This window comes from Dryas octopetala, chromosome 2 (genome assembly GCF_963921425.1).
Source record: "Dryas octopetala chromosome 2, drDryOcto1.1, whole genome shotgun sequence".
NCBI lineage: Eukaryota > Viridiplantae > Streptophyta > Magnoliopsida > Rosales > Rosaceae > Dryas > Dryas octopetala.
In genome coordinates, this window is record NC_141367.1 from 20,362,165 (window position 1) to 20,433,887 (window position 71,723).

General features: G+C 35.8%; 10 protein-coding genes and 5 pseudogenes across 12 annotated transcripts in view; 3 read left to right on the forward strand and 12 right to left on the reverse strand.

The window, feature by feature from the left end:
- The first annotated feature begins 4,289 nt into the window (after window positions 1–4,289).
- On the forward strand, window positions 4,290–6,760 carry LOC147293923 (ASI1-immunoprecipitated protein 1 pseudogene; annotated as a pseudogene).
- Window positions 6,761–6,875: 115 nt separating this feature from the next.
- Window positions 6,876–7,205, reverse strand: LOC147293924 (glu S.griseus protease inhibitor pseudogene; annotated as a pseudogene).
- Window positions 7,206–8,550: 1,345 nt separating this feature from the next.
- On the reverse strand, window positions 8,551–9,290 carry LOC147293925 (glu S.griseus protease inhibitor-like). 2 transcript variants are annotated; one of them, XM_086233799.1, is made up of 3 exons: window positions 9,175–9,290; window positions 8,818–9,057; window positions 8,551–8,713 (listed from the first exon to the last, which is right to left on the reverse strand). In XM_086233799.1, the coding sequence occupies exons 1-2, from the start codon at window positions 9,191–9,193 to the stop codon at window positions 8,864–8,866; spliced, it is 213 nt and encodes a 70-aa protein (XP_086089925.1). In that variant the 5' UTR covers window positions 9,194–9,290; the 3' UTR covers window positions 8,551–8,713; window positions 8,818–8,863. The 2 variants fall into 2 exon arrangements, with proteins under 2 accessions (XP_086089925.1, XP_086089924.1); XM_086233798.1 differs by having other exon boundaries at window positions 8,551–9,057.
- A 3,561-nt stretch (window positions 9,291–12,851) lies between these two features.
- Window positions 12,852–13,613, reverse strand: LOC147293926 (glu S.griseus protease inhibitor-like). Its single transcript, XM_086233934.1, has 2 exons — window positions 13,543–13,613; window positions 12,852–13,425 (listed from the first exon to the last, which is right to left on the reverse strand). Exons 1-2 carry the CDS (start codon window positions 13,559–13,561, stop codon window positions 13,232–13,234), a joined length of 213 nt encoding a protein of 70 aa, XP_086090060.1. The 5' UTR covers window positions 13,562–13,613; the 3' UTR covers window positions 12,852–13,231.
- Window positions 13,614–16,433: 2,820 nt separating this feature from the next.
- LOC147293927 (glu S.griseus protease inhibitor pseudogene) lies at window positions 16,434–16,646 on the reverse strand (annotated as a pseudogene).
- A 698-nt stretch (window positions 16,647–17,344) lies between these two features.
- On the reverse strand, window positions 17,345–20,305 carry LOC147293928 (uncharacterized). The gene is made up of 4 exons (XM_086231150.1): window positions 20,201–20,305; window positions 18,579–20,062; window positions 18,371–18,485; window positions 17,345–17,704 (listed from the first exon to the last, which is right to left on the reverse strand). Exons 1-4 carry the CDS (start codon window positions 20,303–20,305, stop codon window positions 17,345–17,347), a joined length of 2,064 nt encoding a protein of 687 aa, XP_086087276.1.
- Window positions 20,306–27,217: 6,912 nt separating this feature from the next.
- LOC147293929 (ASI1-immunoprecipitated protein 1 pseudogene) lies at window positions 27,218–29,688 on the forward strand (annotated as a pseudogene).
- Window positions 29,689–29,803: 115 nt separating this feature from the next.
- On the reverse strand, window positions 29,804–30,131 carry LOC147293930 (glu S.griseus protease inhibitor pseudogene; annotated as a pseudogene).
- A 1,470-nt stretch (window positions 30,132–31,601) lies between these two features.
- On the reverse strand, window positions 31,602–32,298 carry LOC147293931 (glu S.griseus protease inhibitor-like). The gene is made up of 2 exons (XM_086233810.1): window positions 32,212–32,298; window positions 31,602–32,094 (listed from the first exon to the last, which is right to left on the reverse strand). Exons 1-2 carry the CDS (start codon window positions 32,228–32,230, stop codon window positions 31,901–31,903), a joined length of 213 nt encoding a protein of 70 aa, XP_086089936.1. The 5' UTR covers window positions 32,231–32,298; the 3' UTR covers window positions 31,602–31,900.
- A 2,746-nt stretch (window positions 32,299–35,044) lies between these two features.
- LOC147293932 (glu S.griseus protease inhibitor-like) lies at window positions 35,045–35,643 on the reverse strand. The gene is made up of 2 exons (XM_086233681.1): window positions 35,553–35,643; window positions 35,045–35,435 (listed from the first exon to the last, which is right to left on the reverse strand). Exons 1-2 carry the CDS (start codon window positions 35,569–35,571, stop codon window positions 35,239–35,241), a joined length of 216 nt encoding a protein of 71 aa, XP_086089807.1. The 5' UTR covers window positions 35,572–35,643; the 3' UTR covers window positions 35,045–35,238.
- Window positions 35,644–43,332: 7,689 nt separating this feature from the next.
- Window positions 43,333–44,024, reverse strand: LOC147293933 (glu S.griseus protease inhibitor-like). Its single transcript, XM_086233653.1, has 2 exons — window positions 43,938–44,024; window positions 43,333–43,820 (listed from the first exon to the last, which is right to left on the reverse strand). Exons 1-2 carry the CDS (start codon window positions 43,954–43,956, stop codon window positions 43,624–43,626), a joined length of 216 nt encoding a protein of 71 aa, XP_086089779.1. The 5' UTR covers window positions 43,957–44,024; the 3' UTR covers window positions 43,333–43,623.
- A 3,192-nt stretch (window positions 44,025–47,216) lies between these two features.
- On the reverse strand, window positions 47,217–47,908 carry LOC147293934 (glu S.griseus protease inhibitor-like). Its single transcript, XM_086233971.1, has 2 exons — window positions 47,827–47,908; window positions 47,217–47,701 (listed from the first exon to the last, which is right to left on the reverse strand). Exons 1-2 carry the CDS (start codon window positions 47,843–47,845, stop codon window positions 47,508–47,510), a joined length of 213 nt encoding a protein of 70 aa, XP_086090097.1. The 5' UTR covers window positions 47,846–47,908; the 3' UTR covers window positions 47,217–47,507.
- Window positions 47,909–50,258: 2,350 nt separating this feature from the next.
- Window positions 50,259–50,728, reverse strand: LOC147293935 (glu S.griseus protease inhibitor-like). The gene has a single exon (XM_086234103.1). The coding sequence runs from the start codon at window positions 50,677–50,679 to the stop codon at window positions 50,467–50,469; it is 213 nt and encodes a 70-aa protein (XP_086090229.1). The 5' UTR covers window positions 50,680–50,728; the 3' UTR covers window positions 50,259–50,466.
- Window positions 50,729–67,937: 17,209 nt separating this feature from the next.
- On the forward strand, window positions 67,938–70,002 carry LOC147293936 (uncharacterized). Its single transcript, XM_086234174.1, has one exon. It carries the CDS (start codon window positions 67,961–67,963, stop codon window positions 69,920–69,922), a length of 1,962 nt encoding a protein of 653 aa, XP_086090300.1. The 5' UTR covers window positions 67,938–67,960; the 3' UTR covers window positions 69,923–70,002.
- Window positions 70,003–70,368: 366 nt separating this feature from the next.
- Window positions 70,369–71,723, reverse strand: part of LOC147293937 (DNA repair protein XRCC4-like) — a 2,579-nt gene continuing 1,224 nt past the window's right edge. Inside the window, exons 3-4 of one of the 2 annotated variants that reach the window (XM_086233802.1) lie at window positions 71,482–71,604; window positions 70,369–70,782 (exon numbers count right to left, since the gene is read on the reverse strand). In XM_086233802.1, the coding sequence (XP_086089928.1) occupies window positions 70,537–70,782; window positions 71,482–71,604 (369 nt within the window). In that variant the 3' untranslated portion in view covers window positions 70,369–70,536. The remainder of the gene's footprint in view (window positions 70,783–71,481; window positions 71,605–71,723) is intronic. The other variant, XM_086233803.1, reaches the window with a different exon arrangement.

Here is a 71,723-nt window from a genome sequence, read left to right on the forward strand (position 1 = left end):
GTGGGACACGAAAAATAGTTGTATGTGGTAAAGTGAGACAAATTAATAAATATATGAATGGTAAAGTGAGAATCAACTAAAATTATGAGTTGTAAAAACACAATTAAGCTTCTTATTATCACTAGACTAATAAGTAGTTTTTTCATTAATTATTTGAAAAACATTTGTTAGCGATGTTGAAAATACTCTCAATCACATACTAGGCTGCTAAACTGAAAAGTGGATACTATCGAGTTGAGTTTTTAATCCATAAAGAAGACTATGAATTCAAACTGCCTTGGTCTTTCCACCCACAAGAAAATTTGAACCCAGGGCCAGTTCTGATTTTTGGAAAGCCTAAGGGCGAAAATTTAAATTAGGCTCCTAATTTTAGTTGTAGAAAAAAAAAAACCTTTGTAAAACAATTGACAATTGACAATTGACAATTTGGAATCAATGCATTATAATACTTTCATGAACAAAATGTCTTCTTCTAACATTTTTAGAAACAAAATCATCAATAATAGGTTCAAATTAGCTATGACAAATTGACAAAAGAAAAATAGCAACAACATCACACTCTTTCTATTAGCCACATCACACTAGCTTCAATAAAATCCAACTATCCAATTTAGTTAACACAACAAATTTTTAATTCATTGTCATCTAATTCAGTTAACTTCTTTAAATTAAACAAGAACCCAAAAATACCTTTATATATTTTCAACTGTTCAAATCTATTATTTAATGAAGTAAGAGCATTATCGCTAAGGCGGAAGGCGTAAAGACTGTATCGTTATAAAGCTTTCTCTTTCTTTGAGTAAAGAGAAAGATGAAAGGTCATACGTAAGTTTAAAGTTTCTAGACTTTTGTTTTTTGAAATTTGAATCACATTAATTGAATTAATTGATCATTAACATTGGGCCTCCGTGTAGTTTTTTCTACTGACATTGGATTTGGCCATTTGGGCCTCTGTAGGCAAGTAGGCTTATAACTTTGCTTTTCTTTTTTTTTCTTTTTTACAGCAGAAATTTGTTTTTAAATATATATATTAACATATATATAATATAAAAAAATTGTGGGCCCCCCTTGAAGATGGGCCCTAGGCGGTCGCACTCAGTACCCCCTTCAGGGCCGGCATTGTACAACTCACACACCTGCGATTAGATAATACAAGCTTAATTACAAAGACTTTGGAAAACAAAAACACTCTATCTACGTGAAAACCAACAAACCTATTTTCATCTTCTTCTCCCTAAGGTTCTTCTCTGCTATCTTTTCCACAGGTTATTCTCTTCGCTCTTCTCCAAGTATCCATCTCTCTCTCTCTCTCTCATACTCTCTCCAATATGCTTCTTCTTTATTCTTCTCTCTTCATCTTCTCTTTTTTTATATATTTTCTCTTCTATGCATGGTGTCTGATTATCTCTTCTTATCATTTTTTTTTAGATTTATTAAATTATGAGAATATATGGATTAGTTCATGCCTCTTGTCCTATAGATTTTGACAAAAACAAAAGAAAAAAAAAATTCTTGTCATATGAATCTTGCCAAAAATAATTTGTGTCATATGAATTTCAAGTTCCACTAAGTTATTAAAGAATAAAAAAAAATAGTCTAATTCTCTGCTATCCGATAGAGTACCAAACACAGTATAATTTAGTCAGATTGTTTATCAGGAACAGTACCAAATGCCTAATAATATTATGGATAAACAGTCAGTATTCTCCGAAACAGATTAATATTATCCGACATGAATTAGTCAGTACAGTCTGACGTATCAAACAAACCCTTACTATCTTATGTCTTTTTCCATGGGGCGAATTCCAAGTATACATCAATAAAATTTTCTCAAATTGCCAAAAGACCACATCGCGATCGAGGAGTCCCTTGAAATGCTATTGATCATTATCTTAATTTGTATACATGAATGCGTTAACAAAAATTTAATTGTTTTCTTCTCCCATAAAGTGCTAGCTTAACCTATGGTAATGTTTGAGACCTCCTTGGCTTTTACGTGATATGATTACCAAAACATTGTTTCTTATGCATTAGAAGTTAAAAAAGGAAAAAATATATATATATTTTTTGATGGGTTGCATTGGTTGTATACGTATTTTCTCACAACTATTTATATTAATATATATATATCCTTCACATAATGAGATGATTATTAAAAATAACTTATATATAACCATTTATATGCCTCTTCTCACATAAAATATCAATTTGTTTTCTTTCAAAAGCACAAGATTGTGAATCCAAAGTCGATCATGCTATCTAATAACTTGGATCACTGTATATCATTTCTCTCATAACAATTCGTCATGTATTAGAATTTATAAATGATTGTAAAAGGAAGCGTATTCATCCTCCCTATGAAAGACTTTTCCGAAAGCGTAGGATACAGAAGCTGAAAAATACCCATCATATTTAAAACCACTTCAATTTACTTTCTGTTTAGATGTAAAGTATCGTATACAGTTTTATAACACACCAAGGAGAGTAAAAAGTCCTAAATATAAGCAAAGAAGAACAAACATATATGATAATTAACCAATAGTGAATGAATTGAGGACTAATTAATGGCTAATAATTAACCAATTATGGGAGTCCTTGTGACAATTTCATCATCTTTGTCAACCCAGACCCAGACCCTATAGCAGTTGTAGTCGGTGATGACTACCATTTCTCCATCAATTACAATCCTAGCAGTCACAATAGGATTCTCCCTCTCAATTGTTGCTTTGGCAACCTCCCCCTCCACTCCAACAAGCTCTGGCCACGAACCCTTTCCTGAAAAATTAAATTAAGGTTCAATGACAATACATAAATATATATCTATAATCTAATTATATAAAAAACAAATTCAATATATGCTATCTAGCTTTTATTAGACAGTCTAGCCACATATCCTGTATACTTATGTGGCATACAAATTGTGAATATGAACCATTAATTTTATTGATTTTTTACTGAATGTGTAGTCGATCATATTTACACGATCATATTTACAGTTTAATAAGCATCTTATATAACTATATATACTATCTAGTAAGAGAACAATACCCATATAAGAAATTGGTACATATATATATGATATCTAGTTATACCCCTTTACAACTAGCTACTACCTTACCTTCACATTCTGACATCCTTGCTTAAATGATTGCTCCAGTCTCTTATAATACCCAGAGCTTCTATTTGTGTTTAAGTTCGCATTATGATAAATGACTATATATAGAGACTTAATTAGAGAGTAGCATTTTGATGAATTGCTTGAAGTTGGTCAATGATCATTGTTGACTTTTTAGCTGTTACGTACACCTAGGTGATGAATCGATATATATAGGAATGCATGTTGATCTTGACTAGAGCAAGCCAGTATTGTTCTTTGGTTGACAATTCTTAGTTTAATGAATGATAAATGCCATTAGGTATATGACCATATCCCACGTTATTCTGCCGCCACATATTACCAAGAACAAGAAAGCAATCAGAAATTTCCTTTTGTTTAAAAATTATACAACTTATTTAATAATAATAAAATTCAAATGGTTATTGACTTGTAAAGCACGGCAATACATAGAAGACCTAGATATCACTTTACATGCATACCAATGTATCATGTAATAAAAGGCACAAATCGTCACAATCTATTTGAGCCTGAAATATCTTTAAAGGCCACACAGTAGTGAAGATATACACAAATAATATAGGGGGAAGTGAAATTGCCCATGCTCAACATCAATGTCCAAAAAAGAGTCTAGGCCCAACAAATTTGATTTTGTTTTGATATTTTCACAACTGAGGAGTCATGGTCACCCTCTCTAATTTTTTATTTAAGTTTTAAAGAAATAAAAAATAAAATTAATGAGAAAGGTAATATTATTTGAAAATTGGAAAATACTTTTAGGAGTTGGATTTGGTGATTAAGTATTTGGTTGTGATGTGTATAGGAACATCCTCAATTCTCATCTCATGTTAGCAAGAGAAGAGAAAAAATGATGATTAGCACACCAATATATTTTAGTCATGCACTTGTAGTTTGCCCTTTTTTTTTTTTTTTTTAAATTTTTCGAGAGAGATGGATCAAACTTGAGTGCAGTGAGGGCAATTCTATGACCCTTTCAACTGCGCGCGTTACCTCAACAACTGCAACCATCCTTCCCCTTAAGCACTTAAAAGAAAAAAACAAAAAGAGTTTTAGTTCTTTTTTTTTTTTAGTAGTCTTTAGCCAATTTAACTAGTGGACCTATAGTTTGTGGGCTGGGCTACAGCCCAGTTCAGAATTTACATTGGTAAACAGCCAATCAATCCTTCCCGACCCACCCACAAAGCCACACCCATCTCTTCGCGGCTCTCACTCTCCGGCTCCGCCAGTCTCTTCCAGCCTCTCTCATCTGCCACTCCAAACCCTAATCCCAAGCTTCAATCCTCACTCACTCTCTGTGACGCGAAACGAGGTCAGTATTTTCTTCGACTCTTTCCCTCCCAAATTTATCTTTAATGTCTTCTTTGCTGATTGTGGCTGTTTCTCTCAACTTTTATTTTGATATTTGTTTAATTTCCAATGAAGATGATTAGTTAATTTCGGTAATTTGGTTAGTTTCTATGCAACAATCCAATACTTGTGATGAACCCATTGATTCGATTTTGAGCAACTTGTTTAAAAACCGGAATTTCCTCAACAGGTTTTTGTTCTCTATTTATTTATTTTTTCTTTTTTTCAGTTTTGGCTGCTTTGATTTTGCTGGGTGGGCGTTTGATTTTGGGTTGGTATTTGATTATTCTGGGTTGTTAACTGTTATTTGATTTTGCTGCAACTTGGAGTTTGAGTTGCTAGTGATAGTTGGGTTGGTACTGTCGGGCAGGGAAGTTCTATTTGGCTATTTGGGTTTTTGTTTTTTAATTATTGGCGATGAGGAGTGGATATTTCATTTGGGTTTTCTCTTCATATGTTTTGTGAATGATCTTGTTTAATGATCATTATACTTGTGTGGATTCCTATTTAAGTTGGATGGTTTTGTTGAAATTTATATGTTTTATGGTTTATTAGGACCTATGATGTGCTTAATGAAATCTGTGAATTCATATTCATTTTCACACTTCTTTTTGGGTGTAAACTGCAAAGTGTATATAAGGATTTGTTTCTTTTCATCTATTCATTTTGGGATTCTCAGAAGGGTCAAACATAATTGGTCAGTATCCTTGCTGCAGTTGTTTGTGTAATTGTGTGAAAGCACATCTCATTGCCTTAGTGATATTAGAAAAAATCTTAACTAGAATTTGCTCTGTTTCATATCATAGACAGAGCTTCATGTATAATATCATCACCGCTATATAATTTATCCATTTCTACAAAACCAAACATTTGTTAGCATTTGGTGGTCTAATGACTCTTTTGGTACAAGATGCAAGAGTTGAAATTGATATTTGAAGGGGAGCATAAAACCCAAAATCGTATAGAGGAATGTCAATCTGAGATTATAAATTGCTTATGGCACTATTACTCTGTTAGATATAGTCAAAGATTAGATATTGGATTAGTGAAGGTTTGGTAAGAGATGGGGTATTGAATTTCAGGTATATATAATGGCCTGTAGAATTCATGACATAATACACTTATGTCCACACAAAGAATAACAATAATTCAGTTATTTGACGCGGAAAAAGGATAACAATAACATCTAGAATGAGGAATGTTTGGGTCAATGCTAAATAAATGCTGGAATAAGATTCTGGAGCTCGATAATGGCAAATATGATATGTTAGGTGTCTGTTATGGTTGATATGCTTTCATTTGTTTTGTTATACTTTCTTACTTTTATTTTCTTTTATGGTCTGGAATTTTAATAGAATTTGTAAACTTTGGCTAACATCAAATTTGTTTCTTATTAGATTGTTGTTCATTGTGGTATATGGGGACTTTAGAAGCAGAAGCAGAGTATGCTGCCTTTGAGGAGAAGGTCAAACGAACTGTTTACCTAGATAACCTCTCCCCACAGGTCACTGAACCTGTTGTGAGAACTGCTCTTGGTCAGTTTGCAACTGTGAAAAATGTTCGTTTTATTCCAAATTACACAGAATCAAAGAGCATCCCACAGTGTGCACTGGTGGAGGTGGAGAACCCAAAACAGGCTGATGCCATTGTCTCAGAGATAGCCCAATTTCCTTTCATGATACTGGGGAAGCCAAGGCCTGTGAGGGCGCTTCATGCTAGAGTTGAAATGTTTGATGATCGGCCTGTAAAGCCTGGTAGAAAAATATATTGCCGTTGGTTGGAGCCAAATGATCCTGATTTTGAAGTGGCAAAGAAACTGAAGCATCTTACTCGAAAGCATGCTCTTGAAGATGCGTTTGTGCTCAAGCAACAACTCCAGGAAGAGGAGAAGCTCGCAAAGCAGCAGCAGGAGTCCCTCCAAGCAAATTATAAGAAGTATGAAATGATAGATAGTGTGATGGCTGATGGAACTGCTCGTCGCTTGGCACGCCATTATATGATTCGAGTTTCAGATGACTGTTAGGGCTTTTGTTGAGGTTATCACCCCTGTGTAGTCAAACTGTCAAAGTGACATCTGTACATGATACAAAGTTTATGAGGTGATGTCTGTTTTTAATAGAGAGCTTCGTAGTTGTTCTATTGTTGACTTTTGATGGTTGAAAGCCAAGCCACACCGTGTACTTTTGATGGTTGAACAGAACTAAAGAGAGGAAGAAAATTACTGTAAACTTTATCAAATCATTAATCTTATAGAAAAACAAATTATTTTGTTTACAATACACAATACATGGAGAATAGAACTCCTTATTTGATTCTCAATTCGCCTGATTTCCTTCAAATACGTACTGTTAAAAGAGAACTAGTAGCCCTCAAGTGAAGATCTTAATCGAAATTAACGAATTGTAGGGACCCTAGTAACAATGCCATCAGAATTGACCCAAACCTAAACCCTATCACACAGGACATCTTGGATGACAATTTTTCCTTCTAGCACGACCACAGCATCGACCTAAGAATTCTCCCTCTCAATTGTTTCCTCTGCAACAGTCCCCTGAGCTCCCAACAACTCAGGCCATGAACCCTTGCCTGCATATAGACTCCAAAAACTTGTTACATTAAATGAAAACATATAGAAAGTTTACATATATATATTATTTAGTGGCATGCATTCATAGTTGTAAACAAGCACTTGTTCATGATTACCTTCACATCCAGATGCCATCCTCGCTTCTTGTTCTAATTAATTCAGACTTTTTACTCTCTGATCTCTCTTGTAATGTAGCTTGTGATGTATTGGCATGGGGAAGAGATGCATATTTATAGTAGTTTTTCATTGAACATTTGAACAGCTTGTGGTTTCATTATTGACTATTTGGATGTTATGTAGGATGTTTGCATGATTTTGTTTACACAAATATTACATTAAGTAATGCAGTGGCAAACCTAATCGGCAAGAATGTAGAGAAGCAATTGTGTCTATCTCTATGATCCACGATGACCTTAAGCACGTAGAGAAGCAAAATGAAGAACAGCTGTTGTTTTGGTATGAAAATGAAGAATAGTATTTGGAAGCTGATGACATTTTTTTTAGAAGCAAAATGAAGAACAGCTGTTATATTATAACATTTTTTTTTTGGCCACATAATATAAAATTTCTAGAAATGTTATTTGAATGGCTAGCTGCTGGGAGCTTAGAAAATCTGAGCTTAGCCCACATAATAGAATAGTTTGGATATAAAATTGTGAGAAATAATATATATAATTTAGTACTTAATTTGAGACAATGACCAAAGTTTTAATATCAACTTTAAACCCCCTGTTTTAATAAAAAGACAGTGGTGGAGGTGATATCGAATTAATTATCTGGAAGGGGTACGTGGCTACAGCTGCAAGCTGGGGTTTCCTAGAGCAATACCCACTTGGCCGGCCAAAGACATATTACTAGCCTTAGTGTGTGGATTGTCTGTCTTTGACCTGTCTAAGAGACTAGTCTGGTGTGTGAAAACTGGCCCAGAACACCCTCCTTTACCCAAAAAAAGACTTATTACGGAAAGTTGTGCATATATCTTATTCTTGGGTTCTATACCACTATTAATCCTTTTTGAACGTCTAACAACATAATCTGTAATTAATTCTTAATTCCATTAACTTTTTTAGCTACTAATTAATCATCTCATATATTTCTAGATCAATTGCTATCCTTGCATTTCCTGATGGAGCTAGCTTGCTCTTATACTTCATTAAAGGAGCAGTATTCCCCCAAAGCAACAAACAAGTGGCCATGCATGGAACTGGTGATTTACCAAAATAGCCATAGGAATTTGACGGCATAGAGTACTGTATAACTAATGTGTTAATTTATTAATTCCAAATTGCCACGCCTACAATTACTTTTGATGGTTGAACTTAATTGAACAGAAACAAGAACTAATTAAAGATCATAAGATAGATGATGGAAAATTAACAGTAACAGTACTACTGATCATCAACTTTATCAAGCCATTCTTAATTATTAATATATATTCAGCTTCACATATATATAGAACATACATACATTAGAAGAAAAATAGATAATTATGTACGTCGTAGTCTTGAATACAAATATTATTACATTGAGAATTAATACAAGTAACCCTTATTTCATTAATTTCACTTAACCTAGCTTGATTGATGTTGAAAGCCTAGCTTGCTCTCCAACCATTAATCTTATTTAGCTTCGTATAGAATACACTGTGAAAGAACAACAAATTATTTAGTTTACAATTAATACAATACATGGTGAATAAAACTCCTTATTTGATTATCAATTCGCGTAATTTCCTTCAAATACGTACTGTTAAAAGAGAACTAGTAGTCCTGAAGTGAAGCTCTTAGTCGAAATTAACCAATTGTAGGGACCCTAGTAACGATGCCATCAGTATCGACCCAAACCCGAACCCTATCACACCGGAATTGTTTGTCGGTACTTGTTCCTTCTAGTACGACCACAGCATCGACCAAAGAATTCTCCCTCTCAATTGTTTCCTCTGCAACAGTCCCCTGAGCTCCCAACAACTCAGGCCATGAATCCTTGCCTGCATATATAAACTCCAAAAACTTGTTACATTAAATGAAAACATATATATAGAAAGCTTATATATTATTTAGTGGCATGCATTCATAGTTGTAAACAAGCACTTGTTCATGATTACCTTCACATTCAGATGCCATCCTCGCTTCTTGTTCTAATTTAGGCTTTTAATCTCTGATCTCTCTTTGTAATGTAGCTTGTGATGTATTGGCACGGGGAAGAGATGCATATTTATAGTTGTAATTGTCATTGAACAGCTTGTGGTTGGTCATTATTGACTATTTGGATGTTACTTGTTAGGTAGGCTGTTTGCATGCTTTTGTTGACATAAATATTACATCATATATATAATATAGCAAACCTTGTCGCCAAGAATGAATAATAATTGCGTCTATCTCTATGATTCACGCGCGATGACCTGAAGCATGTAGAGAAGCAAAGTGAAGAATAGCTAGTATTTTGGTATGAAAATGAAGAATAGTATTTGGTCAGTTTTAGTGAAATCTAGTTTGATACACGTACTTAGATGATAGCTATTGTTGACAAAATCTGCTGAAAGACATAAGATATAATTATGGGAAAAAGTAGGGATAACCAGCTCAGCCTGTGAGGGCGCTTCATGCTAGAGTTGAAATGTTTGATGATCGGCCTGTAAAGCCTGGTAGAAAAATATATTGCCGTTTGTTGGAACCAAATGATCCTGATTTTGCAGTGGCAAAGAAACTGAAGCATCTTACTCGAAAGCATGCTCTTGAAGATGCGTTTGTGCTCAAGCAACAACTCCAGGAAGAGGAGAAGCTCGCAAAGCAGCAGCAGGAGTCCCTCCAAGCAAATTATAAGAAGTATGAAATGATAGATAGTGTGATGTCTGATGGAACTGCTCGTCGCTTGGCACGCCATTATATGATTCGAGTTTAAGATGACTGTTACCTGAGCTTAGCCCACATAATAGAATAGTTTGGATATAAAATTGTGATAAATAATATATATAATTTAGTACTTAATTGAGACAATGGCCAAAGTTTTAATATCAACTTTAAACCCCTTGCTTTTCATGTATAAAAAGACAGTGGTGGAGGTGATATCGAATTAATCTATCTAGAAGGGGTACGTGGCTACAGCTGAAAGCTGGGGTTTCCTAGAGAAATACCCACTTGGCCAAAGACATATTACGGACTAGATCCAGCGTGGATTGTTTGTATTTGACCAGCCCAAGGGATTAGTCTGATATACGAAAGCTGGCCCAAGACACCCTTGGTTATCAAAAAAAAAAAAAAAGAGACATTTTACGAAAAATTGTGCATATATCTTATTCTTGGGTTCTATACAACTATTAATCCTTTTTGAACGTCTAACAACATAATATGTAATTAATTTTTAATTCCATTAACCTTTTTAGCTACTAATTTATCATCTCATATGTTTCTAGTATGAGATCATCAATTATTAACCAGTTTATAATTTTTCATTAATTTTTGTCCCATGTTGGTCCACATACTTTTATCATTTTCTCATGTTAGTCCACGTTTTAATTTTTGTTCCATGTTCATCCAGTTTGTAATTAACGTGTCCCGATTTAGTCCATTCCATCACATTTGGGCTAACGTCCAACCATTTTCATCACGTGCTGCACATGTGGGTTTTTTGAGAGGGCAAAAAAGTATTTTCATGTGGCATCTCTAAAATAGTAATGAAAAAAAAAGAGGGCTGCTATTTGCACACCCTCTTTTTTCTTTTTGCACACCCCTTTTGAAAAAAAAAAAAAGCCTCAAGAAAAATACCACTTTAACCCTCCCCTCACCCACACACCCACACACCCCATTCCCATCCCCCCCCCCTCGTACACACCCCTCCATCTTTCTCAAGCTTGCACAGCCACGCCCACCACCATTCTCCCTCTCTCTACCATCTCTGCCGACCACCCCAGCCCCGTCCCAGCCCACCCCAACCCAGGCCCGACCACCCCAGCCCCGCCCCTTCTCACCCCAACCCAGCCCCGACCACCCCAGCCCTCCAGCCACCGCGCGCAGCGGCTTCCAACCACCGGCGTGCCGTTCTCTCTCTCTCTCTCTCTCTCTCTCTCTCTCTCTTTCTCTCTCTCTCTCTCCGAGTAGCTGGTTCGGCGGGCACTTGCCGAACGGGTCCTTGATGTTCGGTGGGTACCTACCGAACAACACTCCCATCGTTCGGCGGATGCCTGCCGAACGAATGTGACATTTTCGGCGGGCCAGTGTCGAACGGATGCGCAGCTGCGCGCGGGAGGAGAGAGAGAGAGGAGGTGCTGCTGCTACAGGGCTGGGGTGCGGGAGGGAATGAGGTGGTCCGGTGAGGGGCTGAGTGGGTGGTTCGGGGCTGGGTTGGGGTGGGCTGGGGAAGAGAGAGAGGAGGTGGTGCTGCGGGGGGGGTCGGTGCAGGGGCTGAGGGGCTAGGTGGGTTGGGTGGAGGGGGGAGGCCGGAGGGGGAGGGAGGGAGGGGTGGGTCGGGTGAGGGGGTTGAGGGGCTTGGTGGGTTGGGTGGAGGGGCTGGCTGGCTGGTTGGGTGGAGGGGCTGGCTGGCTGGTTGGGTGGAGGGGCTGGCTGGCTGGCTGGAGAAGAAGAAGAAGAAAAAAAAAAAAAAAAAAACAGGGGGAGGGGGGTGTGAACGTGAGAAAAAATAGAGGAAAAGAAAGAAGGGTGTGTAATGAAATGAGGGTATTTTAGTAATGGGTTGGGTGTGTGTTGAGAGATTTTGAATTTGAAGTAAGTGTGTGGGGTGTGTAGGAGAAAAAAAGAGAAAAAGGGTGTGCAAAAAGAAAAAAAAAGGGTGTGCAAATAGCAGCCCTCAAAAAAAAATCTAAAAAAAAAAAGAAAGAGGAAGGATTCTAAAATCCCCTCCCCACACCCACCCGACCCTTCCCCTCCCACCTACCTCCCCCAGTCCGGCCATCTACCCAATCCGTCCCCGGAAATAACCCTTCCTGGCCGCATGCATCTCTCTCTTTCTCTCACTCTCTCTCTCTCTCTTTGTCTTTCACTATATTTCTCTCTCCCACTCTCTCTTTATGTCTCTCTTTCTTTCTCACACTCTCTCTCTCTCTCTCTCTATATCACTCTCTTTCTCTCTCGGCGGCGGCTTCTTCTGGTTTGTGAAGGAAGATAAAGGAGGGTGGGTTTGAAGACATCCACTGATTTTGGGTTTGGAGAAATTTGTGGGATGATGATGATTGATGGGGTTTCTGAGAGATTTTTGCAGAGGGTTCCTATACCCTCTACAAAGATGGGATTGCAGAGGTTTCTGAGACATCCACAGATTTTTGCAAAGTATTGATTTTTTGAATTTTCATTATTTCATTTAATCTTGTTTTATTTTATTTTTGTTTTTTTTCTTAATTTTAATTTTATGTTTATAGGTGTGGTGTGTGGGGGAATGCAGATGATCTGTTTCCCTTGGGGGGGGGGGGGTGTGTTGCAGAAAGGAAGATGAAGAAGAAAAAGAAAAAAAGGAAGAAGAAGAGGGGTGGGGTACGTTAGTGTTGTGTCCCTGTGGGGGTGCTGTTGGGCTTGTTTTTTTTTTTTGATTCATTCTTTTTTTATTATTATTATTTTGGAGATGGTGGCAAAAATGTAAGGAAAAATACTTTTTTCCCCTCCCAAAAAGCCCATATGTACGGCACGTGATGGAAACGGACGGACATTAGCCCAAAAGTGACGGAATGGACTAAATTAGGACACGTCAATTATAAACTGGATCAACATGGGACAAAAATTAAATCATAGACCAACATGGAAAAATGATAAAAGTATGTGGACCAATAATGCATTTTACTCTAATTATTAATATATATTTAACTTCACATATATATAGAACATACATACATCAGAAGAAAAATAGATAATTATATATGTACGTAGTCTTGGATACAAATATTATTGCATTGAGAATTAATACAAGTACCCCTTATTTCATTAATTTCACTTAACCTAGCTTTGATTGATGTTGAAAGCCTAGCTTGCTCTCCAACCATTAATCTTATTTAGCTTCGTATAGAATACACAGTGAAAGAACAACAAATTATTTAGTTTACAATTAATACAATACATGGTGAATAAAACTCCTTATTTGATTATCAATTCGCGTAATTTCCTTCAAATACTGTTAAAAGAGAACTAGTAGCCCTGAAGTGAAGCTCTTAGTCGAAATTAACCAATTGTAGGGACCCTAGTAACGATGCCATCAGTATCGACCCAAACCCAAACCCTATCACACCGGAATTGTTGGTCGACAATTGTTCCTTCTAGTACGACGATAGCATCGACCAAAGAATTCTCCCTCTCAATTGTTTCCTCTGCAACAGTCCCCTGAGCTCCCAACAACTCAGGCCATGAATCCTTGCCTGCATATATAAACTCCAAAAACTTGTTACATTAAATGAAAACATATATATAGAAAGCTTATATATTATTTAGTGGCATGCATTCATAGTTGTAAACAAGCACTTGTTCATGATTACCTTCACATTCAGATGCCATCCTCGCTTCTTGTTCTAATTTAGGCTTTTAATCTCTGATCTCTCTTTGTAATGTAGCTTGTGATGTATTGGAATGGGGAAGAGATGCATATTTATAGTAGTAATTGTCATTGAACAGCTTGTGGTTGGTCATTATTGACTATTTGGATGTTACTTGTTAGGTAGGCTGTTTGCATGCTTTTGTTGACACAAATATTACATCATATAATATATGCAGCAGCAAACCGGCATTGTCGCCAAGAATGAATATTAATTGCCTCTATCTCTATGATTCACGCGCGACGACCTTAAGCATGTAGAGAAGCAAAGTGAAGAATAGCTAGTATATATTTTGGTATGAAAATGAAGAATAGTATTTGGTCAGTTTTAGTGAAATCTAGTTTGTACGATACACGTACTTAGATGATAGCTATTGTTGACAAAATCTATCTGCTGAAAGACATAAGATATAATTATGGGAAAAAGTAGGGATAACCAGCTCAAGAAATCTGGTATCAATCTTGGACAAACATTTCTTCTTGTTTTTCTTGGCCACATAATATAACATTTCTTCATATAATTTGACTTAGAAACTTATTTGAATGGACTGGCCGGGAGCTTAGAAAGTCTGAGCTTAGCCGGCACACATATATAATAGGAACAAACTTCACACAAGTTTTCATGTCCAACTTAACTTTGTCTTGACTATATTCAAATGTGGAGTTTTATCTCAAAAAAACATCGGCACAATTTAATTAGCTAGGGAAATATTTTATACTTAATACACCTAATGTTTGCAATTTTGAAGTCCTTACAGGTAGCACAAGTGATAAGGGTAAGTGGGGTAATGAGTTATGAATAAACTAGGTCTAGGGTTAAATCCCTTCCAATATAACAAATAAAAACATTAATGTTCACAATTCTTAACAAACTCTTATAAAACCCCAGTTGATTAATATTAATTGTCCTTCTTCTTCCCGCTCCATAATTGTCAAGAACTTTAACCATCATGTACATCTTAATCGAACCATACGCTAATTATGATCAAATTCAAACTCTTATCATTTTTTTTGTTTTTTTGTTTTTTTTCTATTTTTGTACATAAATTTTTGCCCTGGTCCCAATCAAGTACCCAAATTATTATTCATTTTAATTTCATACCCAAAATTTTATTTTGTCCCAATTTGATATATAATGTGACTTTCGTCAAATTACGGTATTTTAGTCAACCGAAGTTCGTGAATAGACTAAATTGACCCTGAGTATAAGACATATGCAAGACACATGACCAAAGTTTGTTAATATTATTTAACGGGAGTCACATTAATTATATAATAAATTGAGATAAAACAATAATTTGGGTATCAAGTTAGGACAAATAATATATAGTTTGGTATTTAATTAATTGAGATAATGATCAAAGTTTAAATATCAAAAGGACTAGGATTCTCTATCCATTTTCCTACTCATTTCCCTACCATGTTTTTATCTTGGCCATGAACCTTCCCACCTCTTCCCCTTTCTTTCTCTCTCTACTCTCTCTTTGATGGCTAAGATTAAAACATTATAGACAAATGGGTAGGGAATCCTAGTCCCAAATTGAAAACCCTTTTTTTCATGCATGAAGAAAGACAATGCTGCACAGAAGGAGATATTCGAATTATATTCTATCTGCACTCTGCAGGAAGGGGTACGCACGTGGCTACATGAAAAGATACGGGTTTCCTAGAGCAATACCCACTTGGCCAAAAGACCTATTACCGAAAATGGTGCATATATATATAGATATATGTGTTGATCCGAATTGTTTATTTTTTACATCTTCATTGATAAATCATTCTTACAAAAAATCAGTCAAATCGAAAATTATTTGCCTATCTAACTTTGATCAAACAAATAGACGGTTTCATATATTGAAAATATTTGGTTCGTCTATTCGTTTGATCAAAGTTAGATAGGCAAATAATTTCCAATTTGGCTGATTTTTTGCAAGAATGATTTATTAATGGAGAAGTAAAAAATAAACGATTCGGATTGACACAAAACGACTCGTGTGGGCCCCACAAAGAGATCCTTCATTTAGTGTTAAATGAGAAATCCATCATTTGAAGGCCCTGTATTATATATATATATATATATTCTTGGGTTCTATGCCACGCAGAGGGGTCTTTGTACAGTGTATTAAAACCTTTTTAAACGTCTAAAAACATAATTGATCTGTAATTAATTCTTAGTTCCATTAACCCTTTTTTTTTTTCTGCCTCTATTCCATTAACCTTTTTAACTACTAATTTCTCATCTCATATATTTCTAGATCAATTGCTATCCATGCATTTCCTGTTGGAGCTAGCTTGCTCTTATCAATACTTCATTAAAGGAGCAATATTCTCCCAAAGCACCAAACAAGAGGCCATGTATTGAACTGGTGATTTACCAAAATAGCCATAAGAATTAATTGACGGCATAGAGTACTGTAATTGATGTGTTAATTTATTAATTATTGGCCGGAACACATGCAAGAGTGGAGCTTTAGTTCCAAATTGCCACGCCTACAATTACTTTTGATGGTTGAACCTAATTGAACAGAAACAAGAACTAATTAAAGAGAAGATAGATGATGGAAAATTAACAGTAACGGTACTACTACTCAATACTTATCAACTTTATCAAGCCATTCTTAATTATTAATATATATGTTGCTTCACACAGAACTTACATACATCAGAAGCTAGAAAAATAGATAATTATGTAGTCTTTAATACAGATATTATTGCATGGAGAATTAATACAAATACTCCTTATTTCATTAATTTCACTTAACCTAGCTTGGTTGATGTGAATTATATATTAATTAAGCCCTTACAGAGGAGAGCCTAATTATACTTGACACATATTTAACCAATTGTAGGGACCCTGATGACAATGCCACGTTTATCGACCCAAACCCGAACCCTATCACACCGAAAATCAGCAGTCACGAACGATCCTTCTTTTACGATAACAGAATTCACTAAAGAATTCTCGCTCTCAATCGTTGCCTCTGCATCCTTCCCTTTCTCTCCCACCAGCTCTGGCCATGAATTCTTTCCTCGACATTCAGATGACATCCTTATACTTTTCTATATATCACTCACTCACTCTCTCTCTCTCTCTCTCTCTCTCTATATATGTTTCTGATGATAAGATCTCTCGTGTTGTATTTGTGTGTGAATTGGGATGTGTTGGGGGTACTTGTGTATTTATGTACAGAGAAGGTTTAGGTTTAGGGTTTCAATATGATTTCTGCTTAATTGAATAAGACCACAAAGTGTGGTTTATATACATGGACCTATAACTAAAATACAGGAATTAATAAATAACCTAATTAATCCTAATAATTACACAATAATAACATGGGTTGACTCACACCAACACTTCCCCTCAAGTTGGTGCATATATATCGCACATGCCCAACTTGTCTAGTGAGTCCAAAAACACTCTATTTGCTACGGCCTTGGTCAACACATCTGCAAGCTGATCTTCGGACTTCACAAATGGGAAGTTAATAATCTTAGCTTCAAGTTTCTCTTTAATGAAGTGTCGATCAATCTCAATGTGCTTTGTTCTGTCATGCTGAACAGGATTATGTGCTATATCAATAACAGATTTGTTATCACAAACAAGTCCATAGGTTTGGTAGGTGGACACCCTAAATCGGTCAATAGATGTCTCAACCATAAAAGTTCGACTACTCCGAGTGCCATACCTCTGTATTCAGCCTCTGCACTTGATCTAGATACAACTGATTGCTTCTTACTCCTCCAGGTCACCAAATTCCCCCTACAAAGGTAAAATAGCCTGAGGTAGACCTTCTATCATCTGCTGAACCACCCCAGTCTGCATCAGAAAACCCTTCAACATTCACATGACCATGATTAGCAAACAACAACCCTTTACCAGGTGCAGATTTTAAATACTGCAAAATTCGCTCCACAGCATCCATATGGGGTTTACACGGGGCATGCATAAACTGGCTTACCACACTAACTGCATAAGCAATGTCAGGTCTAGTGTGAGACAGATATATCAATCTTCCAACAAGTCTCTGATATCGCCTCTTATCTGCAGGCAAGGCCCCCAAACACTCGAAAAGTCTATGATTTTGTTCCATAGGAGTGACAGCTGGCTTACACCCAAGCATACCAGTTTCAGACAACAAATCTAAAACATATTTCCTTTGAGATAGGAATATGCCATGTTTAGACCGAGCCACTTCTATCCCAAGAAAGAACTTCAAGTCCCCCAGCTGTTTCATTTCAAACTCTTGAGACAAGTACCTCTGCAAATTAGAGATTTCATCATAATCATCTCCGGTCAGAACCATATCATCAACGTAAATGATAAGAGCAGTAATCTTCTTCCCCCTTTTCTTTAGGAACAAAGTATGATCAAAATTACTCTGTCGATAACCATAGTTCTTCATTGCACGGGTGAATCTCCCAAACCAGGCTCTCGGAGATTGTTTAAGACCATATAAAGACTTTTTCAGTTTACATACCAATCTTGTATTATCAAACTCTGGTATACCTGGAGGAGGATCCATGTATACTTCTTCAGTCAAATCACCATGGAGAAAGGCATTCTTTACATCAAACTGAAGGAGTGGCCAATCTTTGTTAGCAGCCAAAGACAACAGAACCCGTACTGTGTTTAACTTGGCCACTGGAGCAAACGTCTCCAAGTAGTCTATGCCATAGGACTGTGTATAACCCTTTGCTACCAACCTTGCCTTATACCTTTCCACTGACCCATTAGCTTTGTGTTTGACTGCAAACACCCATCTGCACCCAACTGTCTTCTTCCCCTTAGGTAGAGAAACCAACTCCCAGGTTGAATTCTTCTGTAATGCCGCCATTTCTTCAGCCATAGCTTTGGTCCATCTAAAATCTGTAAGAGCATCCTGCAATCTACTAGGAATAGAAACAGAAGATAATTGCAGAACATACGATTCATATGACTTTGAAAGCCTAACAGACGACACATGATTATTAATTGAGTACCTAACTTTGGCATTTGGATCTGGCTCATATTTAGCTGGTGGTTGTCCTCGGTTAGACCAAGGAGGAAGTGTAAATTTAGAAGCATTAGAAATAAGATCTGAACCAGAATGTGAATCAAGAGTATTGTCGGTTACCTCAATGGACGAAGAAAATTGATTCAATGGAGTAGGAGAGATGGCGATACTATCATGGAGTGGTGACTCCTCAGGCTCAGAATTGGTGGGTTCTTGTCCTACCACATCCTCAGTATCATCTTCAGTAATTTCTGCATCCTCAGTATCATCCGCAGTAATTTCCGCATTCTCAGTATCATCCTCAGACACTGGGTGATCAGCAGTCTGTTCTGACCCTTCCTCACTACCACTCCCAAACTTATCAAAAAACAACACATCATCTCGATTCTGCACTTCACTATTCTGCACTTCACTAGAAACCTCCCCCTGAAGGGTAGAATCCAGTGGACGTGGAGAATAAAAAAGTTGATGTTCATGAAAAGTGACATCCATAGAGACATAGAAGCGCTGAGTAGAGGGATGATAGCACCGATACCCCTTCCGGGATGGACTATAACCAACAAATACACACTCTAAGGCCCGAGATACGAGCTTGGATCGTTGATGAGAATGTGAATGCACAAAAACTACACACCCAAAAACCCGGGGTTCCAAATAAAGGATACCTGGTAGAGAGACAAAATCCGAGAGAACATCCAGAGGTCGCCGAAAGTCAAGGACACTAGATGGGGTCCGATTAATTAGATAAACGGCAGAACTCAAGGCATCACCCCAGAACAGAGATGGCACGTGACCCCCCAGAAGAAGGGACCGAGTGACTTCCAATAAATGTCGATTTTTGCGTTCAGTAAACCCATTCTGTTGTGGAGAATGAGCACAAGAAGTCTGATGAAGGATCCCCGCAGAAGCAAAATACTGAGTCAACTCTGTATTAACGAACTCACCACCATTATCAGAGCGCAAAACTTTAATAGGACAGGCAAACTGGGTGAGGACCATATGATGAAAAAGGCGAAAAATAGCACACACATCACTTTTATGTTTCAGAAGATAAACCCAAGTCATCCTAGTACAATCATCAATAAATGTCACAAACCATTTCATTCCTTTATGTGTACCACACGGGGCTGGACCCCAAACATCCGAGTGGACCAAAGCAAAAGGAACATCCATACGTGTAGCACTAGAAGGAAACACTGAACGATGGCTTTTGGCCAACACACAAACTTCACAATTAAAATGGGAAATGTTCAATCCAAGAAATAAAGAGGGAAATAAGCGCCGAAGATAACTAAAGGACGGATGACCAAGTCGGCGATGCCACAACCAAATCTTCTCCTTATTTTCGAAGGAACCATCACTAACTAGACTCACAATGCCACGACCATCTGAAGCGGAAACCCCACTATCCAGATAGTACAATCCACCACTCTTTCTACCACTGCCAATCTTCTCCCTGGTATGAATATCCTGGAAAACACAATGGGTAGGAAAGAATGTGGCCACACAATTATGAGTTTTGGTTAGTTGACTAACAGAAATAAGGTTACAATTTAAGGAAGGAACAAACAACACATTATGTAAAGACAAACCAGATGAGAAGGATACCGTGCCGCCCCCTAAAATAGGAGATGACACACCATTGGCATTAACAATAAATGGTTTAGGACAGACAGATAAAAGATGACTAAAAACATAACGATCAGAAGTCATATGATCCGTAGCACCTGTATCAATTATCCATGCACCATTACCAGTACAAGCAGAATTACTCAAAGCAGAGTTAGAGATACCTGACTTGACAACAAAGCTGGAGGAACTAACAGAGTTCACCCTGGAATGCAACTTTTTTTTTTTATATATATATATATATTTTTTTTCCCTTCTATTTTTTTCCTTGCGCAGAGCTACAGAAATCAGATCGTTTTTTTTTTCCTGCGCAGAGCTACACAAATCAGAGGGGGGTTCAGCCGCGTTGCACATCCGCCATTTCGCGTTGCAGAGAACTCACGCAACAGCAGCGGGTTGACGTCTCTGGCGGACGAGCAGCAGTCGCCGGCGCTCAAGGAAGGTGGAGGCGGGGCGTCGAAGTCGTGTCGAGTAGCCGGATTGGCGTCGGGTCGAGCAGGCGGGGCGGCATCGCGTTGGGCAAGCAGGTCGGCAGAGGTGGAGGTGCGCCCACGCGTCGCTGGTGGTTGACGCGAGCGACGGGGGGGCAGGCGACGGCGCTGCTGGTCGACGTGAGGTGGATGCGCGCAGGCAGAGGCGGAGCGTCGCGCACAGTCGCACAGACTGGTCGACGTGAAACGGAGGCGCGCAGGCAGAGGTGGAGGCGAGCACAGTCGCCAGCGTACGAGGGAGACAGCAGTGATGTCGGCGTCGCTGGTGGTGGACGCGAGCGATGGGGGCAGGCTACGGCGTCACCGCTGGTCGACGTGGAGCAGCAGCGACGGGGGTATGCCGCTGGTCGACGGTGGCCGGTGTCCGGCGTCGCTGCTGGTGGGTGGCTGGTGTTTCAGCAAGTGAAGGTGAAGCAGCGGAAAAAATTCTAATAATAAGTGAAGGTGAAGATGAACAGTAGGATTTCTGACTAATAGAATTTTTCTAGAAAAAATTCTTCAAAAACCAGTAGGATAGGAAAAACCATGCTCTGATACCATGTACAAAGAAGGTTTAGGTTTAGGGTTTCAATATGATTTCTACTTAATTGAATAAGACCACAAAGTGTGGTTTATATACATGGACCTATAACTAAAATACATGAATTAATAAATAACCTAATTAATCCTAATAATTACACAATAATAACATGGGTTGACTCACACCAACAATTTATAGTGGTATCACATATGATGCATTGCATTAATAGCTTGTAGTTGGTTGTTGATTGTTATTTGACTTTAGGTGTGTTACGTAGGCTCAAAATTTATTTGCTTTGTCTTCACGTCTTGTATAGTATACAAACTTTCGAAACTTTCAGAAATTGTTTTAGATATATAGTATGTTGCATGTTCAATTGTAAAGTTGAACCACTGATTCAGTTGGTTCACAGTCTGAACACCTGGTTTAGATTTACAATTTGTCTTGGTAGGGTGATGCATGCCTTATTTTTAGATAGTCTAATAAAACATCAACCTACCAAGCTTATCCTGAAAGTCGTCTCTATCTCTATGATCCAAAAATGAACTAGCTTAAACATGTAGAAGCAAAACGAGGATATTCGAATAATGCTTGGTCAATAGTATAGATTAAAGGCATGCACTATTTTAACAACACATTCAAAGTCAGTTTTGTTGATTATATCACAAGTGTGAATAACGTACAAAGTCAGTTCTAAATTTTTAAGGAGGCTGATGAAATGTGGTTTGTACGATATTCGTACTTAAATGATATGATAGGCGTTCACGAAAAAAATAAGAAGATGATATGATAGGAATTGTTGACAAAATTTGAAAGACCGGCCTAAAAGAAACATATTGGAAAAATTAAGTGGGGATAAACTCATGTGATTTAATTATCCCATTTTATGTTGAAAAACCTCCTCTGGCTGTGAAAAGCTGCATTTGACTGCTATAAAATAAGATATCCTAATAATAATATAATTAACTGGAATTAATATACTTATTTGAAAAACTTAATCAGCAAAAGTCATCATTTGAAATTTGGACCTTGGGTTTGTTGATAGATATATAGAAAAGTAAGCGAACTGATAATAGCTCAAAAGTGCATATTGGTTGTCCTAATAATTATATAATTTGTGCAATTTTATTGAAAGAAATACTAAATTTCTGTTTTATTTTGTTCATTCAGATTTAATACGAAAAAGGTTAATATAACAATAAGAAGACTCCTAGAGCAAATAAATTAAGCAAAGCACAGGATGGGCTGGTGGTTATGTTTAGGAGGAGTGAATCACGTGATGGTCTTAAGACTCCTAGGGCATGTTTGGTACACCGTATTAGAATTTGGATAGGAGTAAATAGTCAATATCAGTTGTTTGGTGTCAACTTGTATTATTAATTACCTGACTATGTAAACCAGAACTTGCTTTTAATACTCTCCTTACTTGATTAATTAATACAACTCACACACCCAGGATTAAATAATACACGCTTAATTATAAAAACTTGGAAAACAAAAATACGCTTGAAAACCAAGAGACGCTATTTTTATCTTCTTCTTGTCCATCGTCCCATCACCATAGCCCAGCCTCTGGCCACCACCCCGGTACACCTTGTTGGCGGTTAAGACCAGCAACCTTCCACCTCTCTCTCTCTTTCTCTCTGTGTCACCTTTTCGGCGGTTATTGTCTTATGTCTCTTTCCATGGGCGAATTCCAAGTATACATCAATAAAATTTTGTCAAATTGCCAAAAGACCACATCGCGATCGAGGAGTCCCTTGAAATGCTATTGATCATTATCTTAATTTGTATACATGAATGCGTTAACAAAAATTTAATTGTTTTCTTCTCCCATAAAGTGCTAGCTATTAACCTATGGTAATGTTTGAGATCTCCTTGGCTTTTACGTGATATGATTACCAAAACATTGTTTCTTATGCATTAGAAGTTAAAAAAGGAAAATATATATATATATATATTTTGACAAGAATGCTCTAAACACTACAAGAATAACCCCCTTTTGTGACTGTACAGTGAAGGCTGATATACATTTGTCACTGCTGTTGGGTTGGTGGTGACTCTTAAAGTTGCAAGTTCCTTTTGGATCCAAAAGTAACGGTTGGATTGTTACTCTCTAATTAATCAATTAAGTATAACATATTTATTGAGAGAAATGAATTACTGTGTATTTAAAAATGGACAGTTCTCATATTTTTAATTTTTTTATTAATTGAAAAGTTTAATTTAACCAGAATGGGTCCCACAATGTCAAAGCCACAGTCCATTATTACTTGCACTGACTTGACATGAATATCAATGCTGGTTTAAAAAATTAAAAATTACCAATTAACTTCCATTTAGACTACGCCCCTCTACTCTCCTCCCTTATCTTCTCTCTCTCTCTCTCTCCTTTCTTATCTCTCTCGTAATCCCTCCGCCCCTCTCTCCTCCACACCCACATCCACACCCACACCCACACCAAATTCTCTCCATCACCACCCTCTATGCAAAGACAAAACCCAAGACATTCTCGACATCGACAGCAAAAAGGTATCATTTCTCCCTTTTTTTAAGTTTTCCTTTGGGTTTGACTTCTGGGATTTTGATTATAGGGTTTGATTTTTGTAGAAAAATTTGTAACTTTTGGGAACACCCAAATCCCTATATCTGTCAGCATTCTTCTTCTTCGACAAAGTGAACACTAAAAAAAGATTTTCTTTTTCCCATCTTTTCTGATTAGGAAACACCGTGTGAATGATTAATTTTTATTCTCTAAAGGTGTTTTGTTTCGGTTTTTCTGGAGAGAATACCTAAAGCCCCAAAACCTTAAATACCCAGACATCCAACCAGAAGAGAAGATCAAGAGGTAAAAATAATGGAAAAAAGGGATGGATTATTGGTTTGGATTGAGGGGAGGATTCCACTGCAACATGAGACATGGTGGCCCAAATGGAATCGCATAGCCATTTACAGTTTAATTCCACTGCAACATTAGACATGCAGGCTAGAGTGGAATGGCACCTGTGTAGCAGTTAAGATCCAATTCAGCAAGAGAGTAGAATAACCAAGTGGAAGTGCAGATATTTGTAGAAGCAGTGATCCACTGCAGACGCATGCCAACATAAGTCATGAATCCAGCCGACAAGACCTGACTTCTGCCTGCAAATTGGCAGCCAAATTTATAAATAAAACACAGTAGCTGGAAATAAAGGAACGACGGATAGGCTTGAAGTTGGGATAGTGCTATACCGACCCCATCCTGTTAGACTGTCATTGCTTTGGTCGCTGCACTGTGGCTATTGGATAATTGTGATTGATAACAGTCAGTCCAAGAGAGAAAGGGGACTGTTATATATCAGAAGGAAAGGCATGTTATTGTTGTAGTGAAAACTAACTAGTTAGTAAGTTAATACAAAGCTAACCACCATGTTGGCCCACCACACAATGTAATCTCAAAATCCGAACCGTCTGTTTTTTAGGCCCTACTTCAAAGATCATCCTTGTAAAAAATCTTCAAATTCGGAAATCATTTAGTCATTTAATTATAACAACAACTATTTATATGTTTTTATCGAAAACATTGATCGTCTATTTATTTGATCTCAATTAGATGACTAAATGATTTTCGATTTAGTTGATTTTTTGTAATGATGATGTTTGAAGTATGATCTAAATAATTGATGGTTCGGATTATAAGATTAGTTATGTGGTGGTCCCAAAAGCATGGTTAGTTTCGTATTAACTTACTAACTAGTTAGTTTTAGAGCACTCCTCTATATTTTGATGGGTTGCATTGGTTGTATACGTATTTTCTCACAACTATTTATATTAATATATATATATATATCCTTCACGTAATGAGATGATTATTGCAAATAACTTATATATAACCATTTATATGCCTCTTCTCACATAAAATATCAATTAGTTTTCTTTCAAAAGCACAAGATTGTGAATCCAAAGTCGATCATGCTATCTAATAACTTGGACCACTGTATATCATTTCTCTCATAACAATTCGTCATGTATTAGAATTTATAAATGATTGTAAAAGGAAGCGTATTCATCCTCCCTATGAAAGACTTTTCCGAAAGCGTAGGATACAGAAGCTGAAAAATACCCATCATATATAAAACCACTTCAATTTACTTTCTGTTTAGATGTAAAGTATCGTATACAGTTTTATAATACACCAAGGAGAGTAAAAAGTCCTAAATATAAGCAAAGAAGAACAAACATATATGATAATTAACCAATAGTGAATGAATTGAGGACTAATTAATGGCTAATAATTAACCAATTATAGGAGTCCTTGTGACAATTTCATCATCTTTGTCAACCCAGACCCAGACCCTATAGCAGTTGTAGTCGGTGATGACTACCATTTCTCCATCAATTACAATCCTAGCAGTCACAATAGGATTCTCCCTCTCAATTGTTGCTTTGGCAACCTCCCCCTCCACTCCAACAAGCTCTGGCCACGAACCCTTTCCTGAAAAATTAAATTAAGGTTCAATGACAATACATAAATATATATCTATAATCTAATTATATAAAAAACAAATTCAATATATGCTATCTAGCTTTTATTAGACAGTCTAGCCACATATCCTGTATACTTATGTGGCATACAAATTGTGAATATGAACCATTAATTTTATTGATTTTTTACTGAATGTGTAGTCGATCATATTTACACGATCATATTTACAGTTTAATAAGCATCTTATATAACTATATATACTATCTAGTAAGAGAACAATACCCATATAAGAAATTGGTACATATATATATGATATCTAGTTATACCCCTTTACAACTAGCTACTACCTTACCTTCACATTCTGACATCCTTGCTTAAATGATTGCTCCAGTCTCTTATAATACCCAGAGCTTCTATTTGTGTTTAAGTTCGCATTATGATAAATGACTATATATAGAGACTTAATTAGAGAGTAGCATTTTGATGAATTGCTTGAAGTTGGTCAATGATCATTGTTGACTTTTTAGCTGTTACGTACACCTAGGTGATGAATCGATATATATAGGAATGCATGTTGATCTTGACTAGAGCAAGCCAGTATTGTTCTTTGGTTGACAATTCTTAGTTTAATGAATGATAAATGCCATTAGGTATATGACCATATCCCACGTTATTCTGCCGCCACATATTACCAAGAACAAGAAAGCAATCAGAAATTTCCTTTTGTTTAAAAATTATACAACTTATTTAATAATAATAAAATTCAAATGGTTATTGACTTGTAAAGCACGGCAATACATAGAAGACCTAGATATCACTTTACATGCATACCAATGTATCATGTAATAAAAGGCACAAATCGTCACAATCTATTTGAGCCTGAAATATCTTTAAAGGCCACACAGTAGTGAAGATATACACAAATAATATAGGGGGAAGTGAAATTGCCCATGCTCAACATCAATGTCCAAAAAAGAGTCTAGGCCCAACAAATTTGATTTTGTTTTGATATTTTCACAACTGAGGAGTCATGGTCACCCTCTCTAATTTTTTATTTAAGTTTTAAAGAAATAAAAAATAAAATTAATGAGAAAGGTAATATTATTTGAAAATTGGAAAATACTTTTAGGAGTTGGATTTGGTGATTAAGTATTTGGTTGTGATGTGTATAGGAACATCCTCAATTCTCATCTCATGTTAGCAAGAGAAGAGAAAAAATGATGATTAGCACACCAATATATTTTAGTCATGCACTTGTAGTTTGCCCTTTTTTTTTTTTTTTAATTTTTCGAGTGAGATGGATCGAACTTGAGTGCAGTGAGGGCAATTATATGACCCTTTCAACTGCGCGCGTTACCTCAACAACTGCAACCATCCTTCCCCTTAAGCACTTAAAAGAAAAAAACAAAAAGAGTTTTAGTTCTTTTTTTTTTTTAGTAGTCTTTAACCAATTTAACTACTGGACCTATAGTTTGTGGGCTGGGCTACAGCCCAGTTCAGAATTTACATTGGTAAACAGCCAATCAATCCTTCCCGACCCACCCACAAAGCCACACCCATCTCTTCGCGGCTCTCACTCTCCGGCTCCGCCAGTCTCTTCCAGCCTCTCTCATCTGCCACTCCAAACCCTAATCCCAAGCTTCAATCCTCACTCACTCTCTGTGACGCGAAACGAGGTCAGTATTTTCTTCGACTCTTTCCCTCCCAAATTTATCTTTAATGTCTTCTTTGCTGATTGTGGCTGTTTCTCTCATCTTTTATTTTGATATTTGTTTAATTTCCAATGAAGATGATTAGTTAATTTCGGTAATTTGGTTAGTTTCTATGCAACAATCCAATACTTTTGATGAACCCATTGATTCGATTTTGAGCAACTTGTTTAAAAACCGGAAATTCCTCAACAGGTTTTTGTTCTCTATTTATTTATTTTTTCTTTTTTTCAGTTTTGGCTGCTTTGATTTTTCTGGGTGGGCGTTTGATTTTGGGTTGGTATTTGATTATTCTGGGTTGTTAACTGTTATTTGATTTTGCTGCAACTTGGAGTTTGAGTTGCTAGTGATAGTTGGGTTGGTACTGTCGGGCAGGGAAGTTCTATTTGGCTATTTGGGTTTTTGTTTTTTAATTATTGGCGATGAGGAGTGGATATTTCATTTGGGTTTTCTCTTCATATGTTTTGTGAATGATCTTGTTTAATGATCATTATACTTGTGTGGATTCCTATTTAAGTTGGATGGTTTTGTTGAAATTTATATGTTTTATGGTTTATTAGGACCTATGATGTGCTTAATGAAATCTGTGAATTCATATTCATTTTCACATTTCTTTTTGGGTGTAAACTGCAAAGTGTATATAAGGATTTGTTTCTTTTCATCTATTCATTTTGGGATTCTCAGAAGGGTCAAACATAATTGGTCAGTATCCTTGCTGCAGTTGTTTATGTAATTGTGTGAAAGCACATCTCATTGCCTTAGTGATATTAGAAAAAATCTTAACTAGAATTTGCTCTGTTTCATATCATAGACAGAGCTTCATGTATAATATCATCACCGCTATATAATTTATCCATTTCTACGAAACCAAACATTTGTTAGCATTTGGTGGTCTAATGACTCTTTTGGTACAAGATGCAAGAGTTGAAATTGATATTTGAAGGGGAGCATAAAACCCAAAATCGTATAGAGGAATGTCAATCTGAGATTATAAATTGCTTATGGCACTATTACTCTGTTAGATATAGTCAAAGATTAGATATTGGATTAGTGAAGGTTTGGTAAGAGATGGGGTATTGAATTTCAGGTATATATAATGGTCTGTAGAATTCATGACATAATACACTTATGTCCACACAAAGAATAACAATAATTCAGTTATTTGACGCGGAAAAAGAATAACAATAACATCTAGAATGAGGAATGTTTGGGTCAATGCTAAATAAATGCTGGAATAAGATTCTGGAGCTCGATAATGGCAAATATGATATGTTAGGTGTCTGTTATGGTTGATATGCTTTCATTTGTTTTGTTATACTTTCTTACTTTTATTTTCTTTTATGGTCTGGAATTTTAATAGAATTTGTAAACTTTGGCTAACATCAAATTTGTTTCTTATTAGATTGTTGTTCATTGTGGTATATGGGGACTTTAGAAGCAGAAGCAGAGTATGCTGCCTTTGAGGAGAAGGTCAAACGAACTGTTTACCTAGATAACCTCTCCCCACAGGTCACTGAACCTGTTGTGAGAACTGCTCTTGGTCAGTTTGCAACTGTGAAAAATGTTCGTTTTATTCCAAATTACACAGAATCAAAGAGCATCCCACAGTGTGCACTGGTGGAGGTGGAGAACCCAAAACAGGCTGATGCCATTGTCTCAGAGATAGCCCAATTTCCTTTCATGATACTGGGGAAGCCAAGGCCTGTGAGGGCGCTTCATGCTAGAGTTGAAATGTTTGATGATCGGCCTGTAAAGCCTGGTAGAAAAATATATTGCCGTTGGTTGGAGCCAAATGATCCTGATTTTGAAGTGGCAAAGAAACTGAAGCATCTTACTCGAAAGCATGCTCTTGAAGATGCGTTTGTGCTCAAGCAACAACTCCAGGAAGAGGAGAAGCTCGCAAAGCAGCAGCAGGAGTCCCTCCAAGCAAATTATAAGAAGTATGAAATGATAGATAGTGTGATGGCTGATGGAACTGCTCGTCGCTTGGCACGCCATTATATGATTCGAGTTTCAGATGACTGTTAGGGCTTTTGTTGAGGTTATCACCCCTGTGTAGTCAAACTGTCAAAGTGACATCTGTACATGATACAAAGTTTATGAGGTGATGTCTGTTTTTAATAGAGAGCTTCGTAGTTGTTCTATTGTTGACTTTTGATGGTTGAAAGCCAAGCCACACCGTGTACTTTTGATGGTTGAACAGAACTAAAGAGAGGAAGAAAATTACTGTAAACTTTATCAAATCATTAATCTTATAGAAAAACAAATTATTTTGTTTACAATACACAATACATGGAGAATAGAACTCCTTATTTGATTCTCAATTCGCCTGATTTCCTTCAAATACGTACTGTTAAAAGAGAACTAGTAGCCCTCAAGTGAAGATCTTAATCGAAATTAACGAATTGTAGGGACCCTAGTAACAATGCCATCAGAATTGACCCAAACCTAAACCCTATCACACAGGACATCTTGGATGACAATTTTTCCTTCTAGCACGACCACAGCATCGACCAAAGAATTCTCCCTCTCAATTGTTTCCTCTGCAACAGTCCCCTGAGCTCCCAACAACTCAGGCCATGAACCCTTGCCTGCATATAGACTCCAAAAACTTGTTACATTAAATGAAAACATATAGAAAGTTTACATATATATTATTTAGTGGCATGCATTCATAGTTGTAAACAAGCACTTGTTCATGATTACCTTCACATCCAGATGCCATCCTCGCTTCTTGTTCTAATTAATTTAGACTTTTTACTCTCTGATCTCTCTTGTAATGTAGCTTGTGATGTATTGGCATGGGGAAGAGATGCATATTTATAGTAGTTTTTCATTGAACATTTGAACAGCTTGTGGTTTCATTATTGACTATTTGGATGTTATGTAGGATGTTTGCATGATTTTGTTTACACAAATATTACATTAAGTAATGCAGTGGCAAACCTAATCGGCAAGAATGTAGAGAAGCAATTGTGTCTATCTCTATGATCCACGATGACCTTAAGCACGTAGAGAAGCAAAATGAAGAACAGCTGTTGTTTTGGTATGAAAATGAAGAATAGTATTTGGAAGCTGATGAAATCTGGTTTGTACGATACACGTACTTAGATCATAGCTATTGTTGACAAAATCTGCTGAAAGACAAGATAAAAATATGGAAAAAAGTAGGGACAACCAGCTCATCAAACCTGGTATCGACATCATTGACACAACAGATATATTATAACATTTTTTTTTTTGGCCACATAATATAAAATTTCTAGAAATGTTATTTGAATGGCTAGCTGCTGGGAGCTTAGAAAATCTGAGCTTAGCCCACATAATAGAATAGTTTGGATATAAAATTGTGAGAAATAATATATGTAATTTAGTACTTAATTTGAGACAATGACCAAAGTTTTAATATCAACTTTAAACCCCCTGTTTTTCATGTATAAAAAGACAGTGGTGGAGGTGATATCGAATTAATTATCTGGAAGGGGTACGTGGCTACAGCTGCAAGCTGGGGTTTCCTAGAGCAATACCCACTTGGCCGGCCAAAGACATATTACTAGCCTTAGTGTGTGGATTGTCTGTTTTTGACCTGTCTAAGAGACTAGTCTGGTGCGCGAAAACTGGCCCAGAACACCCTCCGTTACCCAAAAAAAGACATATTACGGAAAGTTGTGCATATATCTTATTCTTGGGTTCTATACCACTATTATCCTTTTTGAACGTCTAACAACATAATCTGTAATTAATTCTTAATTCCATTAACTTTTTTAGCTACTAATTTATCATCTCATATATTTCTAGATCAATTGCTATCCTTGCATTTCCTGTTGGAGCTAGCTTGCTCTTATACTTCATTAAAGGAGCAGTATTCCCCCAAAGCAACAAACAAGTGGCCATGTATGGAACTGGTGATTTACCAAAATTGCCATAGGAATTTGACGGCATAGAGTACTGTATAACTAATGTGTTAATTTATTAATTCCAAATTGCCACGCCTACAATTACTTTTGATGGTTGAACTTAATTGAACAGAAACAAGAACTAATTAAAGATCATAAGATAGATGATGGAAAATTAACAGTAACAGTACTACTGATCATCAACTTTATCAAGCCATTCTTAATTATTAATATATATTCAGCTTCACATATATATAGAACATACATACATCAGAAGAAAAATAGATAATTATGTACGTCGTCGTAGTCTTGAATACAAATATTATTGCATTGAGAATTAATACAAGTAACCCTTATTTCATTAATTTCACTTAACCTAGCTTGATTGATGTTGAAAGCCTAGCTTGCTCTCCAACCATTAATCTTATTTAGCTTCGTATAGAATACACAGTGAAAGAACAACAAATTATTTAGTTTACAATTAATACAATACATGGTGAATAAAACTCCTTATTTGATTATCAATTCGCGTAATTTCCTTCAAATACGTACTATTAAAAGAGAACTAGTAGCTCTGAAGTGAAGCTCTTAGTCGAAATTAACCAATTGTAGGGACCCTAGTAATGATGCCATCAGTATCGACCCAAACCCGAACCCTATCACACCGGAATTGTTTGTCGGTGTTTGTTCCTTCTAGTACGACCACAGCATCGACCAAAGAATTCTCCCTCTCAATTGTTTCCTCTGCAACAGTCCCCTGAGCTCCCAACAACTCAGGCCATGAATCCTTGCCTGCATATATAAACTCCAAAAACTTGTTACATTAAATGAAAACATATATATAGAAAGCTTATATATTATTTAGTGGCATGCATTCATAGTTGTAAACAAGCACTTGTTCATGATTACCTTCACATTCAGATGCCATCCTCGCTTCTTGTTCTAATTTAGGCTTTTAATTAATCTCTGATCTCTCTTTGTAATGTAGCTTGTGATGTATTGGCATGGGGAAGAGATGCATATTTATAGTTGTAATTGTCATTGAACAGCTTGTGGTTGGTCATTATTGACTATTTGGATGTTACTTGTTAGGTAGGCTGTTTGCATGCTTTTGTTGACATAAATATTACATCATATATATAATATAGCAAACCTTGTCGCCAAGAATGAATAATAATTGCGTCTATCTCTATGATTCACGCGCGATGACCTGAAGCATGTAGAGAAGCAAAGTGAAGAATAGCTAGTATTTTGGTATGAAAATGAAGAATAGTATTTGGTCAGTTTTAGTGAAATCTAGTTTGATACACGTACTTAGATGATAGCTATTGTTGACAAAATCTGCTGAAAGACATAAGATATAATTATGGGAAAAAGTAGGGATAACCAGCTCAGCCTGTGAGGGCGCTTCATGCTAGAGTTGAAATGTTTGATGATCGGCCTGCAAAGCCTGGTAGAAAAATATATTGCCGTTGGTTGGAACCAAATGATCCTGATTTTGCAGTGGCAAAGAAACTGAAGCATCTTACTCGAAAGCATGCTCTTGAAACAACTCCAGGAAGAGGAGAAGCTCGCAAAGCAGCAGCAGGAGTCCCTCCAAGCAAATTATAAGAAGTATGAAATGATAGATAGTGTGATGGCTGATGGAACTGCTCGTCGCTTGGCACGCCATTATATGATTCGAGTTTAAGATGACTGTTACCTTCACATCCAGATGCCATCCTCGCTTCTTGTTCTAATTAATTTAGACTTTTTAATTTAGCCCACATAATAGAATAGTTTGGATATAAAATTGTGATAAATAATATATATAATTTAGTACTTAATTGAGCCAATGGCCAAAGTTTTAATATCAACTTTAAACCCCTTGCTTTTCATGTATAAAAAGACAGTGGTGGAGGTATATCGAATTAATCTATCTAGAAGGGGTACGTGGCTACAGCTGAAAGCTGGGGTTTCCTAGAGAAATACCCACTTGGCCAAAGACATATTACGGACTAGATCCAGCATGGATTGTTTGTATTTGACCGGCCCAAGTGATTAGTCTGATATACAAAAACTGGCCCAAGACACCTTTGGTTATAAAAAAAAAAAAAAAAGAGACATTTTACGAAAAATTGTGCATATATATCTTATTCTTGGGTTCTATACCACTATTAATCCTTTTTGAACGTCTAACAACATAATCTGTAATTAATTCTTAATTCCATTAACCTTTTTAGCTACTAATTTATCATCTCATATATTTCTAGTATGAGATCATCAATTATTAACCAGTTTATAATTTTTCATTAATTTTTGTCCCATGTTGGTCCACATACTTTTATCATTTTCTCATGTTAGTCCACGTTTTAATTTTTGTTCCATGTTCATCCAGTTTGTAATTAACGTGTCCCGATTTAGTCCATTCCATCACATTTGGGCTAACGTCCAACCATTTTCATCACGTGCTGCACATGTGGGTTTTTTGAGAGGGCAAAAAAGTATTTTCATGTGGCATCTCTAAAATAGTAATGAAAAAAAAAATCTAAAAATAAAAGAAAGAGGAAGGATTCTAAAATCCCCTCCCCACACCCACCCGACCTTTCCCCTCCCACCTACCTCCCCCAGTCCGGCCATCTACCCAATCCGTCCCCGGAAATAACCCTTCCTGGCCGCATGCATCTCTCTCTTTCTCTCACTCTCTCTCTTTGTCTTTCACTATATTTCTCTCTCCCACTCTCTCTTTATGTCTCTCTTTCTTTCTCACTCTCTCTCTCTCTCTCTCTCTCTCTCTCTCTCTCTCTCTCTCTCTCTATATATCACTCTCTTTCTCTCTCGGCGGCGGCTTCTTCTGGTTTGTGAAGGAAGATGAAGGAGGATGGATTTGAAGACATCCACTGATTTTGGGTTTGGAGAAATTTGTGGGATGATGATGATGATTGATGGGGTTTCTGAGAGATTTTTGCAGAGGGTTCCTATACCCTCTGCAAATATGGGATTGCAGAGGTTTCTGAGACATCCACAGATTTTTGCAAAGTATTTATTTTTTGAATTTTGATTATTTCATTTAATCTTGTTTTTTTTTATTTTTGTTTTTTTATTTCTTAATTTTAATTTTATGTTTATAGGTGTGGTGTGTGGGGGAATGCAGATGATCTGTTTCCGTTGGGGGAGGGGAGGGAGGGGAGAGGGGGGCGTTGCAGAGAGGAAGATGAAGAAGAAAAAGAAAAAAAAAAAAAAAAAAAAGGAAGAAGAAGATCGAGGGGTGGGGTACGTTAGTGTTGTGGCCCTGTGGGGGTGCTGTTGGGCTTGTTTTTTTTTTTTTTTATTCTTTCTTTTTTATTATTATTTTGGAGATGGTGGCAAAAATGTAAGGAAAAATACTTTTTTGCCCTCCCAAAAAGGCCATATGTACGGCATGTGATGGAAATAGACGGATGTTAGCTCAAAGTGACGGAATAGACTAAATTGGGACACGTCAATTATAAACTGAACCAACATGGGACACAAATTAAATTATAAACCAATATGGAAAAAAGATAAAAGTATGTGGACCAATAATGCATTTTACTCTAATTATTAATATATATTCAGCTTCATATATATATAAAACATACATACATACATCAAAAGAAAAATAGATAATTATGTACGTCGTCGTAGTCTTGAATACAAATATTATTGCATTGAGAATTAATACAAGTACCCCTTATTTCATTAATTTCACTTAACCTAGCTTGATTGATGTTGAAAGCCTAGCTTGCTCTCCAACCATTAATCTTATTTAGCTTCGTATAGAAGACACAGTGAAAGAACTACAAATTATTTAGTTTACAATTAATACAATACATGGTGAATAAAACTCCTTATTTGATTATCAATTCGCGTAATTTCCTTCAAATACGTACTAATAAAAGAGAACTAGTAGCCCTGAAGTGAAGCTCTTAGTCGAAATTAACCAATTGTAGGGACCCTAGTAACGATGCCATCAGTATCGACCCAAACCCGAACCCTATCACACCGGAATTGTTTGTCGATAATTATTGTTCCTTCTAGTACGACCACAGCATCGACCAAAGAATTCTCCCTCTCAATTGTTTCCTCTGCAACAGTCCCCTGAGCTCCCAACAACTCAGGCCATGAATCCTTGCCTGCATATATAAACTCCAAAAACTTGTTACATTAAATGAAAACATATATATAGAAAGCTTATATATTATTTAGTGGCATGCATTCATAGTTGTAAACAAGCACTTGTTCATGATTACCTTCACATTCAGATGCCATCCTCGCTTCTTGTTCTAATTTAGGCTTTCAATTAATCTCTGATATATCTCTCTTTGTAATGTAGCTTGTGATGTATTGGCATGGGGAAGAGATGCATATTTATAGTTGTAATTGACATTGAACAGCTTGTGGTTGGTCATTATTGACTATTTGGATGTTACTTGTTAGGTAGGCTGTTTGCATGCTTTTGTTGACATAAATATTACATCATATATATAATATAGCAAACCTTGTCGCCAAGAATGAATATTAATTGCGTCTATCTCTATGATTCACGCGCGATGACCTTAAGCATGTAGAGAAGCAAAGTGAAGAATAGCTAGTATTTTGGTATGAAAATGAAGAATAGTATTTGGTCAGTTTTAGTGAAATCTAGTTTGATACACGTACTTAGATGATAGCTATTGTTGACAAAATCTGCTGAAAGACATAAGATATAATTATGGGAAAAAGTAGGGATAACCAGCTCAGCCTGTGAGGGCGCTTCATGCTAGAGTTGAAATGTTTGATGATCGGCCTGTAAAGCCAGGTAGAAAAATATATTGCCGTTGGTTGGAGCCAAATGATCCTGATTTTGAAGTGGCAAAGAAACTGAAGCATCTTACTCGAAAGCATGCTCTTGAAGATGCGTTTGTGCTCAAGCAACAACTCCAGGAAGAGGAGAAGCTCACAAAGCAGCAGCAGGAGTCCCTCCAAGCAAATTATAGGAAGTATGAAATGATAGATAGTGTGATGGCTGATGGAACTGCTCGTCGCTTGGCACGCCATTATATGATTCGAGTTTAAGATGACTGATACCTTCACATCCAGATGCCATCCTCGCTTCTTGTTCTAATTAATTTAGACTTTTTACTCTCTGATCTCTCTTGTAATTTAGCTTGTGATGTATTGGCATGGGGAAGAGATGCATATTTATAGTAGTTTTTCATTGAACATTTGAACAGCTTGTGGTTTCATTATTGAATATTTGGATGTTACGTAGGATGTTTGCATGATTTTGTTTACACAAATATTACATTAAGTAATGCAGTGGCAAACCTAATCGGCAAGAATGTAGAGAAGCAATTGTGTCTATCTCTATGATCCACGATGACCTTAAGCACGTAGAGAAGCAAAATGAAGAATAGCTAATGTTTTGGTATGAAAATGAAGAATAGTATTTGGAAGTTGATGAAATCTGGTTTGTACGATACACGTACTTAGATCATAGCTATTGTTGGCAAAATCTGCTGAAAGACGAGATAAAAATATGGAAAAAAGTAGGGACAACCAGCTCATCAAACCTGGCGTCGACATCATTGACACAACAGATATATTATAACATTTTTTTTTTTGGCCACATAATATAAAATTTCTAGAAATGTTATTTGAATGGCTAGCTGCTGGGAGCTTAGAAAATCTGAGCTTAGCCCACAAAATAGAATAGTTTGGATATAAAATTGTGATAAATAATATATATAATTTAGTACTTAATGGAGACAATGACCAAAGTTTTAATATCAACTTTAAACCCCTTGTTTTTCATGTATAAAAAGACAGTGGTAGAGGTGATATCGAATTAATCTATCTAGAAGGGGTACGTGTAGGGCTGCCCATTGGTTTGGTATTTACCGAACCGACCGACTACCGACCGAAATTTTTTGGTTTGGTAAATCGATTTTAACAAGCCAAAAATCGAAAATTCGAAACTAAAAAATTACCAAAAAAGTTGGTAAACCGACTGATTACCGAAAATTATGACCGAAAGCAACCGAATCGATTATTACCGAAAAAATCAAAATATATATCGAAAAATCCGAAACAATTACCGAAATTTAGTTATATATATATATTTATATGTAATATTATTACATTAATAATTTAATATGGTTAGTATCAAGGAATAAAATTTCGGGTTTCGAGAAAATTTCGATGGAAATTTCGATGGAAATTTCGACGGAAATTTCGAAGATTTTTAAATTTCGACAAAAATTAGATAGAAACGGTGGAACTTACTATCAAAATACGGAAATTTTGAATAAAACTTTACCATATGTTTATTTAACATATTATCTACTAAATTGATAAAAAACATTGAAGAAACTAATTATATATATAGTAGGCTTCATGTGATATAAGATGAATATAATGTGCGCTGGAGACAAATACTGTTAAATAAAATTAGTATATTATTTATACTCTATAATCTATACATTAAACCCTATATATTTTATAATCTATACTCTATATTGTTTAGGATATGGTATATGATATTAGGATTTAGGCCCTTTATGGTATTTTTAATTATTTTTTATATAAAAATATATTAAAGTTTATTGATTTAGGGTTTAAAAATAACCAAACGAAACTTCAAAATGGTCAAAAAAAATTCAAAACCATTTTTTTTCTTTACAATTGCCCAAATGCCTCAAACCCCAATCAACCCTAAACCTTTTAATTTTTTTTGTCTTTTTTATTATTTCTTTCCCTTTTTTTTTTTTTTTTTTCCTTTTTTCTTTTCTTTTTTTTTTTCCTTCTTTTTTTTTTCCTTTTTTCTTTTCTTTTTTTTCCTTCTTTTTTTTTTTTCCTTTTTTCTTTTCTTTTTTTTCCTTCTTTTTTTTTCTCCTTTTTTCTTTTCCTTTTTTTTTCCTTCTCTTTTTCCCTTCCTTTTCCTTTCCCCCGTGACATCTCCAGTTTTTTTTCTTATCTCTTCCAGACTCTTCGTCATCCTCCCTCTCTCTCTCTCTCTCTCTCTCTCTCTCTCTCTCTCTCTCTCTCTCTCTCTCTCTCCCCAATCCATCACCAAGCCACCTCACCCTCACCACTTTCTCCCCCCTGCCGCGCGCCCTGCCGCTCGCCCTGCCGCGTTCCCCCCTGCCGCGCGCCCTCGATCTCCCTCGATCTCCCTCCTGCTGCGCCCCCCAGCCACCCCTGCCGCCGCCCCTCCACTTTCTCCCCCGATCTCCCCCTGCCGCTGCCCAGAGAAAACTTCGGCGAAATTTCGAGAATTTCGGCGAAATTTCAAAAATTTTGAAAATTTCGCCGAAATTATCCCGAAAATTTAACAAAACTCCGTTTCGATTTCAATCCCTCCTCAAATCGAAAATTTCGCCGAAATTTCACCGAAATTTTCGAAATTTAAACCCTTGGTTAGTATATGGTTATATATATTTATATGTATTATTATTACATTAATATGCTTAATATATATAGTTATAGTTTATATAGTATGTAGTTTATAATACCATATAGTTTATATAAATATATAGTTTATAACTTTACTAACTTTATATATTTATATAGTATATAGTATAAAGTATAAACTACTTATATAATAATGTTTTAATATATAATTTTAGTTATACTTATACCCTATATAATAAAATTACTAATTAGTATATAGTTTTAGACTTTTAGTTATAACTTATATATAGTTTTAGACACTTAACCTTATATATTATATTCTCTATAGTCTATACACTTTACCTTATATCATAAACTTAAAACTTAAAAGTTAAATACACTAACTTGGCCAAAAAAATACACTAAACATGGCCTATTAAATATCTTATACACTATAATTAAAAGTTAAAACTTAAAACCCAATTAAGCATACAATTCTAATTTCTAAACTCTATACACTAAGTCTATTATTATTTATTAATTACTCTATAATGTTATATATATCTAACATTGTTTATGTATATAATATATGAGGGCCCTTCTAATAAGGGATCTCTCATTTAGTGTTAAATGAGGGATCACTCTGTGGGGCCCACACGAGTCATTTTGTGTTGATTCGAATTGTCCATTTTTTACATCTCCATTGATAGATAATGTATGCAAAAAATCAGCTAAATCAGAAATCGTTTACTCGTTTGATTAAGCGGTCAAAGTTTTGGTGTTTATAGAGGAACTTGTTGTTCGTTCATTTGTTTTAAACTTTGACCGCTTAATCAAACTAGTAAACGATTTCTGATTTAGCTGATTTTTTGCAAGCATGATCTATCAATGGAGTTGTAAAAAATAGACGGTTCGGATCAACACAAAATGACCCTTGTGGGCCCACAGGGTGATCCCTCATTTAACACTAAATGAGGGATCCCTTATTGGAAGGGCCCTGATAATATATATAATTATATATAAAGTTATAAAGTAATAAATTAGTTAGTACTTAGTAGTTACTATAGTTTAATAGTATATATTTTATAATACTATAAGACTATAGCTTATATAATTTATAGTATATAATATAATATATAGTTTATAATACTATAAGACTATAATTTATATATTTGATAGTATATAGTTTATATAATTTATAATATATAGTTTATAATACTATAAGACTATAGTTTATATATTTGATAGTATATAGTTTATATAATTTATAGTATATAGTTTATAATACTATAAGACTATAGTTTATATATTTGATAGTATATACTACATAGTTTATAATACTATAATTATATATGTAACATATATAACATATAACAAAGTATTATAGTCTTAGTAGTTCTAAACTAGTTAGTAGTTTTTTTTTTTTTTCCATGAAACTAGAGTTAGTAGTTATATAAAGTTATAACTTATAAGCTTAAATTGTTAATACCCTAATCCTAATGTTTTTATTTTATTTTCCCAAACCTCAATCTAAACCCTATTATTTATGTTAATATCTTAATACCTATCATTATTTATGTATGTATAATTATATATAAACTAGTTTTTTTTTTATTTTCCCAAACCTCAATTTGCCCAACCAAACCCTAATCACCCAAACCCCAACCAAATCCCAATTTGCCCAAACCCTAATCAAAACCCCATTAAACAAAACAGTAAAATGTGAGATCCCGTATTTTTACAATATTTTATTTTGGGGTTATTCGAAAATTTTGGGGAATTTATTTGAAAAATAAAAAGGTTTTGGATTAATTTTAATTTTTGTTTTAAATTCGGTTTGACCCAAAATTGACTTTTTGTTATATTGGGCTTTTGGTTTCGAACTTAGACTCGTTGGATAGGTCTCGAACTCACGAGTCCGTAGACTCAAACCGTACATTCATCGGAGTTACAGATTGATAGTTATGGGCGTTTGAAGTGAAGGGTAGTTTTGTAATTTTGTGACTTAGGGTTTAATGAGTATAAAAGCTTCATTTTCAGACTTTTTCCCTCATTTTTCTCTCCCAGCCGTCACCCTCACTCTCTTTTTTTCTCTGTTCTCTCACCATGTCTTCTCTCCTCTGCGCCCGGCACCAGCGCGTCTGGCGAAGGATACCGGCGAGGCCACTACCCAAAGCCAACGCCACCGTGGGGGAGGTACGCCGCCGAGATCCGGGACCCGGGCAAGAAAAGCTGGGTCTGGCTCGGAAAAAAGCTTCATTTTCAGACTTTTTCCCTCATTTTTCTCTCCCAGCCGTCACCCTCACTCTCTCTTTTTCTCTGTTCTCTCACCTTGTCTTCTCTCCTCTGCGCCCGGCACCAGCGCATCTGGCGAAGGATACCGGCGAGGCCACTACCCAAAGCCAACGCCACCGTGGAGGAGGTACGCCGCCAAGATCCGGGACCCGGGCAAGAAAAGCCGGGTCTGGCTCGGAACCTTTGACACGGCTGAGGAAGCGGCTCGAGCCTATGACACCGCCGCCAGAGAGTTCCGCGGCGCCAAGGCCAAGACTAACTTCCCATCCCCTCAGAGACTCTCAATCTCAATGTTACTTCTAAAAATAATAATAATCATAGCGGCAGCAACAATAAGATCCCGAGCCAGAGCAGCACGGTGGAGTCTTCCAGCCGGGAGCCGGCAGATCTGATGGTGGATTCCTCGTCGTTGGATCTCAATCTTGCCCATGGCGTCATTAGTAGTGGTCCCATTCTTCCCCATGTTCTCTCTGTTCTCCCATGGCTTCTGTGTATTTTGATCCTGGTTTTGGTGTGCCTCTGTTGTGTGTGGGTTTTCGTGTGCCTCTGTGTGTGGGTATTTCGAAAATACCGAAATCTGAAGGATCCGAAAAATGCCGAAAGCCGAAAGAATCGATTCGGAAATCGGCATCAAAACTAGATTACCGAAATTTTGGTAATCGAATCGGTAAGGCCATTTACCGATTCGATCCGACCGATGGGCTGCCCTAGGTACGTGGCTACAGCTGAAAGCTGGGGTTTACTAGAGAAATACCCACTTGGCCAAAGACATATTACGGACTAGATCCAGCGTGGATTGTTTGTCTTTGACCGGCCTAAGGGACTAGTCTGATATACGAAAGCTGTCCCAGGACACCCTTGGTTATTAATAAAAAAGACATTTTACGGAAAATTGTGCATATATATCTTATTCTTGGGTTCTATACCACTATTAATCCTTTTTGAACGTCTAACAACATAATCTGTAATTAATTCTTAATTCCATTAACCTTTTTAGCTACTAATTTATCATCTCATATATTTCGAGTATGAGATCATCAATTATTAACCAATTTATAATTTTTCATTAATTTTTGTCCCATGTTGGTCCACATGCTTTTATCATTTTCTCACGTTAGTCCACGTTTTAATTTTTGTTCCATGTTGGTCCAGTTTGTAATTAACGTGTCCAAATTTAGTCCATTCCGTCACTTTTGGGCTAACGTCCAACCATTTTCATCACGTGCTGCACATGTGGGTTTTTTGAGAGGGCAAAAAAGTATTTTCATGTGGCATCTCTAAAATAGTAATGAAAAAAAAAATCTAAAAAAAAAAGAGGAATGATTCTGAAATCCCCTCCCCACACCCACCCAACCCTTCCCCTCCCACCTACCTCCCTCAGTCCGGCCATCTACCTAATCCCTCCCCGGAAACAACCCTTCCTGGCCGCATGCATCTCTCTCTTTCTTTCACTCTCTCTCTTTGTCTTTCACTATATTTCTCTCTCTCACTCTCTCTTTTTGTCTCTCTTTCTTTCTCACACTCTCTCTCTCTCTCTCTCTCTCTCTCTCTCTATATATATCACTCTCTTTCTCTCTCGACGGCGGCTTCTAGGTTTGTGTAGGAGAGCAAGTGAAGGAAGATAAAGGAGGGTGGGTTTGAAGACATCCACTGATTTTGGGTTTGGAGAAATTTGTGGGATGATGATGATGATGGATGGGGTTTCTGAGAGATTTTTGCAGAGGGTTCCTATACCCTCTGCAAATATGGGATTGCAGAGGTTTCTGAGACATCCACAGATTTTTGCAAAGTGTTGATTTTTTGAATTTTGATTATTTCATTTAATCTTGTTTTATTTTATTTTTGTTTTTTTTTCTTAATTTTAATTTTATGTTTATAGGTGTGGTGTGTGGGGGAATGCAGATGATCTGTTTCCGTTAGGGGAGGGGGGGTGTTGCAGAAAGGAAGATGAAGAAGAAAAAGAAAAAAAGGAAGAAGAAGAGGGGTGGGGTATGTTAGTGTTGTGTCCCTGTGGGGGTGCTGTTGGGCTTGTTTTTTTTTTTTTTTTTTATTATTATTATTTTGGAGATGGTGGCAAAAATGTAAGGAAAAATACTTTTTTGCACTCCCAAAAAGCCCATATGTACGGCACGTGATGGAAATGGACGGACATTAGCCCAAAAGTGACGGAATGGACTAAATTGGGACACGTCAATTATAAACTGAACCAACATGGGACAAAATTAAAGCATGGACCAACGTGAAAAAATGATAAAAGTATGTGGACCAATGATGCATTTTACTCTAATTATTAATATATATTCAGCTTCACATATATATAGAACATACATACATAAAAAGAAAAATAGATAATTATGTACGTCATCTTGAATACAAATATTATTGCATTGAGAATTAATACAAGTACCCCTTATTTCATTAATTTCACTTAACCTAGCTTGATTGATGTTGAAAGCCTAGCTTGCTCTCCAACCATTAATCTTATTTAGCTTCGTATAGAATACACAGTGAAAGAACAACAAATTATTTAGTTTACAATTAATACAATACATGGTGAATAAAACTCCTTATTTGATTATCAATTCGCGTAATTTCCTTCAAATACGTACTGTTAAAAGAGAACTAGTAGCCCTGAAGTGAAGCTCTTGGTCGAAATTAACCAATTGTAGGGACCCTAGTAACGATGCCATCAGTATCGACCCAAACCCGAACCCTATCACACCGGAATTGTTTGTCGATAATTATTGTTCCTTCTAGTACGACCACAGCATCGACCAAAGAATTCTCCCTCTCAATTGTTTCCTCTGCAACAGTCCCCTGAGCTCCCAACAACTCAGGCCATGAATCCTTGCCTGCATATATAAACTCCAAAAACTTGTTACATTAAATGAAAACATATATATAGAAAGCTTATATATTATTTAGTGGCATGCATTCATAGTTGTAAACAAGAACTTGTTCATGATTACCTTCACATTCAGATGCCATCCTCGCTTCTTGTTCTAATTTAGGCTTTTAATTAATCTCTGATCTCTCTTTGTAATGTAGCTTGTGATGTATTGGCATGGGGAAGAGATGCATATTTATAGTTGTAATTGTCATTGAACAGCTTGTGGTTGGTCATTATTGACTATTTGGATGTTACTTGTTAGGTAGGCTGTTTCCATGCTTTTGTCGACATAAATATTACATCATATATATAATATAGCAAACCTTGTCGCCAAGAATGAATATTAATTGCGTCTATCTCTATGATTCACGCGCGATGACCTTAAGCATGTAGAGAAGCAAAGTGAAGAATAGCTAGTATTTTGGTATGAAAATGAAGAATAGTATTTGGTCAGTTTTAGTGAAATCTAGTTTGATACACGTACTTAGATGATAGCTATTGTTGACAAAATCTGCTGAAAGACATAAGATATAATTATGGGAAAAAGTAGGGATAACCAGCTCAGCCTGTGAGGGCGCTTCATGCTAGAGTTGAAATGTTTGATGATCGGCCTGTAAAGCCAGGTAGAAAAATATATTGCCGTTGGTTGGAGCCAAATGATCCTGATTTTGAAGTGGCAAAGAAACTGAAGCATCTTACTCGAAAGCATGCTCTTGAAGATGCGTTTGTGCTCAAGCAACAACTCCAGGAAGAGGAGAAGCTCACAAAGCAGCAGCAGGAGTCCCTCCAAGCAAATTATAAGAAGTATGAAATGATAGATAGTGTGATGGCTGATGGAACTGCTCGTCGCTTGGCACGCCATTATATGATTCGAGTTTAAGATGACTGATACCTTCACATCGAGATGCCATCCTTGCTTCTTGTTCTAATTAATTTAGACTTTTTACTCTCTGATCTCTCTTGTAATTTAGCTTGTGATGTATTGGCATGGGGAAGAGATGCATATTTATAGTAGTTTTTCATTGAACATTTGAACAGCTTGTGGTTTCATTATTGAATATTTGGATGTTACGTAGGATGTTTGCATGATTTTGTTTACACAAATATTACATTAAGTAATGCAGTGGCAAACCTAATCGGCAAGAATGTAGAGAAGCAATTGTGTCTATCTCTATGATCCACGATGACCTTAAGCACGTAGAGAAGCAAAATGAAGAACAGCTAATGTTTTGGTATGAAAATGAAGAATAGTATTTGGAAGCTGATGAAATCTGGTTTGTACGATACACGTACTTAGATCATAGCTATTGTTGGCAAAATCTGCCGAAAGACGAGATAAAAATATGGGAAAAAGTAGGGACAACCAGCTCATCAAACCTGGCATCGACATCATTGACACAACAGATATATTATAACATTTTTTTTTTTTGGCCACATAATATAAAATTTCTAGAAATGTTATTTGAATGGCTAGCTGCGCGCTGGCAGCTTAGAAAATCTGAGCTTAGCCCACATAATAGAATAGTTTGGATATAAAATTGTGATAAATAATATATATAATTTAATACTTAATTGAGACAATGGCCAAAGTTTTAATATCAACTTTAAACCCCTTGCTTTTCATGTATAAAAAGACAGTGGTGGAGGTGATATCGAATTAATCTATCTAGAAGGGGTACGTGGCTACAGCTGAGAGCTGGGGTTTCCTAGAGAAATACCCGCTTGGCCAAAGACATATTACGGACTAGATCCAGTGTGGATTGTTTGTATTTGATAGGTCCAAGGAATTAGTCTGATATACGAAAGCTGGCCCAAGACACCCTTGGTTATCAAAAAAAAAAAAAAAAAGAGACATTTTACGGAAAATTGTGCATATATCTTATTCTTGGGTTCTATACCACTATTAATCCTTTTTGAATGTCTAATAACATAATCTGTAATTAATTCTTAATTCCATTAACCTTTTTAGTTACTAATTTATCATCTCATATATTTCTATTATGAGATCATCAATTATTAACCAGTTTATAATTTTTCATTAATTTTTGTCCCATGTTGGTTCACATACTTTTATCATTTTCTCATGTTAGTCCACGTTTTAATTTTTGTTCCATGTTCGTCCAGTTTGTAATTAACGTATCCCAATTTAGTCCATTCCATCACTTTTGGGCTAACGTCCAACCATTTTCATCACGTGCTGGACATGTGGTTTTTTGAGAGGGCAAAAAAGTATTTTCATATGGCATCTCTAAAATAGTAATGAAAAAAAAAATCTAAAAAAAAAAAGAAAGAGGAAGGATTCTGAAATCCCCTCCCCACACCCACCCGACCCTTCCCCTCCCACCTACCTCCCCCAGTCCGGCCATCTACCCAATCCGTCCCCGGAAATAACCCTTCCTGACCGCATGCATCTCTCTCTTTCTCTCACTCTCTCTCTTTGTCTTTCACTATATTTCTCTCTCCCACTCTTTCTTTCTGTCTCTCTTTCTTTCTCACTCTCTCTCTCTCTCTCTCTCTCTCTCTCTCTCTCTCTCTCTCTCTATATATATCACTCTCTTTTTCTCTCGGCGGCGGCTTCTTCTGGTTTGTGAAGGAAGATGAAGGAGGGTGGGTTTGAAGACATCCACTGATTTTGGGTTTGGAGAAATTTGTGGGATGATGATGATGATTGATGGGGTTTCTGAGAGATTTTTGCAGAGGGTTCCTATACCCTCTGCAAGGATGGGATTGCAGAAGTTTTCTGAGACATCCACAGATTTTTGCAAAGTATTGATTTTTGGAATTTTGATTATTTCATTTAATCTTGTTTTATTTTATTTTTGTTTTTTTTCTTAATTTTAATTTTATGTTTATAGGTGTGGTGTGTGGGGGAATGCAGATGATCTGTTTCTGTTGGGGGAGGGGGGGTGTTGCAGAAAGGAAGATGAAGAAGAAAAAGAAAAAAAGGAAGAAGAAGAGGGGTGGGGTACGTTAGTGTTGTGGCCCTGTGCGGGTGCTGTTGGGCCTGTTTTTTTGTTTTTGATTCCTTTTTTTTTTTTTTTTTTTATTATTATTTTGGAGATGGTGGCAAAAATGTAAGGAAGAATACTTTTTTGCCCTCCCAAAAAGCCCATATGTACGGCACGTGATGGAAACGGACGGACGTTAGCCCAAAAGTAACGGAATGGACTAAATTGGGACACGTCAATTATAAACTGGATCAACATGGGACAAAAATTAAATCATAGACCAATATGGAAAAATGATAAAAGTATGTGGACCAATAATGCATTTTACTCTAATTATTAATATATATTTAACTTCACATATATATAGAACATACATACATAAGAAGAAAAATAGATAATTATGTACGTAGTCTTGAATACAAATATTATTGCATTGAGAATTAATACAAGTACCCCTTATTTCATTAATTTCACTTAACCTAGCTTGATTGATGTTGAAAGCCTAGCTTGCTCTCCAACCATTAATCTTATTTAGCTTCGTATAGAATACACAGTGAAAGAACAACAAATTATTTAGTTTACAATTAATACAATACATGGTGAATAAAACTCCTTATTTGATTATCAATTCGCGTAATTTACTTCAAATACGTACTGTTAAAAGAGAACTAGTAGCCCTGAAGTGAAGCTCTTGGTCGAAATTAACCAATTGTAGGGACCCTAGTAACGATGCCATCAGTATCGACCCAAACCCAAACCCTATCACACCGGAATTGTTGGTCGACAATTGTTCCTTCTAGTACGACGATAGCATCGACCAAAGAATTCTCCCTCTCAATTGTTTCCTCTGCAACAGTCCCCTGAGCTCCCAACAACTCAGGCCATGAATCCTTGCCTGCATATATAAACTCCAAAAACTTGTTACATTAAATGAAAACATATATATATAAATTAAGCTTATATATTATTTAGTGGCATGCATTCATATATAGTTGTAAACAAGCACTTGTTCATGATTACCTTGACATTCAGATGCCATCCTCGCTTCTTGTTCTAATTTAGGCTTTTAATTAATCTCTGATCTCTCTTTGTAATGTAGCTTGTGATGTATTGGCATGGGGAAGAGATGCATATTTATAGTTGTAATTGTCATTGAACAGCTTGTGGTTAATTGGTCATTATTGACTATTTGGATGTTACACTTGTTAGGTAGGCTGTTTGCATGCTTTTGTTGACACAAATATTACATCATATATATAATATAGCAAACCTTGTCGCCAAGAATGAATATTAATTGCGTCTATCTCTATGATTCACGCGCGATGACCTTAACCATGTAGAGAAGCAAAGTGAAGAATAGCTAGTATTTTGGTATGAAAATGAAGAATAGTATTTGGTCAGTGTTAGTGAAATCTAGTTTGATACACGTACTTAGATGATAGCTATTGTTGACAAAATCTGCTGAAAGACATAAGATATAATTATGGGAAAAAGTAGGGATAACCAGCTCAAGAAATCTGGTATCAATCTTGGACAAATATTTCTTCTTTTTTTTTTGGCCACATAATATAACATTTCTTCATATAATTTGACTTGGAAACTTATTTGAATGGACTGGGAGCTTAGAAAGTCTGAGCTTAGCCGGCCCACATAATGGGAACAACTTCACACAAGTTTTCATTTCCAACTTAACTTTTGTCTTGACTATATTCAAATGTGGAGTTTTACCTCAGAAAAACGTCGGCACAATTTAATTAGTGAAATATTTTATACTTAATACACCTAATGTTTGCAATTTTGAAGTCCTTATAGGTAGCACAAGTGGTAAGGGTAAATGGGGGAATGAGTTATGAATAGACTAGGCCTAGGGTTAAATCTCCTCCAATATAACAAATAAAAACATTAATATTCACAATTCTTAACAAACTCTTATAAAACCCCAATTGATTAATATTTATTGTCCTTCTACTTCATTCCGCTCCATAATTGTCAAGACTTTAACCATCGTTAATTATGATCGATCACACACATGTCGCATGTGCATCTTAATCAAACCATACACTAATTATGATCAAATTCAAACTCTTATCATTTTAATTTCATACCCAAAATTTTATTTTGTCTCAATTTGATATATAATATGACTGTTGTGAAATTAGGGTATTTTAGTCAACCGAAGTTCATGAATGAACATATGCAAGACACATGACCAAAGTTTGTTAATATTATTTAACGGGAGTCACATTAATTATATACTAAATTGAGATAAACCAATAATTTGGGTATCAAGTTAGGACAAATAATATATAGTTTGGTATTTAATTAATTGAGATAATGATCAAAGTTTAAATATCAAAAGGACCAGGATCCTCTACCCTCTCACCTCTTCCCCTTTCTTTCTCTCTCTACTCCCTCTTTGATGGCTAAGATTAAAGCATGGTAGGAAAATGAGTAGGGGATTCTGGTCCCAAATTGAAACCCATTTTTCTCATGCATGAAGAAAGACAGTGCTGCATAGGAGGAGATATTCGAATTATATTCTATATGCACTCTGCATGAAGGCGTACGCACGTGGCTACATGAAAAGATACAGGGGTTTCCTAGAGCAAAACTCACTTGGCCAAAAGACCTATTATCGAAAATGGTGCATATCCAGCTTTAATCAAATAAATGGACGGTTTCATCGAAAATATTTGGTTCGTCTATTTGTTTGATCAAAGTTAGATAGACAAATGATTTTTGATTTGACTGATTTTTTTCAAGGATGCATGATCTATCAATAGAGATGTAAAATGAACGGTTCGAATTAACACAAAACGACTCGTATAGACCCCTCAAAGAGATCTCTCATTTGAAGGCACATGTATTATATATATATATATATATTTATTCTTGGGTTCTATGCCACGCAGAGGGTTCTTTGTATAGTGTATTAAAACCTTTTTAAACGTCTAAAAACATAATCGATCTGTAATTAATTCTTAGTTCCATTAACCCTTTTTTTTTTTTTTTGCCTCTATTCCATTAACCTTTTTAGCTACTAATTTCTCATCTCATAAATTACTAGCTAGATCAATTGCTATCCATGCATTTCCTGTTGGAGCTAGCTTGCTCTTATCAATACTTCATTAAAGGAGCAATATTCTCCCAAAGCACCAAACAAGAGGCCATGTATTGAACTGGTGATTTACCAAAATAGCCATAAGAATTAATTGACGGCATAGAGTACTAGTAGAGTACTGTAATTGATGTGTTAATTTATTAATTATTGGCCGGAACACATGCAAGAGTGGAGCTTTAGTTCCAAATTGCCACGCCTACAATTACTTTTGATGGTTGAACCTAATTGAACAGAAACAATAACTAATTAAAGAGAAAATAGATATATGATGGAAAATTAACAATAACAGTACTAGTACTCAATATATACTTATCAACTTTATCAAGCCATTCTTAATTATTAATGTTGCTTCACACAGAACTTACATACATCAGAAGAAAAATAGATAATTATGTAGTCTTTAATATAGATATTATTGCATGGAGAATTAATACAAGTACTCCTTATTTCATTAATTTCACTTAACCTAGCTTGGTTGATGTGAATTATATATTAATTAAGCCCTTACAGAGGAGAGCCTAATTATACTTGACACATATTTAACCAATTGTAGGGACCCTGATGACAATGCCACGTTTATCGACCCAAACCCGAACCCTATCACACCGAAAATCAGCAGTCACGAACGATCCTTCTTTGACGATCACAGCATTCACTAAAGAATTCTCGCTCTCAATCGTTGCCTCTGCATCCTTCCCTTTCTCTCCCACCAGCTCTGGCCATGAATCCTTTCCTCGACATTCAGATGACATCCTTTTACTTTTCTATGTATCACTCTCTCTCTCTCTCTCTCTCTCTCTCTCTCTCTCTCTCTCTGTGTTTCTGATGATAAGATCTCTCTTGTGTTGTATTTAATTTTGTGTGAATTGGGATGTGTTGGGGTACTTGTGTATTTATAGTAGTATCACATATGATGCATTGCATTTATAGCTTGTAGTTGGTTGTTAATTGTTATTTGACTTTAGGTGTAAGGTGTGTTACGTAGGCTCAAAATTAATTTGCTTTGTCTTCACGCCTTATATATAGTATACAAACTTTCGAAACTTTCAGAAATTGTAAAGTTGAACCACCGATTCAGTTGGTTCACAGTCTGAACACCTGGTTTAGATTTACAATTTGTATTGGTAGGGTGATGCATGCCTTATTTTTAGATAGTCTGATAAAAAATCAACCTACCAAGCTTATCCTCAAAGTTGTCTCTATCTCTATGATCCAAAAATGAACTAGACAAAACGTGTAGAAGCAAAACGAGGATATTCGAATAATGCTTGGTCAATAGTATAGATTAAAGACATGCAATATTTTAACAACATATTCAAAGTCAGTTTTGTTGATTATATCACAATTGTGAATAACGTACAAAGTCAGGTCTAAATTTTTAAGGAAGCTGATGAAATGTGGTTTGTACGATATACGTACGTACTTAAATGATATGATAGGCGTTCACGAAAAAAATAAGAAGATGATATGATAGGAATTGTTGACAAAATTTGAAAGACCGGCCTAAAAGAAACATATTGGAAAAATTAAGTGGGGATAAACTCATGTGATTTAATTATCCCATTTTATGTTGAAAAACCTCCTCTGGCTGTGAAAAGCTGCATTTGACTGCTATAAAATAAGATATCCTAATAATAATATAATTAACTTGAATTAATATACTTATTTGATAAACTTAATCAGCAAAAGTCATCATTTGAAATTTGGACCTTGGGTTTGTTGATAGATAGAAAAGTAAGCGAACTGACAATAGCTCAAAAATGCATATTGGTTGTCCTAATAATTATATAATTTGTGCAATTTTATTGAAAGAAATACTAAATTTGTGTTTTATTTTGTTCATTCAGATTTAATACGAAAAAGGTTAATATAACAATAAGAAGACTCCTAGAGCCAATAAATTAAGGAAAGCACAGGATGGGCTGGTGGTTATGTTTAGGAGGAGTGGATCAACGTGATGGTCTTAAGACTCCTAGGGCATGTTTGGTACACCGTATTAGAATTTGGATAGGAGTAAATAGTCCATGTCAGTTGTTTGATGTCAACTTGTATTATTAATTACCTGACTATGTAAACCATACTTGCTTTTAATTAATACTCTCCTTACTTGACTAATTAATACAACTCACACACCCAGGATTAGATAATACACGCTTAATTATAAAAATATGGAAAACAAAAACACGCTTGAAAACCAAGAGACGCTATTTTTATATATCTTCTTCTTGTACATCGTCCCATCACCATAGCCCAGCCTCTGGCCACCACCCCGGTACCCCTTCCATCCCTTCACCTTGTCGGCGGTTAAGACCAGCAACCCCTCTCTCTCTCTCTCTCTCTCTCTCTCTCTCTCTCTCTCTCTCTCTCTCTCTCTCTCTCTCTGTCACCTTTTCGGCGGTTATTGTCTTATGTATCTTTCCATGGGCGAATTCCAAGTATACATCAATAAAATTTTCTCAAATTGCCAAAAGACCACATCGCGATCGAGGAGTACCTTGAAATGCTATTGATCATTATCTTAATTTGTATACATAAATGCGTTAACAAAAATTTAATTGTTTTATTCTCCCATAAAGTGCTAGCTATTAACCTATGGTAATGTTTGAGATCTCCTTGGCTTTTACGTGATATGATTACCAAAACATTGTTTCTTATGCATTAGAAGTTTAAAAAGGAAAATATATATATATATTGACAAGAATGCTCTAAAACTAACTAGTTAGTAAGTTAATACAAAACTAACCACCTGCGATTAGATAATACAAGCTTAATTACAAAGACTTTGGAAAACAAAAACACTCTATCTACGTGAAAACCAACAAACCTCTTTTCATCTTCTTCTCCCTAGGGTTCTTCTCTGCTATCTTTTCCATAAGTTATTCTCTTCGCTCTTCTCCAAGTATCCATCTCTCACTCTCACTCTCTCTCATACTCTCTCCAATATGCTTCTTCTTTATTCTTCTCTCTTCATCTTCTCTTTCTTTATATATTTTCTCTTCTATGCATGGTGTCTGATTATCTCTTCTTATCATTTTTTTTAGATTTATTAAATTATGAGAATATATGGATTAGTTCATGTCCTCTTGTCCTATAGATTTTGGCAAAAACTAAAGAAAAAAAAAATTTCTTGTCATATGAATCTTGCCAAAAATAATTTGTGTCATATGAATTTCAATTTCCACTAAGTTATTAAAGAATTAAAAAAAATAGTCTAATTCTCTGCTTTCCGATGGAGTACCAAACACAGTATAATTTAGTCAGATTGTTTATCAGGAACAGTACCAAACGCCTAATAATATTATGAATAAACAGTCAGTATTCTCCGAAACAGATTAATATTATCTGACATGAATTAGTCAGTACAGTCCGACGTACCAAACAAACTCTTACTGTCTTATGTCTCTTTCCATGGGCGAATTCCAACATCAATAAAATTTTCTCAAATTTCCAAAAGACCACATCGCGATCGAGGATTCCCTTGAAATGCTATTGATCATTATCTTAATTTGTATACATGAATGCGTTAACAAAAATTTAATTGTTTTCTTCTCCCATAAAGTGCTAGCTTAACCTATGGTAATGTTTGAGACCTCCTTGGCTTTTACGTGATATGATTACCAAAACATTGTTTCTTATGCATTAGAAGTTAAAAAAGGAAAAAAATATATATATATATATATTTTTTGATGGGTTGCATTGGTTGTATACGTATTTTCTCACAACAATTTATATTAATATATATATATATATATATCCTTCACGTAATGAGATGATTATTAAAAATAACTTATATATAACCATTTATATGCCTCTTCTCACATAAAATATCAATTTGTTTTCTTTCAAAAGCACAAGATTGTGAATCCAAAGTCGATCATGCTATCTAATAACTTGGACCACTGTATATCATTTCTCTCATAACAATTCGTCATGTATTAGAATTTATAAATGATTGTAAAAGGAAGCGTATTCATCCTCCCTATGAAAGACTTTTCCGAAAGCGTAGGATACAGAAGCTGAAAAATACCCATCATATATAAAACCACTTCAATTTACTTTCTGTTTAGATGTAAAGTATCGTATACAGTTTTATAATACACCAAGGAGAGTAAAAAGTCCTAAATATAAGCAAAGAAGAACAAACATATATGATAATTAACCAATAGTGAATGAATTGAGGACTAATTAATGGCTAATAATTAACCAATTATAGGAGTCCTTGTGACAATTTCATCATCTTTGTCAACCCAGACCCAGACCCTATAGCAGTTGTAGTCGGTGATGACTACCATTTCTCCATCAATTACAATCCTAGCAGTCACAATAGGATTCTCCCTCTCAATTGTTGCTTTGGCAACCTCCCCCTCCACTCCAACAAGCTCTGGCCACGAACCCTTTCCTGAAAAATTAAATTAAGGTTCAATGACAATACATAAATATATATCTATAATCTAATTATATAAAAAACAAATTCAATATATGCTATCTAGCTTTTATTAGACAGTCTAGCCACATATCCTGTATACTTATGTGGCATACAAATTGTGAATATGAACCATTAATTTTATTGATTTTTTACTGAATGTGTAGTCGATCATATTTACACGATCATATTTACAGTTTAATAAGCATCTTATATAACTATATATACTATCTAGTAAGAGAACAATACCCATATAAGAAATTGGTACATATATATATGATATCTAGTTATACCCCTTTACAACTAGCTACTACCTTACCTTCACATTCTGACATCCTTGCTTAAATGATTGCTCCAGTCTCTTATAATACCCAGAGCTTCTATTTGTGTTTAAGTTCGCATTATGATAAATGACTATATATAGAGACTTAATTAGAGAGTAGCATTTTGATGAATTGCTTGAGGTTGGTCAATGATCATTGTTGACTTTTTAGCTGTTACGTACACCTAGGTGATGAATCGATATATATAGGAATGCATGTTGATCTTGACTAGAGCCAGCCAGTATTGTTCTTTGGTCGACAATTCTTAGTTTAATGAAGGATAAATGCCATTAGGTATATGAGTATATCCCACGTTATTCTGCCGCCACATATTACCAAGAACAAGAAAGCAATCAGAAATTTCCTTTTGTTAAAAAATTATACAACTTATTTAATAATAAGAAAATTCAAATGGTTCTTGACTTGTAAAGCACGGCAATACATAGAAGACCTAGATATCACTTTACATGCATACCAATGTATCATGTAATAAAAGGCACAAATCGTCACAATCTATTTGAGCCTGAAATATCTTTAAAGGCCACACAGTAGTGAAGATATACACAAATAATATAGGGGGAAGTGAAATTGCCCACGCTCAACATCAATGTCCAAAAAAGAGTCTAGGCCCAACAAATTTGATTTTGTTTTGATATTTTCACAACTGAGGAGTCATGGTCACCCTCTCTAATTTTTTATTTAAGTTTTAAAGAAATAAAAAATAAAACTAATGAGAAAGGTAATATTATTTGAAAATTGGAAAATACTTTTAGGAGTTAGATTTGGTGATTAAGTATTTGGTTGTGATGTGAATAGGAACATCCTTAATTCTCATCTCATGTTAGCAAGAAGAGAGAAAAAATGATGATTAGCACAACAATATATTTTAGTCATGCACTTGTAGTTTGCCTTTTTTTTTTTTTCGGGACACTACTACAAAAACACTTATTCCTAGCGGAATTAAATCGCCAGGAAAAACAATTTTTTAGCGGAAAAATAGCTAAATCTGCCAGGATTATGAAGCAGTGGCAGATAGAGTTTCCGTCAGCACTAAAACCGCAGGCAAAACACTTTTCGTGGCAGACAACTGTCTAAATCCACCAGGAATACCATTTTACGCTGACAAGGCATTAAACTTTTCCTGGCAGATATATCCGCCAGCATTAACTTATTCGCATCGGATATATCCGCCGGCATTGAGTAATTCCTGGCGGATATATCCGTTGGCATTAACTAATTCTTAGCGGATATAACCGCCAGCATTAATAGTATATTTGCCAGGAAAAATAATAAAATATATTAAAAAATCCTTTCGTAGAGGATACAACCGCTAGAATTATTGAATATATATATTAAAAAATAAATGAAATTATATTTGAAATAATTAATATAAGACATTTCCAATAATAATTATACACTGATAAAGATAAAATCTTTCAATTAACAATACATGTCAAATAATATTGTTCCTTCAATAGAAATAAGATAAAGTAGGAAACAAAAATAATCTACTCAAGTCCCGCAGCAGAACCTGAACCGGAAGCTGAATGTGACCCTGATCGTCCATGCGGACCAAACTGTCTCATAAATTCTTCATCACCTAAATTACCGGAAAATCCAACACCCGTAGAATGATGTGACCCACCAGGAGATGGCTGAGAAGGTACCTCTGGCCGATACATAGGCATCTGCAAAGGTGACTGAGGCATAAACGGCATCTGGTACATAGGATGCATCGAGAACATTCAATAAGGAAAATGTGGAGGCTGACTCTGGCCAGAAGACTGTTGTGGATGCTAGCTCTGCGGGTGTGTCTGTGTCTGCATCATCACTTGTTGTTGCTACTGCATAAACATCATCATATGTTGCTGCTGCAATTGATGATGCTGCTGCTGCTGTAGCTGAGTCTTTAACAGCTCAATTGCCTCATCTTAGGCATCATGCTTAGCTTGCACAGCCTCATGCTTCTTCTGCCATTCGAGGCACTGTGCCTCCAAAAGAGCTTCTCTTGTCTTCGATGATCTCCGAAAGAAGTACTAGATTGAGCCCTAGCATAAGGCACCATTTCAGGTGTCACCCCATGTCCATAGAGCCGAACTCTATTTTTCCTCTCAGGACCCATCTCCTCAACATACACTTATGTGCGAAGTTCAGAAGTGTTATTCGTTCCAGACTCAACCCGTGAGTCAACGGAACTCTCCATGGACATCTAATAAACAAATATTTAGATAAATTTGTAAGTAAAATTTAAGAACATAAAATACACATTATGAAAAAAAAACTAGTATCATATTTACCCCTCTCTCCTCTGATGGCACATCAATCCAACTATTGTCTTTGCGCGTGTGGGTGACACGAAAGAAAGTAACGGGATCGGGTTCAACTCCATGCTTCTTCTTCTAAAAATTTAAACCATTAAAAAATAATAATTTAGAATATATTTATGTGCCCTAATTAAATAAAATTGTAACTCAATAAGATGAAAAAAATTAACTATACTCACATAATCTTCACGAAGACGTTCAAATGTCCACGATCCTGATGTATGGCTCATCGTTTGTTGAGAACGATTACCTTTATTTTTCACAGCTATATCCTAAAAGGTCAAACAGAATATAAATTAGTCATAATTGTACATACTAGTATTATTAAATATTTGATTAAAGGTTGTCACCTGATTTTTTGGGTTATCTCAATGTTCCACCATCTTCGCCCACTGCGCAGGATCTACATTATTGGGACATCTCAACCGCCGCTGACCTGTCCTGCCAGTATAGTATTTCCCTTTCAAATATGCTCTGTATTCTTTATAAGCATGTTCAGCAATGGCCAAAGTCATGGTCTTAATCACAGGCATTTTTACCAAATCCTCATCACGAAAAGTGATAGTGCCCTACATCCATAAAAAATTAAAAAAAAAACAATTATATGTAAATATTTACAGGTATTGTATTTTTAATATTATTTTAAAAAAATCAATTGATATTTGTATTCTGTCCCATAAAGTGTTCTTTGTTTCTTCTTCAACCAATCTTCAATCATGAACTAGAAGAACATTATTGGGATCTTTTACTTCAGAAGATATAAACTTAGAAAACTCTATACTGTTTTGAGAAATACACTTCCCGCTCGGACTAAATTCACAATACTCTTTACCCCTATGATTTTTACCAGCCCACTTAATCTTTTCGGGACCACGTCTTCTCCTTTGGGGCATTGCTACATCTTAATCCAAATTAATATACATGAATGACAAAAATATTGTAAATAATAGAATAAATAAAAATTTACATAAACAAACTATAGCTTACCATTTGAACTAGCCTCAACCTGCTCCTCGAGGTGCTCGTTCATATATTCTTCATTATCACTCATCTAATAAATTATAATTAACTATATATATATATACACCACCAAATACATACTACATAAATATTAATTAATTAAATAAAAATAAATTGCTATAAAACAAATATATAAACACACAAATATATTTTAACGTGGAAAACCCTCGAAAGGTAAAAACCACTGGACCTAATCCAGCACAAAAAAAAATTCACTAATAAAACAGTATTACATAGGAGTTCTTAATTACAAAACAACACAAAAAATATTCACAAAATAATCAATAATAATTTATGATTATTTATATATGTCAAACAAATAAATTAAATTCACAAAATATTCACAAATAAGTTGTATGTTTGTTAATCTACTTAACCTTTTTTTTAATTTTTATTTGAACTGTAACAAATAAATTATATCTACAAATAAGTTGTTCTATATTTATTTATCTAATTAATCCAAATTTTTAAAAATTTTCAGTCAATTTTATTTTTAATTTGAAATAGAACAAATGAATAAATTAAGTTCACTAATATGTTATATTTTTATTTATCTATTTAACCAAAATTTGCATTTTTTTTATTTCTCCTATTATTTTTATTTTTAACGTTGATACATGAACACTAACATAATACTAACATTTTTCATATATACTACCGTAATAATTGTATATTAGCTAAATAATTAATATTTTTCATACTACCCTAATAATATATTAACACTAACATACAATGCAAAAAATGAACACAAATCTAACATATACATATATATCAATTAAATCAAGCATATATAATTTTTTTAACATATCTAACATATATTAACATATTTCAACACATCAACATATAAAAACATATAAAAAAAATATTCAAGCTAGTCATAGAAAAACCTTGTTGCAAAATCAAAATCACCACTCAAATCTTGCTGCACCAAAAGGTTAATTGGCCTGCAAAAAAAAAAAAAACACAAAAAATCACATATATAACAATAATGAAAATGGATATACAAATACAAAAATTAAATATAATATAGCATATACAAAAATCAAATTCGGCATACCCCCAAAGAATTCAAGAATGAAGTGGATTTTGGCCTCTGAGATAAGAAATTGGAGAAGATTTGGATAAACCTAACAAATTATAAAACAAAATCAGAAAAAACTTAACAAAATCTGAAAATAAAATCAGAAATAAGAGAGAGAGAGAGAGAGAGAAAGAGAGATTACCGGAGCTTGGTGGCGAGCGTCGTGGTGGAGCCGGAGCCGAGCGTGGTGGTGGCAGCGATGAAGAGGAAGAAGAAAGAAGAAAGATGGAGAAAGAGCAAGAAGAAAGGAGGAGGAAAAAGAAAGAAGCGGCGTGAGGAAGAAGAGAAGGAGGAAGAAGCGGCGCGAGGAAGAAGAGAAAAGGAAGGAGAAGAAGAAAGAGGGTGCGCACTAGGGTAAGTACTCAATCCTGGCGGTTCAATCTGCCAGGATTGAGTTAACGCGGGAATTTTCACGCTCACTCAATCCTGGCGGATTGGACCGTCAGGATTGCTAAATGCTGGTCTATTCCGCTAGCATTGATCAATACTGGCAGTCCAATCCGCCAAAATTGAGTGAGGCGCGAGAGTTTTTCTCTCACTTACTCCTGTCGGATTGGTCCGCCAGGAATTCTTAAGCATTCGTGGCGGACAACTCTAATCCGCCAGTATTGTCCGCCAAGAATGGGCATTTTTGTAGTAGTGGGAAAGATGGATCGAACTTGAGTGCAATGAGGGCAATTCTATGGCCCTTTCAACTGCCCGCATTACCTCAACAACTGTAACCATCCTAAATTCCCCTTAAGCACTTAAAAGAAAAAAACTTGGCGACGTCGTCCGCATCTGGATCGGTCGGGGGTGAGAGGGGTGCGGGGTTTTTGGGTGAAGGTGGGTAGGGAGGGATGGAGGAGGGGGACATCAGGACATGTACTGCTGGGTTTTTAATTGGGATTAATTGCAGGAAAAAAAAAAAGAAGGAGAAGAGGATGGATTTGTGGGATCTGCTGGGTTTCTTAGGTTTTTTAAAACTTTATTATATGCATTTGCAATAAAAAGAAAAAAAGGAAGAAAAAAAAGGGAAGGAGGAGAATGAGGAGGAGTTCTGCGGGTGCATCTTATATTTTATTTTGACAACACACATTTAGCTAATCACATTAGGCTAAAGTCTTATTTCTGTGTTAGGGAAGTATATATTTATTTGTTGTTTACCAAGTGTGGTGTTGTATGAGCAGATATCTCAAACATGCAAACCAGTGATGAAGGCCTTAGGAATGCGGGGGTCCCTCAAAGCTCTAGCGAGAGGCAAAATAGGAAATTAAAGAATGAGAAAAGTGGTGGCGATAGGATGAGTATGGTATGGTATGTGGATAAAAATAGAGGTAATAAAGCATAACGAATGTTAGGTGGTGGTTATGGTGTTGGGTGGTGGTGGGTATTTATTAACAGACTTGTTTATCTTCTTGGCAAAAGCAAAAGAAAAAAAAAAATTTCTTATCATATGAATCTTGTCAAAAATAATTTGTGTCATATGAATTTCAATTTTTACTAAGTTATCAAATAATTTAAAAAAATAGTATAATCCACTGCTATTCGACGGAGCACCAAACACAATATGACTTAGTCAAATTATTTATCAGGAACAATATTAAACACCTGATAATATTCTGGATAAACAGTCAGTACTTTCCGGAACAGATTAATACTATCCGATAGAAATTAGTCAGTACAATCCGACGTACCAAACGAGCCCCTAGCAAGATTAAAGGAAAAAGGTGAAAGAAAGAAAGTGAAGGTGGGCTCGTGTACATGGTTTGGATTGTTACCGGGTGGGTTAGAGCTTTATTTCCTAATTCTAGTAAATCAAGGAGAGTCGGAGAGAATTTTAGGTATAACTGATCCATCGTCACGTGGTGTAACAAATTATATGCCATAATATGGGTAGATGTTATTAATATGATACCCTAGGACAGATAAACATGTCGTTCAACAATACTCTTATATGTTAGATTGATTACACCACATAGCGGTGTATCGATTACACGAAAAAATTCTCGTAAGAGACAATTAGATGAAATAAATAAGTGTGGGCCTCATCATTACTTGAAGTCGGCAAAGAGACTCCTACTAGCACCCAAATTTCCCTTGTGATGCTGAGAGTTTGCCTCTATCTAAAGAGAAGCCTAGCAGTCGACAACTATTGGAGACTTTCTCTCTCAGACTCCCTTTTGTTTTAGGTTTTATTTTCTTGTTATGGAGAACTAAACTCGATCCCTAGCTTTAGCTAGGGAAAATCTGACAATTTATCAATGTAATTTATTAGTTTGATTCAATTTTGGGTTTCAATGATTATTTTTTTCTATGTGGTTGATTTAATTTAATATATAGTTTTTTTCTTTGATTTAATTGATGAGTGTTTGATGCAATTCATAGGTTTAGTCATGCTTTTCCCATAGTTTAGAAAATCATTTATGCTTTTAATAATTGAGAATAACTTGTAGATTAATATAATTTCGATGGATATTGTTTCTTAATAGTTTGTCGCCTAAGGCTAAGGGTATAAGTTATGCTTGGAATTATCCTAAAAGAAATTGAAAAGTGTTTTTTATGATTTTGATCAACCACTATAGAAAAATTACTTTTGTGATATATTTTTTAAAACAATTGTAAAATTTTCTGATTGAGGGCAGTTCCTAGTTGTACCTTAATTGAGTTATAAAAAGAATCAAATTAATGGATTGCATGTTTAAGTTCTAGGTGGAACCCTAATGCCTTAGTGTTTTCTTATTATTGAATTTTTCCTCGACTCAAACCTTGTTTAATTTCTCTATCACTTGTTTCAGTTCTCTTAATAAATTCTGTGAACTTTTTCACTACTCTTCCGTGAATTCGGCACTCAACTTTTGAGTTTATACTGTTACACAACACTTGCACTTGGGTTTAGCAAGCACAAACATTTGAGTTTCTTTCTTTTTCGATCTGGTTAGAATGAGAGTACTGCAACAAGCTATATATATTTATGATTTTGTTTAATTATCAAGGGTGATCGTGGGTGATCTCTTTTTCATATATTCTAAAACAAATCTAACCTTGAATTAATTTTGTTTTCCATATATCCAGGTACGTTAATTAGTGTTTACACTTGCCAATTGGTACAAAGTGCTCTTAATTAATTAAGACAACTACATGGATGAAGCACATGCATACGAGTGTGTAACATGATGTGGTGTGAGAGTGGGTATGTAGTTTGGAACCAGTGAGAACAAGGATATCAAAATGGGGTGACTGTGTGAGCTGGGCTTACTGGACTTCCAAACGAATGAGGAGTATTGGGCTCGGAGTTGTTGAATAGGCTGGGTTATGGGCCAAGGTACAGCCCGTACAGCCCTTATATGAGTAGTATTAGAGTTGTGTACTAACTATTATCCCAACTCACGTGGCACTTTTTCATTTGTACTAAGTATGATGTCCTTCCAACATGGATTCACGTAGACCATCGTGCCACCATACTAAACTCACATATCATTTATCATATCATTTACCACATTAGTTAGTGAATAGTGACCAAAATTTGGATTAATAATTTGTCTATAATATTAAGTATTATCCTAGCTAGTTGATAGTGATAGATTAAAGCTAGGCATGGGAGGGATGGGGTGAATACAAAACTTGGATAATAGTTTGAATAGTATTATTAACCAAAAATTGGATAAAAAATTGGATAATAGTTTTTTGGTACACAGTTGAGATAATAGTTTGAACGCAACTAATGAATTTGTTGTATAAACCACATATATTTTCTTCTTTTTCTTGTCTTAAAACCACATATCTAATGAAAGATTTCAAAATTCGCTCATAAATCTTAACTCAAGTGGCATGTGATGGATGAGATGAGGGTAGATCTGGGTTCAAAATTAAGAAACTGATGAAAAAGTAAAAGGAAAAGATCTAACTGATAATTTCCATTTGTTTTATTTTTTTGTTCCACAACCAGGTATTCATATAATTATATTCAAAGAGTCTTCTTTCATTGTTCTAATGAACCTAACATATATAATTAACTCGAAAACTTGTTGAAAGGATGTTATTAAGAAAATAAGATGCTTGGAAATCTGAGAGTTTAGCTAGTAAGACTCGCCCTTTGCATGAGTAGAATGATTTACTAATATCTATTTTTAACTAATGAATTAATTAACATTGATTAATATAGGTTAACATTTGAATGAGCATAATGTTCACAAGCCATTTGAATCATTTGAATGGAATGATCAATGAATATATTTATCAATGGTCACAGTGTCATGAATAGTGACACTGGGAAACTGCAACACAGAGATATCCCAGAAGGATATTCCCTTGTGTATGGTTACAATTAGTCTCTGAATCTATCAAGAACAATGAAAATCCGAACCTGAATGAAAGTGATCAATTATGAGCTATTCTTATGATGGTTCATAAAAAAGAAAAGCTCCAGCAATTCCAGAGTGTGTCTGATATCCAGTGAAACTTTCAGATTAACCTTCTTAAGAATATGGGTTGATAACTCTGCTAATGTAGTTTCTGCAATTCAAAGCTTTATTCTTAAAGGTTTCACTTCAGCAAGATCACCTTGAAATTCTATACTCATAAACAGGGAACATATTATTCATCAACCTTATACTATACTACCCTCTGTGATTGCTCTCCTTAAAGAGAAAACAGTAGTAGATGAAGAGGAAGAACAGATACAAGCAAATTAGCCACCCCCATTTCAACGCCAAATATAAGCAATTAACCTCTTGCCCATCTGCCAACTCTGCAGTTGAAGAAGAACAAGCCAGTAGTTACAAAATTGACATGTAATGCACTTAGTATATGAAACTTTCTTTAGGCCATGGCAAGAGCATCTATAAAAGCTCCACAAATTCAGATACTTTGGAGATCTGCATAAGAAAGTGTACCCACAAACTTAACTAATAATGAAAAACATTGACCAACTGTATGATAGAGAAACTGCTGCTTTATGTGTTCATCAATTCCTTAAAACAATGAAACCCAAGAAGAATGTCCCCTGTTGAGCCGTTTCTTTAAGCATGCACTTGCTCTTTTTTGGCAATTGGCATCATAAAATTAGGTCCATGAAACTGCAGGGGATGAATCCCAACAATGTATCCTGCATCTTCATCTGAGCATTATCTTTTACATGACAACGGCATAAACCATAGAATTTGAATTTGAACACAGCATTGCACATCAGAAAATGTTACAAGAATCACCATATTACTAGATTCTACAATGCCATTTCATGCTGCATAACAGAACTTACACTGCAGAATGCCACAATCAAGTTGGTCACATTTCATAAATTAGCCTCGTAGCCTCATTTGTATTCTTACTCTTTCTGTAGCCATTGATTAATATATTATATATTAGGTTCATGACCCTTTCAAATCATATATAGCAGCACCAAATATTTACAATGCCCTGTCATCTGACATTCTGACCTTTCAAACAATATCCATTGATCAATGTATTGGGCGTAATCCTATTTGGTATTAAGCCTCTTTGGGTCATAAGAATGTTAAAGAGGTTATCACATTGGGTAACACAATATTCTCAGCTTCCATTTTCTTCAAAGTTCTGACTATCGCATCCTTCCTCACAAAATCTGTCAATGATCATCGGGTTATAAATTTTTATTTACATCATGCTTGGTCCTCCCCTGCTCACTTACTCATTGACTAAGGACTAATCCAAAAGTGCTCATCTCTTTGTTCTTAATCTTGCTTTGGCTTACAAAGGATTCAATCAGCATATTAGTTGATGGATGCGTCTGAAATCCAATCTGAGGGATGGATAAAATCCAATATCATGCCAACCCCACAAAGAACACAAATCTAAATGTAAAAGCGTCAAGGGAATACCATGCATCTAACATTCTAAATCCAATTGCTCGCACCCACAACAGCTTTGAGTTACAAGTACAATCCAATTGCCTAGACCTAACCAACACAGAGAAATATATAAGCACACAGCCGATGATATTATCCTCAAAATCAACACAAAACCAGAAAGAGCCTGCCGACCCACTGAGTCCTCAGTCCAAACACAAGCACACAAGTAGGACTGAATCAACTCAATCGGTAGTTCCCAGACCCATCCCACCACTCAAATCATGTGAAATTCACTCATTCTTAACCCAAGAGGAAAAGAACGTAGTCACAAAAGCAGAAGAGAGAGCAAAAAAGAAAAACTACAATAAAAGAAAAAGATGAGATTTACCTATCCATCAGGAAAAAATGAGTTGAAATAACTACTAACAATACAAAGCCAGCGCCTTTAAAATCTAAAAATATCAAAACCCAATTAAAAATTTATAGTACAAACAATGATATGTGCAACTTTTTGGGTGGCAGGATATCTAAATCATCTATGCACAACTATACCCACAAGTCACAACTCCATGACTTCGAAAACACAAACCATAACTTGGGACAGAAAATTAGCAAACAAGAGAAAAAGAACACAGTTAATGATGGCAGTGAAATTAGATCCAAGCTATCATAAAAGTACCCCAAAAAAATAATGCATGCTACCAAAAAAGAATAGATCTGCTTCTTCTCACAGAGAAACACACTGTCCTCAATGTAAAACAATAGTAATGGACCGTCAGGGTACAAAACAGCTAGTATTTGGTGTAAAACGAAAGAGATCAATGAATGAACATAGAGGGGTCCAGTTCATCTCCTTATACAGAGAAACACGGTAGAGAGATCAGAGAAGCTTCTACGTGTCAGCCTGTTTTTCTCGACCGTGATTCCTCTGTATAAACAAATGGAATGGACCCTTTTGACACCATGAGAAGAGGGTATCGCCTCAAGAGGCTGAAAGGCGGGACGGATCTAACTATAAAGGGAATGGTTGGTGATGTGGGTATTTATAGGCAAAAAGATGCTACACATGTCTGCGTGCTTATTCCCACGAAAACCCTAGTCAAGTCAAAGAGTCCAAACATGACTACAATTCTTCATTATGGATGAGACCGTAGGTCTTGCTTTGGCTAGCAATAATAATAATAATAATAATTTTTCTGAATTTTTAAGATTAATTATATTTAATATGTGCAATGTGTGACATGTTTAAGTGAAATCGATTAGGTTATCGAACCAAAAACACACAACCGACCTCCGATCGATAGCAACTAGAATGCTATTTTTCATACCAATACCGATTCGATGAATGACAGTATTCCGACGGTTGATTGTGTAGATGAATTTCTCAGCCCTACTTCTAGTAGATGGGTAGTCTTCTTGTGTTAGAGTAAATATGAGTTTCAAACTCATGGACAATAGTTAATTAATAAAAAAATAAAAAAATCTAAATCTAAAACTTAAATGTGAAAACTTTGTGCTAAACCAAGATGTTTGTACACTCTAAATTGGTTCAAATAAATTAGTAAAAGTTCCGAGTTTGTTGCTAAAAGCCTCTTGTTTCACTAGTTAATATTTCTCTCTTGGCAATTTAGTTTAAGAAAAATAATGCACACCAATACAATTACAAGCCAAGCTTGCCAAACTGCTAAAATGAGGATCCAACAAATTTCATGCAATATTGAGATGAAGATGTATTAAATAACAGATGCAGAAGTCTGCTGCATACTATAATACTGAGACTAGCTACATCCAAAATGTGAGAGCACCTCTGAGGCACTCAATGGCCCATGGCCAAAATGGCTACTAGCCTGCAAGTACAGTACAAATGTTGCAAGCACTTGCTGGTGAGGATTCTTAACGTACCACAGGCAACCACATCTAATGTGATGCAAGGTAAACCCAGGTGAAAAAAAATCCAAGTTTCACTTGCATATTTCCTTTACCATTATATCAACAATTATGGCACAAGTTGGCTTTAGCAGAATTAGGATTGGTGAAGCTGTTTTGTCCAGTCAAAAGGTGCCCAATCTTGATCAAAGCTCTTAACCGCTTGCTTTTGTGCCTCCACTGTCTCATACCTTCGGCGGCGATACATGTCTTCCTCAGGCAATTGTTGCATCCCCTTATAACATTCAGCCCAAGGCTGCTATATATTGAATGTTTTTTCATCATCAATCACGTGGACAAACCCCTTCTTTAAACCAAATTCAACATGAAAATACGGAAAATGATCCGGAATGGAACCGCGCAAGCCCTTCACACTTGTATCAATAAGCTTCTTCGCATTGTGTTGGCTCCACTCATCTTCAGCTTCATCAATTGCCTGAAAGCATTGTTTTAATTTTGTAAGTTGTGGAATTTAAGAGCAAACTTTTTTTTTTTTTAGTTACAGATTGTAAACTCAATAGTATAAATTAAAATAAGACACGGTTTATATCATACATTCATTTCAAGATATTAAAAAGAAAAAAAAAATGAGACACGCCTAACTAAGTAAGTACCTAAGTACATATATATATAAATACATACAAAGATGTGCATATATATACTCGCTCGGGCAAAAACTATATGTTTGTGCATGCACATGTATGTGTATATATTATACTATACATATTCAGACCACAGATATTTTATGGAGAATAATGTCAGCCTCATGGCTGTGGTGGCTATTTCTCAGCAGAAAGTACAAAGATGGAACTTTGAAAACACAAACTATACATTTTCAGCTCTTTATTAAAAACTCAAGTTTAAAGAAAACAATTTGAACTATTTCTCAAGAACCCAGAGAAAATTAAGAGAAAACAAGCGCATGAGGAATGAAAGACAGAGAGAAACAAGTGAGAGAAGGTGGGCTTGGGCTTAGTTAGAATATGGGTGGGCCGGAGTTTGCGCGTCGGGTTGGACTTAGCCATAAGATTCGGGTCTGATACGAATTAATAACCTTGAAGAATGGCGAACCTGCTGAGTCAAAATTTGAAGGGAAACTGTTTGTGTACCAAGCAAAGACCTTTTTCATATGTTGCCAAAGAATTCAACTTCTTCTGCAAAAAATGAATTTGAAAGAAGCAAAACCCTGCACTCTCTTTCTTCTTTATTCACGAACCCACTGCAAAATTCTTCACCAAATTTCAACCCCAAAAGCAGTAAGAAAACCAAGAAGACCCTTCTGGGTCCAACCCAATTTGAGCATTACGTGAGAGACCGATGTAAGTCAGGTAAAACCAATCTCAAAGATGCACTAAGATGCTTTGATAAGCTGGTTCAATCACAACCCATGCCTTCCATTGATACGTTTAATCATATACTGGGTTCAGTTTCGAAGCTTAAACAGTACCAGACCGTGTTTTGGGCACATAAGAAGTTGAATAGTGGAGGAGTTAAACCTGATTTATGCACACTTAACATTGTGATTAACTGTTGCTGCCATTTGGGTGTTGTGGATTGTGGGTTTGCTGTGTTTGGGGAGATTATGAAGAGGGGTTTTGAGCCTGACTTGGTCACAGTTAACTCTCTGGTTAAGGGTATGTGTGTGAAGGGTAAGGTTGTGGATGCAGTTCAAGTGTTCGATAAAATGATTGAGGAGGGGCTTCCGCGGAGTGTGAATGTGTATGGGATTCTTATTAATAGGCTTTGTAAAATTCGTGAGACAGGTCGTGCTTTGGAGTTGCATAGGAGGATGGTGAAGGCAAAGGGTGAGGCAAATGTGATCACCTATGGCATGATCATTGATTCTCTTTGCAAGGATGGGTTGATTGATGGGGCACTGAAAATGTTTTCAGAAATGGTTGGTGCAGGCATCTCCCCGGATGTCATTGTTTACAGTTCTTTGATTAAAGGATTGTGCAGTGTTCGAAAATTGAGAGAAGCTGTGAGAATCTTTGATGAAATGGTTGGGCAAGGAATTTCTGCTGATGTAATCACTTACAACTCTTTGATTCATGGATTTTGCCAAATGGGTCTGTGGGAGGAAGCCATGAAAATATTTAATCGAATGGTGACAGTGGGAGGAGAAAATTTGCCGGATGTGGTGACATTCACGATTTTGATAGATAGCCTGTGCAAAGCAGGGAGGGTAGAGGAAGCACAAAAGATATTTGCATTGATGATTCGGAAAGGCAAGGAGCCTAATTTGTTCACCTATAATTCACTCTTGAGTGGGTTATGTTTTGTAGATCAACTGGATGATGCAGAAGAACTATTAGAACAGATGGTGGATAGAGGTTTTGAGCTTAATGTTGTTAGCTACAATATATTAATGAATGGCTATTGCAAGAGTTGGAAGACTGACGAGGCTGTACAACTATTTAAACAAATGCGTTGCAAAGGATTGGAACCTGATACAGTAACTTATAACACACTTTTAGGAGCATTATTCCATGCAGGTAGAGTTAGAACTGCACAGGAACTTTTTGAAGAGATGCAAACTTGTGGTCAGTCCCCAGTCTTGTCTACATATACTGTTATGTTGGATGGACTCTGCAAGAATGGACACATTGAGGAGGCAACAGATTTATTTCAGTCCCTTAGGACTACTAAACATGAACCCGGTATTCAGGTTTGGAGTATACTAATTCGTGGGCTGTTTAGAACTGGTAAGTTAGAAGAAGCAATGGAAAAATTTAATGAAATCTTAGAGAAAGGCTTGATTCCAGATGTTGTAACATATAACATTGTGATAGATGGCCTCTGTAAGGGAGGGCTGTTAGTGGAGGCTGAAAAATTGTTCTTGCAAATGGAAGATAGGGGTTGCTTACCAGATTCCATTTCGTTTAATATTATAATTCAGAGTTTTCTTCGAGAAAATAATGTTCATAAAGCAACAGAGCTGGTTGAAATAATGCGTAAGAGGAATTTCGTACCAAATGATGCAGTCACTTCAATGTTACTCGAAGTTCTTGTGCAGAATGCACAGGGTCGTGCACCTCTTGAATCACTTCCCAATTTTCTTCGAAAAGAATTGTTATGTAACGCATGCTAATTCTATGAAACACAGGAAAGTATTGTAGTACTTTTCTATTCGATGCTAAGCAATTCAACACTGTTAATGCATTCTCAATTTTCATTCTTTATCAATATCTTTGTAGGATATAGATGAGGTTTTGAGGCTCCTTGAGGGAATGAAGCTCAGGGGTTTGGTGCCTAATAATGTAACAACATTTGAACTGATATATGGAATCTCATTTTGTATTGATAGAGGGAAATGCACAAAAGGACTGTTGTTATTTGTACCATATTTCAGCCTTCATTTATATAACACGGAAACCTAAAGCTGTGGCGGCCATGTTTGCTATTTTGCCTTTTCCAGTGGCTGATATTGATTGAAATAAATATACTGCATTATCAAGATCAGCATTCAGTGAGTAAACTGAATCTATTTAAAACTTGGAAGAGGTAGGTAAAAAAGAAAAAAAAAAAACTCTAGATGCCCATTTGATTTCTCGGTAACAGTTACAAAAGTGTGTATGCCTCTGAAACTCTCTAAACTTTGCGAAAAATAAAATACACAATAACTTACAAAATGGATATTAAGAGACAAACTTATACTAAGATCCTGGGCAGGAGTATTGGCATTACCGCATTAACATGCTGAAATTATGAATTGCCAAGTGAGAAACCCCTCTTTCGACCTCGAGACCTATTTGTTGAAACACCCATGGAGGTAGCAGGAAGATCTTTCAAAGATTCTTCCTCGCTCTTCTCATCATCACTGATAAAAGTTTCAGTCTGGTCCGTACTCTCTTCCTCTGCTTGTGGCAGTTTCCCAGCAATTTCTTGTTTTGAAAGTTTATCTCGAAGCTCTCTTAGTTTAGCTTTCTTTGAATTCAAGACCCCAAGAAACTAGAATAAGTAAAGGAAAAGTCAGTCAAGGTGTAAAAAAAGAACACCAAGATAATTCTCTATTAGATGATTGAGTTGAGAGAGAATAAAAATTCCAGTCAATTAAACGCCAAATACTCAAAAGCACTTAAAGTGACCGCATGATCAAACTGCAATTCAGACACACATTTGGAATGATCATGTTAATAAGTTCAAAACTAAGGGGTATCTAACCAAACCAATGGATATTGGAATATTCAACCAAACCGACTAGTACCTTGCTATCCTATCCATCCCACTGTGCGAATAAAAAAGAGTCTTAACTGCACTTATCCAATCTTCTAACCAGTTCCTTGAATATAAAAAACTGGACAGACAAAACTTCAAAATAATATCTTCACCATGGCACCAAAATGCAGCCTTACGGGTTTCACTTCACAAGTGTAAATCATTAATCATCTAGAAACCAAAGACAACAAATGCTAGACTATGAAACCATTGCAGGACATTCTTCATATGAAAAATCAAGTCTCACAAGGGTATATCATCTGAACACCACACTCTAGAGTGAAGTGATTATCAACTGCATTCTATGGCGGGAGAAGTTTGAAGTTCCATTCACAACATAAAGGAACATAAAGAGAACATAAAGAGAACATAGAGAGAAAAATTATCAATGAATAAATAAATCATAGAGAAATGAAAGACTTAAGGTTACACCTTTGCATAAATTGCGGATTCAAATTCCATCTTCTCAACGGTAATCTTTTCACTCTGTGCTAGACACTTCTCAGCTTCCACTTTCAACCTCTCATATGATTGAGTTTTTCTCACAACTTCTTCCTATACATACATACATACATACATACACTAGCATGAATGAGACAAGCAAACAAGTTATACTCTCACATGCACCTTCAGTACAATACTGACTCTAATATGCATGACATTTACAAACAGAA

Excerpts from the sequence above, each read along its gene's own strand:
- LOC147293928 (XM_086231150.1), bottom strand. The coding sequence starts at position 20,305 with ATGACTTCTGATCGTTATGTTTTTAGTCATCTTTTATCTGTCTGTCCT. Across the intron at positions 20,063-20,200 it reads CTATTTTAGGGGGCGGCACG|GATATTCATACCAGGGAGAA; the intron begins GTATCCTTCTCA and ends TGTGTTTTCCAG. Across the intron at positions 18,486-18,578 it reads GATCCAAATGCCAAAGTTAG|ATTGCAGGATGCTCTTACAG; the intron begins GTACTCAATTAA and ends TATTCCTAGTAG.
- LOC147293935 (XM_086234103.1), bottom strand. The coding sequence starts at position 50,679 with ATGTCATCTGAATGTCGAGGAAAGGATTCATGGCCAGAGCTGGTGGGA.
- LOC147293936 (XM_086234174.1), top strand. The coding sequence starts at position 67,961 with ATGTTGCCAAAGAATTCAACTTCTTCTGCAAAAAATGAATTTGAAAGA.